Source organism: Chinchilla lanigera, unplaced genomic scaffold (genome assembly GCF_000276665.1).
Source record: "Chinchilla lanigera isolate Chin_1 unplaced genomic scaffold, ChiLan1.0 scaffold00009, whole genome shotgun sequence".
NCBI classification, from domain to species: Eukaryota; Metazoa; Chordata; class Mammalia; order Rodentia; family Chinchillidae; genus Chinchilla; species Chinchilla lanigera.
The window spans coordinates 27,776,606-27,828,724 of record NW_004955410.1 but is presented as its reverse complement, the minus strand read 5'-3'; the positions used below and the strand labels follow the sequence as shown (position 1 = coordinate 27,828,724).

At 41.8% G+C, this 52,119-nt stretch overlaps 2 long non-coding RNA genes across 2 annotated transcripts; both read left to right on the top strand.

The window, feature by feature from the left end:
* Positions 1 to 6,836: 6,836 nt before the first annotated feature.
* On the top strand, positions 6,837 to 15,151 carry LOC106147803. The gene is made up of 3 exons (XR_001232775.1): positions 6,837 to 6,873; positions 8,386 to 8,461; positions 14,757 to 15,151. It is a non-coding gene; the product is annotated as an uncharacterized LOC106147803 (long non-coding RNA).
* Positions 15,152 to 23,657: 8,506 nt separating this feature from the next.
* LOC106147765 lies at positions 23,658 to 42,070 on the top strand. The gene is made up of 3 exons (XR_001232711.1): positions 23,658 to 23,785; positions 24,092 to 24,288; positions 41,922 to 42,070. It is a non-coding gene; the product is annotated as an uncharacterized LOC106147765 (long non-coding RNA).
* The last annotated feature ends 10,049 nt before the right edge of the window (positions 42,071 to 52,119 follow it).

Here is a 52,119-nt window from a genome sequence, read left to right as displayed (position 1 = left end):
CCGCACCCGGGAGCCTCCGGACGCCCCGCGCTTGGCCCGCCGCCTGTGCACCCCGGCCGGAGACGCAGCCCCTGCACGCCGGCCGGGGCTCTCGGGGGTCTTAGGGGACGGGACGATGGCGAAGTGGCGGTGGGGACTTGGGAAGGCACTTTCCAGACCTGTTGCATGGGCGCAACAGCTGTGCGGGCGCGGCGCGTGGGGGAGGGGTTCGGCGGGGTCGCAGGCGCGGGGAGGGGCGGGGAGCCCGGGCCGGTGCTGGGGCTGTGTGCAGGGGGAAGGTTTCTGCGGGTGGGTTCCGCAGAACGCTCTGCTTCTCGGGGCAGGGAGAATCCGGAGGAGTGAGTGGGTAGAGCGGAGGGGACCAGACTGCATAGTTACCCGGGCTGGGCGCGGACTGCGGGGAGACCCGGACCAGAGTGGTGGGAAAGGCGCAGGAAGAGGAGGCCCCGCATCGCCTTGCTTCCCAGCGCTGTCCCGCCTGCAGGGCCTTCCCGGGGCCTGTACTCCCCCCTCCTCCAAAGTCTTCCAGGAATTCGGCCTCGTGTAGTCCCCCTCCTCCAACAACTTTCCAGATGGGAAGGTAAAAAGTTGTCACAAGTTACATGGAGCAAGTTAGCTGTTGCAAAAGTTTAACAGGACTAGGAGGCGGGGGTTCGACTGGGAATGGGTTCTAATGTGGGGGTGGGGAGGGAGGAGGGGAGGGTGTTTGATTCCAGCAGTCCGTTGGCTATGACATTGCCACCAGAATTTGTCATACCAGGCTGTTAGAACACCGTTTCTGTTGGGCATTCGCTCCTGCTGACTGCCGCAGTAACTTTCCATAATTAATGACCCGCTCCATTATCGCTCGCATCCTGAGCTAAATTGCTTGTGACGAGTTTTCTTCTCTTGGCTGGGACCGGGGGGAGCACACCTGCAGGAGGACACTTCTAGAGGAAGAGCCCATTTGGTCTTTTGAGGCAAAGTTCTGAGACACTCCGACTCTGAGTATGATAGAAGTCAGTGCACTACAGAACTTTGTCTCTAGAGGCTGTGGTCACCGCCTCTGCTGCGAGGGCTTCGGATGCTGGGCTGGGGTGGCCCTGTCGCTGCACTATTCTTTTGGGGGCGGGGAAAGTCCAAGAGGGATTCTAGTGTTGCTGCAGCATCTTGACCAACTCGGTGGGTAAGCCACATAAAGGGGAAACAACGACTCCCCCATTTCTTCATTTTACCCTGGAGGACTCGCCACTGCAGAGATTTGGGCGGGGGGGGGTGGTGGATGAGAGGGAGCTTAAGAAAAGAAAAGGTTTGGTTTTAACGTTATTTAAAAAATATTGAAAGGACTGGCTTCACTCATTGAGCAAGGAGAGGCGAGCCACAAGTTTTTTATTTTTTTGTCTTTTTGAGACAGGGTCCCTCTGTGCAGTTCAGGTTGGCCCTGGCTCACTCTGTAGCCCATGCTCGTCTTGAACTCGCAACCATCCGGAGTCCTGGGATTACAGGCGTGCGCCATCACGCCCGGCTAGAGCCACAAGTTTATTAATGGGTGTGTTGGTGTGTAATACATGATAGGAATTTAAACTCTGTACCCTTCCAGAAGGAAATTATTTGTTCCAAAGCCCTGGATAATGCTCCTTTTACTTAAGTGACCGGCGAGATAAATGAAAGCCTGCAAGGATTGAGTTTGGAGATCTACTCTCAATTTTGTTTCTGATTTAGGTTCAGTTCACTTTTGTTTTTAAAAGTAGCTTTTATTAATGTAAAGGCAGTACTTTTTCCAAGATAGCGTTTTGATAGACAAGGGGAGTGGAGGGTACTTATCTTTTTGGGCTGCGAGGTATGTCACATGGAGAAACTGCTCTTCTGGACTCTAATGGAATGTGGGCTGTGGTTGGCGAGTTCCTATCAATAGACTGCTCTGGGCAGTGGACAGTGCCTGGCACCACCTTGTAGTCCGGTTCCATGGATGTTGCCCTCTTTCGGTTTTATGGACTTTTGACTGGAAAGCTGATCAATCCCAGAAGTTACAAAAACTCACGGACAGAGGCATTTATCCAGCATATGTGTGAAGTGTCTGCCGGGCGCCAGGCTTAGGGCACAGCGTGATGAGCAGAAAGGAAATGGTGCCTGTGCTTGTACTGCAGGCGGTGAGTAAGGAAAGGAGCTCCTGGCATAATCTGTGGGATGCTTCAGAAGCCTTTGGGTTGCCTGTTGTGTCTCGGGAAGGCCCGTCATTTAAAAAGAAAAAAAAAAAAAAAAGCCAACATTTTATACATCAGTATGTTCCACCTGGGTTATCATTCATTGAGAGAGGTGACAATGGAGGAAGGATCGGTGGGAGGTATTCAGTTGCATGATGTAAGAGCCTTAGTGGGAGGACTTCCTGCTTGCTTGAGGACTTCCTGCTTACTGGGAGGACTTCCTGTCTTTCACAGGACTGCTGTGGCTTCATTCTCAGGTAATCTGTTTGCTGTCTTTGGTGGTGATTATCCACTCTCCTACCTTTCTATCACTGTTTTGTTTCATTTCTTCAACTGTTTACCCAAAAAGTGGCTGAATTATATTTATGCAGTTAAATAAAGTGATCAAACTTAGGTACTTCTTTTATTCATTTGAGATGTAAGATATACTTATTTGCAAAGAGGATTTCTTTTTTCTCATTTTTGTGTACAAATGTGTCCACAAGATATTCTGAAAAATACTGAACTCCTCACTTAAACCAATTCTGTAAGAGAATACATTTTCCGTGGAGTGGTTGGCTAGGAGAGTGGTCATCCATACAGAGCATTAGGTCAGAATTTCACCTCCAAGGAAGCGTAGTTTGGAGTCTTGATATGATTCTGTCTGGTTTGACTTCATGATTAAATGATTTGCTTAGAAATTTTTTACTTTTCTTTCCTGCCTGTGGCTACAAGTGGGTTAAAGGACTAATCAGACGGGATGGCTGTGGTTTACTCTGTTGCCAAAGATGCCAGGAGTAGGAGCTGGGGAAACCAGCAGTCTGGGAGTGTTTACCAAACTGTCCCATAGACTGTGATCAGTTGGCATCCAGTGCATCGTGACCGCCTGAGTATCAGGTGTAATTCTAGATGCTAAGGATGTAGCTGTGGAAAAATAGCCCCAAATCCCTGCCTTCTTGGAGGTTATCCTTGTGCAAGAGGCAGACAATACAAACTAAGTAGAAGGGTGTTAAGCATGCTAGAAAAGGGAGAACAGGAGTTCAGGGGAGGCTGGGCCGAAGGAGACCATCACTAATGGCCTACTTGGCATGGGCCCGCCCCTCCTGTCTTTACATTCCAGGTGAATGAACTGAATAACAGATGCAACTGAAAAATATGTCGCTAAACATAGGTAGCTTTTTATTTTTAAAGGACATTTTTATTTTCAAATGCAAAAGGTGGGAGATGGGGGAGAGTAGTGCTAGAAGATCTTCCACGAAGAAGCAGGAGCTAGGGAACTATGTCCCCTTTGATGGTTCATCTATATATAATGAGCAGTGGTATCCTCTAGCCTTAAAATTCTAGGATTCTAGGTAACCTTGCATTTCAAAGAAAGTTTACTCAAAAAATTCTCAAATATTCTTTAGATAGCTGGTGGTGGGATAAACAATATATTCCTTGGAATCCCCAGGAGCCACAGGTGTACTTCTGTTAAGTCCAAGTGACGTTCAGGAAGCACTAGTATTTTTTCTAAACTTGTCTCTTGTTATTTGACTTAAAATATTTATGTGAGGAGTACACACAGGGAGCTTGCATGGAGTAATCACCACAGAGACAGGAAACCTTAGAAATAAACCTTAGAAAACTATGCGCAGGAGGAGAAAAAGGATTCATTGCTTACACTGCATAGGTACAGTGTAGGAAATACAAACCCCTGGCAGCCTTTGGTGGAGCCAACTGGAAGATGATGTCTCTTTAGCAAACCCCTGCCAATATTAGAAATGAACCTTATGATTCTGAAATGGGTACTAAGATAGCTAGCTGTGGCTTCACCACAAGAGAAAGGCCCCCAGAAATGATTTCTTGTCTTAGCTATGCCAGTCTCTCTGCCCAGTTAGTAGGAAAAATACAAAAAATAGCTATTGAACAGTGCGTAATTTGTGCCAAGCACTGTTATGAGCATTCACATATGTTAAATCGTTTATTCTAGGAGGTCAATAAATATCATCCTCATCTTACAGATAAAGAAACTAAGGCATAAAACAGTTAAGTAACTTGATCAAAGCACTCAGCTATTGAGTGATGGAAGTAAGATAAAAAGCCAGGTAGTCTGGGTTGGAACCTGTGCTTTTAGCAGATGAGTATACATATCATTTAGGTGTCTAAGTGATTATGGTGTTGTATAAAGCCCAGAAGTGTAGGCTCAAAGTTAAAAGCACTGAGCATATTAGGGCTTAGCTTAGTGTGAATCTTTAGTCTGTCATTAGCATGTGAGGTTAGCTTCTTAGGTGGCTGTAGCACCACTTTTGGAATTATTTTACTATTTTCAGTCTGCTGATCACTTTTGCCACTAAATAATTGAATGCCAAGACAAAGAACAGCGGTTTCTTTGTTGCTATAATATGAGGAAAAACAGAAGTAGAAAATAACTGCATGAATACGTTCATTTAACAACCTTTGAGTTCCTGTATCCAGTGTCAGCCCCTGGATATAAGCCATTTTGGTGTGATACATAAAGATTACTGCTATATCAACCTGGAATATCCAAGAAGGCTTTGAAGAGGAGGTGATAGCTGAGCTGAGTACTGAATGAAATTTAAGAAGTACATGAATAAAGGGAAGGACATTCTAGTTCAAAGGAGTAGCAAGTACAGACTCATTGAAATATGCAACAGTATGATGTATTTAGGAATTAGCAAGTTGTACCTGTGGCAGGCTGAAAGGACATATGTGGGTGAGCAACAGGAAATAGGGATATGGAGATTGGCAGGGATGAACCGTAAGGGCCTTGTATATGTTACATGTAACAACTTGAACTTCATGCTGAAAGTAATGGGAAGCAAAAAAAGATCTTAAGCAGGAATATGGCCTGATCAGCTCTGCTTGTGTAGAAAATGTGTTGACAGCAGAGAGAGGGTAGGTTGTATGAAGGCAGAATTGCCAGTTATGAAGCTGTTGTTAAAGGACAGGAGAGACACTATGAGAGCCAGTAACTGTCTTGGACCATCCCACACCTTGTCGCAGGTCCGCAAATCTTCCTGCTTGCAGTCTTCCTGCTTCCTGTTTGAGGAAGACTTGCTGACCTGGGGCAAGGTGTGGGATCATCCAAGATACCTTGTTCCTGAGGTCCTAATATACATTTGCTGGTAGTACTAACCCAGGGGATAAAATTGGCACTCAACTGCCTTGTGTATAATATTTCCAAATATTAAACTTGCTTAGCTGTAATCCCAAGTTAACTCCAGAAGTATAAAGTTAGAAATACCTTTTTAACCCTTCAACACATATACTGGAAATTTTATTCTCATTAATCAAATCTAACAATCACCCATTGCCAAAATATACTCAAAGTATTCATGGAGGTGGGGAACTGAACAGTGATGGAGACCTGAGACTACAGTGCAGCCCTGAGCAGGACTTAAATTAACCACTTGACTTTCCATGTTTGCTTATGAGTCTGTCCAAGGCCTAGGCCCCTTGTCTGAAGATGGGTGGTGGACTCCCAGTAAGTGAATCTCTGTGAGTCACTAATTCTCCTAAGCCCTGTAATGGCAGATGAAGCCAGAAAGCCTCAAAGGATAAGGCAGGATCATAACCAAGGACACCTGGATCTGATCTCAACTAGATAAAGACTGTAGCCTCAGGCATCTCACTCCTGGGTGGATTAATTTAAGAACAGGGTTTGCTGATAGCAGTATTACCAAGGGTATGGGCAGAGTTGAGATTGATACCGACAAGGAAGAGTGAAGGGCTCTGGCACTGGCTAGAGTGGGAGCTGTTATGCCTAGCCCTCCAGGGGTGAGAGGAGAGACTGGGTCCTGGGAAGCTGAGGCTATAGGAGCCAGTTACTTAACCAGATCTATGCATTTGGGGAGGAATACAGCCACTTCCAACCCACTGCCCTGTGCTGCTCTTCTCTACCTGTCTCCTGCCATTGCTTCCCCTTGACTGAACCCAGCTGGATGCCAGAGGAGCCCAGTGGGTGCAGCCCAGGAAGTCAGCCAAAGGCAGGAGGCGAAGGTGGAGAATGGCTCAGGAGGGTTAGAGAAATGCTAGGGTAGACTTTTTTTTTTTTTTTTGGCATTCCATCACTCCTGCGCATACACAAAAAGGAGAATTGTATGAGAAATCAATTGATTGAAGTATTCCTAAAACTTCATCTTCTAAGTCCTCTGTGTCCATATTTTTCCCACATAGTGTTATCTTGTGTGCCATGAGGCACACCAGTCCAAGTGCAGAGTTTCTTAGCAGATGTTCTGTTACTGTCTCTGCATCCAAGCCACTGATGCACCTACAAAGTTTGATGCACATTGTAAATATATACAACATGAAATTTACCACTTCAACTATCTTTACATGTACATTTCAGTAGCAGTAAGTACAGTTGCATGCTGTGTTGTGTAACCATTACCACCGTCTATCTCCAAGTCCTTTTCATCTTGTACCCCTTCAGCAATAACTCCCCTGACATGCTGGGATTTTCTTGACTTCTCTAGAAGAGACCAACAAAAGATTATCAGACTGATTTTCTGCAAATGTGGAAAATGTCAGTGCCATCATACCACCTGCTGACAGCATTTATAAAACATTATTAGTTGTAAGATGTGTGCTGATTTCAGAGATGTTAAAATGTGAGGAAAATGTGTTGCTTAGAATTGCTGAAATATGAGGATTTTTTTTTTTTTTTTTTTAACAGAGACCTCATGATCAGTGTTCCATGAATGGGTTTCAGGTGAGCTACAACCTTGTGCTTGTCTGTCCTCCAGGTGGCCAGGCACAACCACACACACCTGGAATCTTACACTGAGCATTATTTGCTTTGAGTAGCATTACCCATGCATCCCAATGTACCCTAAAACATTATCATTTTCTATGTGTAATGTGACATGAAAAAGGCTAGGAAGCACATCTCTGGCAGATCTCCATCTTTAGTCTGGCTGGATTTCTGGGCTTATGTTTAAGTCAGTATCATCGGTGTGTATCAGAGGCAGGGGTACTGATGGGGGAGCTGTTCAAATATACCTCACCTAATGAAGCAGTGAACCTGCCATGACATATCCAAGCCCGCAAGACTCCTTCTGCATTATGCTGGAAAGCTAAACAGAAGTGACCTTGAGCTACCCACTACAATAAAAGTCTTCACATCCTCTCTGAGCCAGCAGTTTCTTTTGTACTACTTCGGGCAGTTTTGGTTCTACAGTGATATAAACTCAAGCACAACTGGCTGAATGGAAAAATAACTTACTTTTCAAGAAGCCTAGAGGTAGGGAAACTCCAGGGTTGGTTAATTCAGCAGCTCAGTGGTTCTTTAAGAATTTGAGTTCTTTTTATCTCTCAGCTCTCTGTTATCCTTGGCTTGTTTGCCTCTTTCCCAGCCTGAATTCTTTCAAAGCTGTGTGAATGGTAAAGCAACTCCTAACACGATGCTCTTACAGAATGTCTCTGTGCCCTTTGTTTTTTCAAGACTTCTAGCTTCTTTCTGCTATTTCCCATTAGGTAGACTTGACTTAGATCCCTAAGCATTAACCAATCACTGCCAGTGAGAGCAGGCTCATCTGACTCACCTAGATCAATCTGGATTTAAGTCCCAGTTCTCTGGAGTCAGAGTAGACTCTGAACAAAGTCTATTCTATTAGCAAAGAAGAGATACAGGAATTTTTGGTGGTACACAAGCAAGAGTGTGTGCTGAAGTACTTTTAGGGAACAGTCTTACAAAACTGCAGCTCCACAGTGATTGTGTACTCATTACAGTATTTACAGCCAATAAAGTTAAAATTAATAAGATGTCTATCAATAAAGGGTCAGTAACTGAGAGTACAGCCATACAATGAAATGGGTACTAGCAAAGCATGAGATAGTAATGTGTGCAATTAATATGAAAAGTGAACAAGTTGTAAGATTTCAATAGTTATTGTTGTAGAACAGTGAATGGGGTTTGACTCCATTTTGATCCCTTAAGTACACTCATGTACATATGTATTGAGACATAGAATTTGTGTGATATAACCTAAAAGGGATTAATGTATGGGTGGTGGTGGGGGGAGAGGAACTTTCATTAAAAAGTTTATATGATTTAGTTTGGCTTTTTAGAAATAAAATATTACTCTTGCAATTACAAAAATAAGTTTGCCACATGGGTAGAAATAACAGGGAGATGTTATACTACTAGTAATGTGATAAAAATCTACTTCTACATAACAGCCACATGTCTAAAGAAATTAACGCTATTATTGTTTCTTTTGAGGTCTGTTGCCTACTTTGGGAGTGACTGATCTTTATAGTTCAGCTGGGCTGTCTGAAGGGACAGCAACTAACCACATGTGAGTAGTTTTACATTAATTAAAAATAAAAATTCAGCTCCTCAGTTGCACGAGGCACATTCAAGTGCTCAACAAAGTTGGGGATGGTGGCACATGCCTGTAATCTCAACCATTTGGAAGGCCAAGGTAGGAGGATTGCTTGAGCTCAGGAGTTCCAGGCTAGCGTAGGCCACGTAGATCCATCTTTAAAAGCAAGAAAGTACTTACCACCTCACATGGCTGGTGTCTATCTTGTTGGAGAGCATGGATTATAGAACATTTCCACTCTTGCAGAAAGGCCCACTGGACAGCGCTGTCCCGAGCCTCATGGCTTGTAAGCATAGGCATAGTCTCTTGGTATCCAGGTGGCTTTGGGCAAGATATTTACACTATTTTCTTCTATAGGTTTCTACTCATTAAAACAGGGATAATGATATCACAGAAGTGATGAGCAAATTAAAATTCTTGCAAATGCCTCACACATAATAAATCATAAGCTACCTGGTAAATAAGATACCTGGTATAACTATTAGGCACTATCTAAAGTTTGGATATGGTTTACCTGTCAGAAATTCATGTACTGGAAGCTTGGTCCCCTATGTCATGGTACTGCAAGGCGGTGGAACTTACGAGGTCTGGTCCACTAGAAGAGGATGAGGTGGTGGGGCATTACTCTCATGAATAGATTGACATCTTCCTCTAGAGACTGGGTTGGTTCTTTCAAGACTGGAATAGGTCTCGAGGAATAAGTGTCCACAGAACTGGAAGCCTCCTTCCCTTCCATTTCTCTGCCTTTTTTGTGATGCAGCCCAAGAGCTTCACCAGAAGCTGAGCAGATGCTGGCACCATATTCTTAGACTTTCCCATCTCTAGAACTGTGAGCCAAAATAAACTCATTCGTCACTTAGTGCTGGGTACTTGGCTGTAGCAATAGAAAAGGGGCTAGGACAGGAGCCTTTCACCACTATTGATTTAACATTTACTAAATGTTGGACATTGTCTTTATTCCACCATCTCATGTTTAAGATGAGGAATGACAAGTGAAGCTTCCCCGTCACATGAGAAGTGGCAGGGCAGGAAGTCAGAGCCAGGTCTGGTTCTGAGGCTCATGTCCCTTGTGTTTAATCTGTAAGTGACCTTTGTGTGTGTGTGAGGGGATGAGTAATTAGCCTTCCCTCTGGTGCCCCTGTCTTCTCCCCCTTATCTTCCCTTTCTGACCAAGAGCTGACTGGTTCAAAAGAACCACTATACAGTTTCAGATTTCTGATTCTGATTCTCCTCCGTCTCTCTGTCTCTGTCTCTGTCTCTCTGATGGCAAAAAGACTGGAGATAAGAGGACAAGGAAATTTATTAGCAGCCATGTACCCAATTTTTTGTAGCATATGAATTTTTCCAGTTTCTTCCTGTGGGTTTTCTAAAAGTTGAATAGTCCTTTCAAGGGAAACCACTTGTGACCAAATTTTGGAAGGGGAGGTCTTGGCAGAGGACCAGACAGGAAGAGGTGATTATCTTGAAAAGCTTCTAATCATCCCATGTCTCTGCTTGAAGGTTCAGTCACACAAACCCTGGCTAGGGGTTGGGAAGCCACAGGAGCAGATACTACTGGAAGCATTTCGAGGGTGGCTTGGGAGGAGATGAGGCAGTGGAGTGTTCACTAGCGTACCAGGGAGGGGCTTGGTATTCATCATCACTGCCAGAAATGGCACCTTAATGAGCGCTCCTTTACACCTGTTCCCTGATTCTGCGAACTGTAGGTGAATGTGAGCTGCTGTGGCAGCGAAGAGAAGAAACGTATTTGTGGAGCAGGTCTTGCTTTGTGCTGCATTTCTAAGCTACAGTTCCAGTTGGCTACTGTTTTCCTATGAGTCAACATTTATATTAAAGTTACTGCCGTGAGCTGAAGTGCTATGGAAAACACGCCTTCGGGTTTTTCGGTCTTCTTAAACTATGAGTAAGAGTGTGTGTGTGTGTGTGTGTGTGTGTGTGTGTGTATTAGGAGAAAGACAACTCATGCAAACTTTTGAAAGGCCAATGAGAGCGGGATTTTTAGGATGCTGTGATGTAGCTTGAGGTCAAAGAAAAGGAAGAGGATGGTTTAGCAAGACCAGCTTAGGCTATGAAGGCATCTCATGTGAAAATTATATCAGGATTTGTTTATGTGTACTCTGCAAAAACTGAAAATTGAATTCAGTCTGTCCTCCTAGCTTCCAAGCAGTAGATTTGGAATCGTCTGAGGGATTTCACTATGTAGTAGATTGTCGATATTTAACTTGATAGATAGTATTTGACTAGAAAAACAGGAAGTAGTGGACTTTAATGCTGTTGTGTTATTTCTTCCTCCCCAATCCAAATCATGAGGTTTCCTTTTGTGGCTGAAATAGGGTTTTTAAAAGCATATATCTGAGTACAACACCTAGAACAGTGGCTAGTTTAGCTTCAAGTCCAAAATGCGTGAGTTGCTTAGGTATAATTTGTTGCTATATCGAATACCGAACACTGTGCCAGGCACATCTTGGCCATTCCATAAGTATCTGAATGTATGAATCAGTGGATCCGAATCTCTGTGTGTGTTCTTCTGTGTAATTATCTTGACACTGAGAGTTAATGTAATTTCAATGTATTTTCACTGGTGTTGGCTCCCTTGATGTTTGATGTGAAGTTGGGATAACCACGCCCTTCCACATAGTTGATTTCCAAGTTTTTCTTCTGTGGGATTGAGTTAAAGCATGAATTTTTCTTCCAACATTTCTTTTTAGGTTGATCTTTGTTTGGGAAGCTTCCAGCCTTTAGTGATTACAATCCAAAGAAGCTTTTCTCCTGGCCCTTCCTGGTGCCAACATGCCTTCTCTCCATTAAAACAATAACACTGCGTCTCTGATTAATGAGGTAAAGGCCAAGGTCTTCACACTGGAATATGTCTACCCCACAAGACATACAGAGACTTAAAAAGGGGTACTGGGCATTGAAGCATGCAGTTGTGTATCTTCACAAGTTAACAAGTTCTTAGAACTGACCTGCATTAGAACACTTCAGGCTCTGGGTTGTTTATCTTCTGCTACCTCTCCTGTTTCTGTCTTCCTTCTCCTATGCTACAAAACAAAGGCCTTGCTCTCCTCCATCTCACATTTTACTAAAGTGCGTTGCCGGGGATATAAAAACCTTGGAAATAGATCCAAAGAATAATTTCACTGGACAATACATATTTATTTATTTATTTATTTTTTTTTGGTTTTTCTCCGGTACCAGGAACCGAACTCACGACGTTGCGCTTGCCAGCCAGGCGCTTTTGCCGCTGAGCTAAATCCCCAGCCCCAATACATATTTATTGAATGCCTGCTAACTATATTGCTGTTTACAGCACTGTTTTCAACAGCCAAGAAATAGGAACAACTAAGTGTCCGTTGACTGATGAATGGATAAAGAAAATGTGGTATATACACACAATGGGATTCTATTTAGCCATAAAAAGAGGGAAATCCTGTCATCTGTGATAATGTGGATGGCACTAGAGATAAATATGTTATGTGAAGCAATCTAGACCCATAAAAAGAAGGACCACACAGTGTCACTCATATGGAATCTAAAAAAACATCAATCTCATAGAAGCCAAGATTGGACCAGAGGCTAGGGGAAGAATGGGGAAAAGTTAGTGAGTGGGTGCTAAATTGCAGTTAGATGAAAAACAAGAAGTTCTAGCATGCTGTTGCATAGTGAGTTGCCTGGAGATAATATACTGTGTGTTTCAGAAAGCTAGAAGAAAAAATTTTGATTGTTTTTATTGTAAGGAGATAGATACATTTAAATTGATTTAAGCATTATACAATGCATGCATATATTGAAACATCACATGGTACCCTGTTAATAAGTACAGTTTTTGTCTTTTATGTTTCAATTTAAATTTTTTAAATAAAAAATAACCACTGTTTTGAGTGACCAACATAAAAATATGAGTAAATAGTCTGATTATATTGGATTATCAACTCTAGAGGTGAGAAAGTTTTGCAAACACAGTTACGATAGAGCCACTTTGCAACTGTAATCCTGAAAAGGTGCATACTCAGGCACTAGCATAGAATCTCGTATGAAGGTTGCACCAACACAGCTGAAATTTGGAAGGACCTTATTCTAGGGACAGTCTGCACACCATATACAACCCCTTGAGTTATGGAACACATGACCGCCTTGTTGTAGTTCATGCCTGCCACAAATATTTACTGAGCACCACCTACCCTACTTGTGCCAGGCATTGTACTAAAAGGTGGATAAATCTTAGTAAGCAAAAGGACATGGCCTGAAGTTGGCTAGGTTCAGTGTCAGTCTTCTGGGGAAGGTCAGGTGAGCTTTGCGGGCTGGCAGGGAAGGGGGATAGGTAGCAAAAGCTTCCAGTCATGCTTTTGTACCAGCGCAGAGAAAATTCTCAATGCATACAAACTGCTATTAATTAGTAAAAAGTAATGATGTTGCTGCTTACTACTGTTACCAGTATTAATGCTAACCTTAATTACTGCCATCAGTATCACTAGCTAGGTCATGTGTATCTTAATCAAAGTGACCATTGGAAATAGCACCAATCTGGAAGCTGCCTTTTAACATGCCAAGCACTGTTTTAAGCCCTTGACATGCCATGCCTCATTTGCTCCTCACAATAACCTAGTGTCATCTCTGTTTTACCAAATAGGTAACTGAGACATGGAAAAGTTAAATAACTTTTTCAAGGGCACAAAGCTATGTCCTTTTCAAGGACACACAGGGTTTGACCCCAGGCCATCTGGCTCTATGATGGTGGCTGTATTCCTAATCACAATATGATTAACAAAGAATATTTCGAGCACAGTTTATTTGTATCAGGCTTTATGGAAATGCGCACTCACAAGTATATGGATGTCCTTCTGAACAGTTGTCTCTGGGGCCAGACTTCTGAGCCAGAAGTGCATAGCCCAGTTCACAGTTGAGATTCTGACTCTGATACCAGTTAACTGCTATTCAAGTGGAGAGAGACAGCAAAGGCAGGCATGCTGATGTGCTTCAGGGGATCTGGGCTCAGAGGGCAGCTCCCCTAAGCTCCCTCTCAGTGAAGGATTTGCTTTTCAAAAAAAAATAACTAGTGGTACTTGGTATTGAACTCAGGACCTTTGCACTGAGCTATAAACTCAGCCTTTTTAGTACAGTTTTTTCTTTTGAGATTGAATCTAATAAGTCACTAAGTTTCCTGGGTTGGGCTCAAACTTATAATCTTCCTGCCCCAGCCTACCAGAGTGCTGAGATTGCAGGTATGTGCTTCCGTGCCTGGCTAGGATTTGTTTATCTAGTGAACATTTACCGAAGACCTGTTTCTTGGCTGAATTGTTAGTACTCATTCTCCAAAGAGGAGTAGGATGTGGTGGTTCTTCTGTAGAAACTCAGAACCTGTTATGATAGGTAGGTGTGCAAAAAAAGTCACTGCTCCATAAAGTGGCTATGGATGAGGCTGGGGGTGGGCCCCAAGGAAGCAGTTCCCATCTGGCACCAGGAATAAGGGTCAAGAAATATGTCCCATGGGGGATACCCTAGACATAGATCTTAAACGATTATGAGCCTTGAGATAAAAAGGTCAGAGGGGAACATCAAGATAAAACAACAAGTGCCAATGTGTGGAGTCAGTGAACTCTGTGTTAGAATTGACATCCAGTACAGCTGTTGTAGTAGGGAAGTGTGTGTGCAGGAGCCAGGAGACAAGGTGAGAGAAATAGATAGGAATTACATATCATGGAGGACCTCACAAACCAGTGGGTGCCCCGCAGGGCTCTATATAGGAAGGGACATAGGTGAATATTTTGGACAATGGCTCTTGCTGCAGAGAGGGACATGATCTGGAGTGAGTGTGGGCTGTTGGGTAGAGAAAGGAGCAGATGGAAGAATCCAGTAAGAACCTTCTGTGAAAGTGCTCAGTAGAGACTGAGGTAGTAAAATAAGCCAGCCTTAGTTGTGGCCTAAAAATGGAGAGTAAGAGAAAAAGTGGTTTAGAAAGACTTGGAAATGTTTGGCCAGTTACTTTTGGAGATAATAGCGGTGGCATAAAACAAAATATAAATGGGTAAGTTACAGAAACTTGGAGCAGAATGTGTGAAGTTGTCTCTCTAATCCAGTCCTAAGAACCTTTGGCTTTTAGTTGAGTGGAATAATAACTGTTAAGTTTCAGGTTTCTTTGCATCTAGACATAAGTTCTGGCCAATAAGCTAAAACCATTGTGTCCACATGATAACTCTGGGTACTATCTTTGAAAGACAGCTGACTCTTACTCTTTTATTTTTTGTTCCTTCATCCATCTTGTTGCCAGGAGCATGGTTTCCTCCATCTTCAATCATGAAAACCAAAAGAAGATCTCCAGAAAGCTCACCCTGAGCACCAAGGAGCTGAGGTCCCTGAGGATCTAGTGGAGCCAAGTGCCATATCTGCCCTAGACTGCCTGCTTCCAGACTTTACATGAAAAAGACAGAGGTTTATATTGTTAGGCGATTGTTAATTTGATTTTGAGATGCATGTAGTTGAACTTTAATTAACTGATGACAAACGTATGAGATGGATGCATAATGTGGGGATTTCCCAGTGTTGTCAGGTCAAAGGAATGATTTTGTGGTTATTCATTGAAACATCTTAGACAATAAGGTTTTATTTCCATAACTCCAGTTTCCATTGCTAGCAAATTCTCAGAAAAAAAAAAAAAAAAAAAAAGTCTTCCTGAGAAGCCTCTTGGCCAGATGAGGTGAGGGCTGTGATGAAGTGCATGTTTAGATCTAACCTCTGACTTCCTGTATAGTTGGTGTGTCTATTAACCATGTTTTCTCATGCCTCACTTTTGATACTTTGTCATCTAGGGTCTTGCTGACTCCTAGAGCTAATTCCTAGAGGCAGTAAACAAATCATGCTTGAGTGCATCTTTCATAACCAAACCATTAAAAAAACTGAAAGCTTTCATTCTAAAATGAGGAACAAGACAAGGATGTCCACTGTCACCACTCCTATTCAATATAGTTCTGGAAACATTAGCAAGAGCAATTAGACAAGAGAGAGAAATAAAAGGAATAAGGATAGGAAAGGAAGACGTTAAATTATCATTATTCACAGATGACATGATATTCTACATAGAAGAGCCCAAAAACTCCACCAAAAGACTTGGAGATTTAATAAGTAAACTTAGTAGTGTAGCTGGATACAAAGCCAATGCTGAAAATCAATAACATTCCTGTACACAAACAAAAAATTGAGAGAGAAATTAGGGAAACAGCACCCTTCACAATAACATCCAAAAAAATGAAATACTTAGGAATCAATCTAACAAAGGAAGTAAAAGATCTAGACAGTGAAACTTGCAGTACTCTGAAAAAGGAGAGTGAAGAGGTATCAGAAAATGGAAAAATACCCCTTGCTCATGGATAGGAAGACTCAACATTGTGAAAATGGCTGTACTCCCAAAACTGATACAAATTTAGTGCAGTCCCTATCAAAATACCATTAGATACCTCACAGATCTAGAGAAAACATTCCTAAAATTCATTTGGAAACAGAAGAGACCTAGACTAGCAAAGGCAATCCTGGGCAACAAAGGTAAAGCAGGAGGTATCACAATCCCTGACTTGCAATTATACCACAAAGCTACCTGGATAAAATCAGCATGGTACTGGCAGAAAAAAGGCCTGAGGATCAGTGGAACAGATTAGAAGATGCAGACACAACTACAAACACACTCAGTCACCTTATCTTCAATAAAGGGGCCAAACATGTTCACTGGAAGAAAGATAGACTAATAAATGACTCTGGAAAAACCAGCTTTCCACATGCCAAAGACTAAAACTAAACCTATGTCTATCACCATACACTAACCTACAGTCAAAATGGAACAAGGATCTAAAAATTAAAACAGAAACATTAAATCTACTGGAACACAAAGTAGGTAGAAATCTTGAAGACTAAGGTGTAGGCAGAGAGTTCATGAACAAACCAAACTGCATGGGATGTACTTCAAAGAATCAACAACTGGAATCTCATCCTAGTAGAAAGTTTTTCCACATCAAAAGAAATCACCAACAGAGTGAAAAGACAATGCACAGAGTGGGAAAAAATTTTAGTCAAGTGTACCACAAATAAAGGACTTCTATCTAGAATATATAAAGAATTGAAAAACATCAGCCCTCCCCAATTCAAAGACTCAATCCAAAAATGGGCATCTGAGATGAATACACTGTTCTCAGATGAAGAAATAAAAATGGCAAATAAATATATGAAAAAATGTTCAACATCACTGGTCATTCAAGAAATGAAAATTAAAACAACACTGAGATTCCATCTCATCCAGGAAAGAATATCTATCATCAAGAAATCAACCACTAACAAATGCTGGGGGGTTGTGGGGTAAAAGGAACTTCTCCACTTTTGGTGGAAGTGTAGACCAGTACAACTACTATGGAAATCAGTGTGGACATTCCTCACAAAACTAGGATTAGAGGTTCTATTCCACCTAGCTATTCCCCTTCTGGGTATTTTCCTAGAAGAATTAAAAACATCATACCACAGAGATATATATGCACCCATGTTTATAGCAGTGCAATTTGTTATAGCTAAATCTTGGAAACAACCCAAACGCCCATCAATTAAGGAATGGATAAAGAAGATGTGGTATTTTTATACAATGGAGTATTACTGAGAAGGATAAACTCATGGCTTTTATAGGTAAATGGATACAACTTGAGACCATACTCATAAGTGAAATAAATCGGACTCACATGTGTGAACATCGTATTGTCTCCTTTGTATAATAAACTGAAAGAGTAAATAAGATCCAAAATGTACAATGATATTATGAAATGGGAAGAAACTGCTCAAAAGGAAAGAACAACTGGGATGTGGGAAAGGAGAAAAGGAAGGGAAAAGAAAAAAATATATAGATGTATATACACAAGATAGCTAAGATAATTATACTACTAATTTCTATTCATTAAAAAGAATTGTATGTATATTTGATTAATTTTTCATGTGTATATTTTACAGTCTGAGCAGCTACTTTGAAGATAATAGAGTTTTGAAATTCTGTATCATTGTTTTTATTATTTTTTATCTTTAAAATAAAAAAATAAAATGTCCAATCCAGACCACCTAACCCTAAACACTCCTGAACACTATTCCCCTGTATTAATCACCCTATGGCCCAATACCAGACAGCCAGCGATAGGTCTGTATCCCAGAGTGCACTGGAGTTATTCTAACTTAGTTTGAAAGCTGCTAACCTGATTTGCCCTGGTCTTCTGGAAACCACCATAAAGATTCTTGCTCCTGTCTGCTCTTTACTCCCTCTGCCTCCTGGCCAACCCTGGTACTTCCCATGAGGCTCTGCCTGCCTTCCTATTTCTAGGAGTCTGGAAATGTGTAGACTTCCTCCATTATGACAGTTATTTTCACATGTGTGCTTCTTACCACTCCTGACTGAAAGAAATGCCAGGTACTCTTAAAACAGTGTGTGCCTCCATTTCCCTGACTGGAAGACCAGCACACAGCTCTTCAGCAAAGAATGCTGATGCAGAGTTTTGGAAGAAAGAAGCATGCAAGAGGGAGAGGACCCAATAAAATGATATTCATTCATATTCATGGCATTTGGTTTACCAAAGTGATGATTCAATACTGCTGAGCGCTTGTGTTTTAGATTTGATGAATAATTAGTTTATAATAAGTGAATGCTATTTAATCCTTGGAGTATGTGCATAATCCTTTAGGTGCTTACAGTTTCTTTTCTCTGAATATTCTATTCATGTTTATGTAGCACTTGTAAACTGCATGTGGTACTTTTACACAGGTAAATGATATGCTTAATAAGAAGTAAAATATCTGCACCTAGGAACTTGTAGTTAAGAAACTTTGTTATTTAGAATTAATTTAATACACTAGATGATTATGACTAAGAGTGCTTTTTATTTAAAAGGGGGCAATCTCTTCCTGAGTGCCACAAATGAGCATGTCAAGACCCGCATGAGTCATCCCTACCCACAGCACTGAGCACCTGATCTATTGCCTTCCTTGTAACCAAGCGCTACTGCAGAAGCAATTAAACATTGAGAACAGCAGTGTGTTAGCTAAAGCTGAGGAATCAATTACTCCTTGGTCCTATCAGTCCAAGTATATCTATGATTCAAGCAATCCAGGATAGAAAGTGTCGGTCTTTACACAACAAATAGATTAAGGACAATAATTCACTTGACCATTGCATGCTTTTTAAACGTGAACTAACCCTATATATTGAAACACTATTTTTTAAAAAAACATTCCCTGGGCTGTATAGGCAATTTGTTAGGTGATAGATCTGTGATATAAATACGGTCAGTCAAGGAGGCAGGGCTTACAAATATGAAATGTGGCGGTTTATTTTTTACTTTATTTGTGATTTTGCCTCCTTATTCTCTCAACTTCTAAGTTGAGATAGTCTTTAGAATATATCATGGTGTGGTATGGGGCTTGACTGCAAGATATTAAAAGCTTAATTAAATATATAAAGCTCTAGCATTCCTTAATGCAATGTAAATGCGAACCATTTTTGTAAGGATATAAATGACTCTGCCTTAGATAGAGCAGGAATGCTTTCAGAGTGTATTATGTGCATTGTCTCCTTTGCTGTTCATAACAATCTTCTAAGGTAGGAGGGAAGGCAAGATTTCTTCTCTGTTTTATTGATCAGAGGCCCAAACTACCCAGACCAGAAGCGATGGAGCTGGCCCTGGAATGCAAGTCTTCTTCTTCCAATCCATGACATGCCTTGTGATCCTAGAGTTGGTTTTGGAGGGAACCAGGGTCCCCTGGTTTATTATTTTGACTTCCTAAATTTCATATAATATTCATCATCTTTGCAAAAAGGTAAATCTTCTTTCCTACTTTATCAGTATGTTTTCATCAGCTTGGAAATGAGATTTAGTGATTCCTAGATTTCATTTGTGACTGTGGATTTTGATAGTGGAAAATGTTTACTCTTGAAGCCCTAAGGGAAAGTAGTAGGGGTCCTGTTGCTTTCCTGCCAAATACACCTTATGCACTCTAAATACAAGGAAATATCAAGAGGTACATTTATTTATGTGTGGTGATGCATGTTTGTGGAGCAGGAATTTTTAAACTACTTGGCTAACAATTCAAGCTTTTGGAGAAATTGTATGAATCATGCCCCCTTTAATAGTACATGGCAGATGTTTTAGGAATTGGAAATTAAATGCAACAATTAGCAATTATACTGCAATAAATTATACTTTTAAAAGAAAAAGTTGAGGACAGATATACTGATTATTCAACAAGATAAGACAAGTTTAAGATAGACACTTTGGGAAGGTTAACTATGCCTGGAGTGAGACCACATTCTCTACCAAAAGAAGAATTCTCCCCTTCGGAATGAACAGGCACTAAACCCAAATCAATCTGATTCAAGTGCAGGTACAAGCAATTACCCATGGGTTGCAAGAGCCTTCTGTGGCTTTTTTTTTTTTTTTTAGAATAGAAAGGATCCCCCACTGTTGAATGCTTAATGCTAGAGAGAGTACTATGTCCTACTTGACTGGGTCCACAGGAGACAGATGTTGGTATAATGGTAAACACTTGATTCTTCAAACAAGATGGGAAGCTTTTGACTTCTTTAAATCTATCAGTTTTCAAGAGTAACAATTAAATGCCTTGTGAGACTTTCCTACTGACCAAATTTTGTTAAATTTTATGTATAAAGTATCCCTAAAATTTGTGGCTAAAATAATTTGACCTCTGATTTTGACTTTAAGTAGTCTCAGTTTTTTGAGCAATTTTTTGACTTTTCGACCATATTTATAAATGCAAAGCAAGACAATATAGGTAATATCTATTGTGTAATTAATTAGTATAACATGGCGGCAATGTGACACAGTAGGAAACTAATAGGTGTTCAAAGCTTCACTTTGATTCTTTCCAACCTTGTGGTCTTGGACTGATCACATAGATGTTTATGTCACATATTCCTCTTCCTAAACAGGAATGAAGATACCTGATCTTCTAGGCTGTTGTTGTAAGTAGTATATGCGGCAGTTAATGTATAGTACATTCTGGATTATTGGTGCATGGGCAACACTTACAATGTCAGCTTGCAAATGCAAGAAATCAGCTTCTGCATGAGAAGATTCAACCTTGCAATAAACATGTATTCTACCTTTCTCCAAAAGGGATTTAGCCACAAATCCCTTGGAGTTGAGGCAGGTTTACTTTAAAGGGGTTTATCTCCTGTGCCATCCCGATTGAGAGCTCTACTTCCTGAGAGCTGTGTCGAGAAAACAAGACTGTATACAACCTTATGGGCTGGGAGTGTAATAGTTGATGAGTCATGACTGCTGTGGTTTAGGAGAAGATAACTGTGGCTTGTGAGCAGGTATTTTCCTTGCTTGGCCTAAAAATTCTCATCCCTAGCACCAAAGAGATTTATATCAGCTTCTATTGCTGAATTGTGTGCAAGATGCCCACAGGTAACTTTGTTATTGGAAAGGCAGGTTGCTTCAGTGAGAATAGGGAAGGACAGACAGCTGGAAACCTGTTTTCCTTGGCTACATGCCTTCCCCACTCTATGCTATGCACCCAGTGCTGCAGCCCCACTGAGATGCCTCCAATTTCCTAAAATGGGCCCTGCCCTCTTACAAGTAAAGGTTTTGGCACATAGTCTTCCTACTTCTGAGAATGCCATTTCTCATCTTTTGCGATTTGGCAAATTCTACTCACCCTTCAAGGGCTAGCTCAAGTGTAGATTCTTAACCTAAGGAGCTCTGATAGACTCAACTGGAGAAATTCCTTGTATTCTTGGTGCCTACCTCACAATAGGCCCTTAATAAAATATGTGGATGTACAAAGAGGAAGATATTGATGAGTTGGCACTTACACATTTTCTTGAGAAAATAATTCAGGTTTGAGAGCTATGTTGGTTCCTTCTGGAATTTGTAAGACCATATGTTTAGCTCCTTTCCTCTCCCCCCTCAACCCTGCTTCCTTCTCCCTCTCCTCCCTCCTTCCCTCCTCCTCTTTTTATGTAGTACTGGGGCACTTGTGCATGCCAGGCAAGTGTTCTACCACTTAGCTACATCTCCTGTCCTTCACAAATTAAAAATTTTTTTCACACCAGGTCTAAACTGCCCCCAGGCTGCTCTCAAACTTGTCATCCTGCTGTCTCAGTCTCCTGATGAGCTGAATTACAGGCTCACACCACCACCATGTCTGGCTAGGGTCCTGCATGTTTTAAAGAGGTACAGTACTACCACTGATTAAGTGTTAAATAAAAAAATAAAGTTTTAACATTTGAAATGGACTTTTAAAATTATGATGGTTTAATTTCAAGGGAAGTAAGACCAACAAGGTTTGAATTTTTAAAAATTGTGGTAAACTACAGATAACAAAATCTAGCGTTTTCAGTGTAATTTGGTGGCATTGTGAGCATTCACACTGTTGTAAACCCTCAGCACTGTCCACCTCCAGAACTCTGTTAATCTTGAAGAACTCAAATGCCACTCCCATTAAACAGGAACTCCGGACTGACTCCTCCTTCCAGTCCATAGCATCCTCCATTTTGCTTTGATGAATTTGTCTACTCCTGATACCTCATGTACGTGGGATCACATCATGTTTCTCCTCTTGTGACCGGCTTGTTTCACCTAACATAATGTTGTCAAGATTCACCAGAGTTATAGCAAATCAGAATTTCCTTTCTTTTGAAGACTGAATAATATTTCATCATTTACATGCCATATTTTATACATATGCACTACATTTTGTATATCCATTTATCTCTTGATAGACATAGGATGCTTCTACCCCTTGACTATTTTGAGTAACACTCCTACAAACATGAGTATATACTTATCTCTTCAACATTTGCTTTTAATTCTTTTGAGTATATAGTCAGAAATGGCACTGTAAGTTTATGGTACTTATATTTTTAATTTTTTGAGGAACATCCATAATATTGTCCACTAGTTTTTGCACAATTTTACATTCCCCATAACAGAGAACATGAGTTCTGATTTCTCATACCCTTGTCAACACTTGTTATTGTTATTTTCTGATTTTTTTGGATAGTAGCCATCCTAAATGGCTGTGAGGTAGTATCTAAGAAGAATATAATTCAAACTAACAGGAAGACAGTAGTAACTCTCTAGGAAATAGTTGGCTTTGAGTTTTATTGACTCTAATAATTTGTAACTTGAAGGAGAAGAGTGTTTGGCTCATGTCTACTTGCTTGATGTAGCAAGCAAACCCAACACAACAGGGACTGGAAATAGACTTCTGTGGCTATAATATGGGAGGAAGGGTATGTAGGTTAGCATGTCACCTCATGGTCATAAGATGGCTGCCAGTCACCACAGAGGTGACATAAGTCCTTATTTATATTCTGGATGTGAAGAAGCAGAGGAGGGAAAACAGGAGGACATACATAATTGTTCCCATCCCACTCTAAAACATAGAATTTAAGCTCTACATTACCAATTATGATAACCACTGGTCATATATGGTTACAAGCACTTGAGATATTGCTATTCCAAATATGCTATAAGTGTAAAGAACATAGTAAATTTTTAGTACCTAGTAGGAAAAAAGGACATAAAACATTTTACTAAAATTTTATATTGATTATGTGTTTAAATCACAATAGGTTAGGTATGTCGGGTTGCATACATACAACTTAGGAAATTGATTTCATTTGTTTTTATTTACTTTTAAAATGCAGAAAATTTAAAATTACATACGATGCTTGAATTACATATTTTTATTTGGCAGCAGTGCTAGTCTAACAGGCCTGGCTTTGGGCACAGTTTGCACAGCCGTGTGGAGAAGAGTGCTATGTGCTGTTGGGCTGGGGTCACTTGTCTAGAGGTGAGTGGATGTTGGGGGTCCATTACAACATCCATCACAAAGAGTTAAGCGTGGAGAACTGAATGTCTCCATTCTCACCCAGGACTGGCAGAGATAAAAACTGACATTTTAGTAATGTTAGTCAACCCTGGGATTTGAAAGAATGCAAACTCCCACACCCACTCTTCTTTTCTTTCTTTTGGGCCTATTTCCTAGTCACCATGACCTCTCCTGGTCACGGCATGAGCAAGATAGGGTGAAGATTGATGAATGGGGAGGGTGGGGCGAGGGTAGGCAGTGGAGAGTTAGCTGTACAAATAGCTAAGATTCCATCACAAGTGAAAAGATATATCAGAAATGCTGCGCCCAAACTGCTTTGAATTAAATTTGTTACTTTAGCCCTTCCTATGATAAATCATTCCAGCAGATAATGTTTTTCTGCCTTGCTGTGTTTAGCTGACGTGGAGAAGAGCATAGGAAGACTTGGTAAGTAGAAAGGGGCACTTGGGGGACTCTTTACCTAAGCCTCTGTCCTTGGGTGGAAAGAAGCTGGGAGGGGTAGCATACTACTAATTTCCTCTTCAGTCCCTGAATTGAAATTTCTTACCAGGGTTGCCTTTTTATTCTTTATATTTCTTATGTACTCTCTTGGCCCAATGCACACTACACATTTTTAGTTATCACAATCATTACTACAGAGTTTCCCCAAATGCTCTCTGTCTCCTCTGTATATAAAACCCAGTGTATGGGTTTTCTATATATCATCATGTGGACTCTTCCTATTTCTTTCAGAGTGTCATCCAGACTACCTGCTCCAGAATCACCTGAGAAGCTTGTTTCAAAAGCAGATTTCCTGTGCAAGGGTTCTACATTTCTAACAAGGGCCCTAGTGACTCCTATCCTTGCTAAAGTCCAAGAGATTCACAGTCTCCTGTAGAGAGGGTGGTGCAAGCAGATGTGAAAGAGAGTGTTTTTTGTTGCAGATCATGGTGAGCAGTGAGTTTTGACTGGGGGAAATGCACACCTCTCAATTTCTGCAAGGACAGTAGGGTCAGTATCTGGTACACTGAAGAACGATGATGGTGTCTACCACGTTCTCTTTCTCTCTCAGAATCACAGCAGTGGCTCATGTGCTCCCACAAGGAGATCACACCCTGGAGAAGGCAGGTAGATTTGTGTTTAGCAAATGTGGCACTCTTTGAGGATTTCCAGAAATGACCCTGGAAATGGAAATATGAGTTCCATCAGTGGGGCAGGTGAAACTAACAGGGTTGCTGGGTTCTCAGCATTAATGTTAACCTGAAGTTAAGTTACTATCCTTACAAAAATTTTGCAAAGCTGTGGGAAAACATCCCCCACAATGCTTCTGCCCCAGCACTTATCTACACTTTTGGAGCCACATCTGTCTGGTAGATACGGGTGGAGACATTTTTTTTTCCTAGCTCTGTTTGGATTTTTATGTTTCACTGTAAAATCAGATGCTCATCCTTTCCCCTTTATGGCAGGCCCAGAGCCTCTTCCAGTTGGCACAGTCACTGGAGTTGCCCCAAGTGGGAGTGCCCTAGTCTTTCCTGCCACCCAGGCAGTGCTGGGGATGGAAGTGGGTATCTGAGTCAGCTCCCTGTCCCATAGCCAATGCAGGCATCAACTGTCCATTTCTCTGATGTGGATTTGAAGAATGGAAAATGTGAGAACACATGTTTCTGGGAACCCAGAAGGATTGGGGAGCCATAGGCAACAGTGTAAAATTTACACTATTACCAGAGAACTCAAGATCTGAGTCTGCTCCTAGGGTAGAGTTGGACAATGAAAGAGCAGACTGTTATGGTTTGTATCTGGATGTTCCCCACAAAGCCTCATGCAGTCACAGGGTAGGATTCTAGATTTTCTGATTGATTCATGGTCCAATGTTGGAATTATGGATGTGAGTGCTACACCTGCCCTGGGGTGAATAGTTTGCATACAGTGTAAGAGAGGGAAAGAGGCTGCTTGCTGCTGCTCTCCCCTTTTGCTCTTGTTGCTTTGCTGTTCCATCTCCATGAACTTTTGCCCTCTACCATGTGCCACTCTGCCTTGGAGCCAGCCAAGTATGGACTGAAACCTCCACAAACTGTAAGCTAAGTAAACCTTTCCTTCCTTAATTTTGCATGTCAAGTATTTTGTCTCAACAATGAGAGAAAACTAACCAAGACATAGACTGACAACTTCCTTTCTGTGTGTGGATAGGGAATCTCCACCACAGCAGGATTCAGCTGCCTGGCTCCAGTGCTCCTCCCAGCAATCCCTTTCATTTACACCTTTCAAAAATGATGCATTGCCATGAAAAAGAGCTTCAGACATGTAGAAAGTAGAGGCTTCTGGAAGACCAAGTCCCCAGATGACAGTGTGTATAAACAGAAGATGGGTATAGGGCACAGAGCATCTTGAGTCCTGGAACTCCCAGAACAGGTCTTCCCCAATCAAGAACATCCCTCTACATGGTCACTCTCTGGAGAAGACATATACTTTAGCCTTTGACAACATGAATTGTTAGATATATTCCTGCCTGTCTTTGGATTTTACCAGTAAATAACACTTTTTGTTGTACTAAAATTCAATTGCCATAGAACAGCTCATATCTTCTAGATATAATGGCATGTAATGCTTCTTTCAGGGCATTTAAGGCAGTTTTGGGGTCACCATTATATGTCAGGTGTGTCTAGTGAAAGATACAGAATTTACTCTGCAGCTGAAGTGTCTGAAAGTTATTATTTTTCTTGCAGAGAGTATTCATTTCTTTTTGACATAGTTTGAGGTTATGTACTCTATTTCTATTTGACAAAAGAAAACAATATACAGTAAAATCTGTGACATTAAACTGGGTAAAATCAAATGCACTCATTTTCTTTTAGACAAGGACACCCATTTCAATAACTGAAGGAGTTGAGAATGTTTAACATTTGGAGAACATGCTAAGCTGAATTTAAGTGAAAGATGATCCCCGGTTCTTTCATTCTTGCTTTAAAAATAAACTACATAATTAAATGGCTATAGATACTTTTGTGGGGAGGAAAACAGCAGTCAGATTCTGAAATCATGCCAACAGGGCAGGAGTGTTCCTAACCCTTTGGCAAAATAGAGAATCAATACCAATCAGAAAAAATGCTAACAAAAGGGAAAATCTCATGGGAGCCACAGGCGATAAAAGATTTAAAATGTGAATAAAACATCACAGGTCAGAATTAAAATAGATGACACATTTCTCTGCCAAGGCAAAGCATCCAACCTCCAGCCAGAGGCACAAAAACAAACCTGGCTGCACTGTGGGGCAAAAGAGAGTCCCAGACCATCCAGTTCAGTTCCCCCCTGGAAAGGACTCTCCTGTCCCCTGCAGACACTCACTCCAGGAGCAGCACTTGGATCAGATAGTTCACCTTGCTTGAAAGTAGAAATCTCTAGAAATGTAAATTTTGCCCATGCATAATTTCACAGAGAAGTGTACTATATTTGGAATTTGAGAACAAAGAGATTATACTTGCTTTCAGAAAAGGAATGATGATTATCTGTTGGTTCATTTCATAAATGAATAAGATGTTTGAAACTATAACCTGGAGAAATGAAAAAAGAAAAGACCCATTAGAGACAGACTGAATTTTAACTCAGTGATGGCGGACACCATCCCTAATGGGAGGGTTTTATGCGAGCGGGGGAGAGAAACTCTCAGGGGTTGATAGGAATTCTGGGGGGCCATTAATTCTTGCTGAGAGGTTCTTATCTTGGGGATTTCCATATTCCAAAGCCAAATCCTTATTTAAAAAAGAAAAAAAACTCAGAAAACAATATTTTGGCATCCAGACTTTTATAAAAGAATGCATTTGACAAATATGAATTGATTTATTACTTTTTTCCTGAGAGAACATTGGAGAGTGGATCTATTGATCCTCACCACTTGAAAGAAAGCAGTCAACATCCCATTAGCATATCCACGGTGCTCCCCCCCAACCTGATCTTACTTTCCTTAAAGTCACCGAATCTGGTCTCGGTGAGTCTTTCCACGATACATTAAATATCTATTTTAACAACCAGACTCTGTAAAGTTGCACATAGACCTTTACAACACTTCCCCTTTAGAATTTAGAATTTTTAAAAAATGGTTCATAAAACCCAATTTATGTCCTTGTGTTGACATGAACTAGACTTCGTCACAGGGGCTCAGTGACAGAATCTAGCTCTGATTACCTGGCTTTTCTGGACCTTTTGAAATTCATGAGACTTGGAGAGCTTCGCCAGGGCCACTTGGCTCCACCATCAAGCTCCAGCAAAGGCAGTTTGAGGCCTGCCGGGCTCCAGCAGGCACGCCCTCTTCCCTCTAGCAGATCAGATTCACATGCATCTCACCTTATTACCCAGCTAATATCCCTGCCCTGGGATTGCCGATATTTTTAGTCTGGATGAATTTCATCCAATTTTCTTCCTTTTAGCTTTGCCTCACTTGTTCCCCGTTTCTAGAACTGTTTATCCTCCACAATATGTAGTTATCTGGAAGCGCTTGTTTTCTCAGTGTTAAATGAAACACATATCGCTGTTTGATTTATTGTCCTTTCTGTTCTAGCTTCCCCAGCTTTAGCAATATAGTTTTTACTTCAATTTAGAGGCAACCTGCAGAGGAAATGGCTCAGCATCTGTTATTTACATACTGATGTGTAAGGTCTACCAATGATAATGTTGGTGTCTGACAAGGCTGTATCTGTACTGCAGATACTGTACCTCTTTCCCCATTCGTTTTGAGATGGTTACACAAATCTTAGTCATCTGCCTTGATTTTTCTTGAGCAACGTGATATTTGTAGAAAACTCTAAAATGTAGGGCTTCTTCTTCTTCTATTTTTTTACATTTTATGGCTATGCTTCCTTCAGATGAAGTGTACTGCTGTTTTCCAATTGGGAACCTTCTAATTAAGACACCCCGGAAGATATTAATACAGCAAAGTCGTTTGTGAACAATGAAGTAAAAAATAGTACTTCATGTTTACTATAGCATTATTGTAGTGGCAAAAATGTATTTATTTATTTATTTTTGTCTTTTTAAGACTGGGTTTCGCTATGTAGTTCAGGCTGGCCTTGAACTCATTTTGTGGCCCAGGCTGGTCTTGAACTCACAACAATCCTCCTGCCTCAGCCTCCTGAGTGCTGGGATTACAGGCGTCCGTCACCATGTCTGGCAGTGGCAAAAATTTAAATCTAAATATGCCTAATAAAGGGGCTGGGGATTTAGCTCAATGGCACAGTGCTTGCCTGGCAAGCACAAGGTCATGAGTTCAGTTCCCAGTACCGAAAAAAAAAAAAAACAAAACCCTAATGTGACTAGTTAAATTATATACATTAATATGATAAATATCATGTTATCTTCAAAGTCATACTTTCAAACAATTCTTGACAGAATATGAGAAATATTGATGATACTGTTAATAATCACTTCTCAGCCTTTTAGCTAAGATTAAGTATAGATTATTAAGTAATAAGAATAGGGGGCTGGGGATTTAGCTCAGCGGCAAAGCGCCTACCTGGCAAGCGCAAGGTCGTGAGTTCGGTTCCCGGTACCGGAGAAAAACCAAAAAAAAAAGTAATAAGAATGGATGATTCAGTATAAATTACATGTACACTCACAAATATTTCTATATATGTATGTATATTTGTATATGTAACTCTTTAACATTATCAATAGTGTTATTCATATCATGCAATTCTTTACACAGTTTCTATCTGCTTTGATCTCTCCGTATTTAGCAGAAGTATATGAGGATCTCCTGATACTGCTATAGGTTTATTAACTTCTCCTGGTAACTACCCATTTTCACTTATATATTTCAAGTAGATTTATTAGGTATATAAAACATAATGTTTGGTAGTTTTATTTTGTTTTTATGAGGCTTGGACTTATGGGTGCTCTACCACTCAGCAATACCCCTGGCCCCCCTTTTGTTTTGAGATAGTGTCTCAAGTTTCCAAGACTGGCCTCATACTTGCAGTCTTCCTGCCTCAGCCTTCCAGAGCTGGATTTATAGGTATGCACCACTGTACCCAGCTTAAAGGTATGCTTGCTGATGGGGTGCTCCTTTTAGTAATGTCTTTCTTCATTCTTATTGATTTTAATCTTGAATTATATTTTTAGTAATATTTATGTTGTCACACTATCTTTCTATTGGTTACTATTTGCCTAGACTTTCTTTCTCTATCTCCACAGCCTTTCTGGATCATTTTTTGGGTATTTTATAAATAACACATGGCTGAATTTTTTTTGGTACCAGGAATCAAACTCAGGACCTTGTGCTTGCCAGATAGGTGTTTGTGCCACTGAGCTATATCCCTGTCCCTGAATATTTGTTTTAAATTCAGTCTGAGAATCTTTGTACTTGAATAATTATTAAATAGGGCTACTTAATCTATCCTTCAGGTACTTTACTTTTTATTTTGTATTTTCTTGTTTGCACTCAGTATAATTTTCTCAGGTTTTTTTTTCTCAATTTATTTCTTCAAGGCTATCTATCTAGCCTCCTGTTTAAATCATCCCTTGAATTTCTTATTTTGATGACTATTTTTTAAATAACATCTTTGTTTTTCAGATCTACCTGTTCTGATTTTATAATGTCACATTTTTACATATTTCTTTATCTAATGCTAACATAAGCATTTTAAAGTGTAAAGGATACATCTTTGTGCTAGTTGTAGTATGCAATCTATTATCACATCCTATGGGATTTAACCATCTTCTTTTATGAGTTTGATTTTTTATAACTTAAATATCCATGAACAAAAGATGATCTATTGATTGACCTTGGCTATACATAAATCAGAATTTCTCAACCTTACATCTACTGACAATTTGAGTTGGATAATTTTTTGTTGGGGTGGGGTAGGGGTATTGTCCTGTGCATCATAGAACGGTTAGAAGCATCTTTGATCTCTACTTGTTATATGCCAGTAGAAAACACCCTTTCCCCAATTGTGATAATTAACAATATGTCCAGAGACTGTCAAATGCACTCTCCAAACGAGAAGGCAAAATCACCCCAGTGAAGAATTGTTATTGTAGGGAAAGGGCAAGTTCTCTTCTAAAACTAGTGACTAAGTGTGCATTTCATGGAGTCAATAAACACATTTATTTAATCTTCACTGTATACATGGCATCTTGCCTTTATAGAAGCAGTTTTATTTAGGGATAAAAAAAAGAAAGATTTAGTCCACTGCACTGTCATAAAGCCATCAGTGGTATGTGAAGATATTATAATGGCAGGCTTCAATGTACAATAGAAACCAAGAGCTGTTGGAAGAATGTGTGCAAAAAAGTCAAACTGCTGGTACATAGCTGTCACTCAATAACTTGTAGCTTTTACTATTATTATTCTTATCCAAATTGAGTTTATGCGTATATACCAGGGCCCATCAACCAACTTGACTAGTCAGCCCCTACTACATAGTATATGCCAGTTATGTCTTTCTGAAATGTTTTCATCAGAACAGTCTCAGTGTGTCTGAGCAAGCAAACAAACAAGCTAACACAATAGTTAAAGAAAGTCTTGAGAAGCAAATCTGTGTTCAGCCAATAATTAAAGTTCATGCTCCAATGTGTCTGTGTGTCTGAGCAGCAGTGGCCTCTGCAGGTCTGTGTCACCCACATGTGTTGTTTATATCTGGCGTGTGTGTGAGAGGAGGCACCTAGATTCTGCTGCTAGAGGAATGAGTGACTGTTAGGAGGTTTCTTCAGACTGGTTCATTATCTGGTTTAACTATCAGGGCTCCATCTGAGCTGGCCAACAGGAAGCCTGCTTTTGATTTAACAGTGCTCTGAACGAGCCCCTTCTATGGCTTTTCAAGAATTAATTACAGAGCTTAGTAAAGGCGCCTGCCACAAAGTCCCATGGATGGCTTTATGAGCAATTATAGCAGCCACTCTGATGCCAGAAACAGAAGAATTTCCTTGGAGGCTGCTTAGAAAGACAGGACTAGGACTGACTTGGGGAGGCAGAGGCACGCACACGGCCTTCCCAGCTACACTTGCAAGGAAATTTGAAGTCAGCGAGTAAGAAGAGATTGGTTCACCATCACATAACATCTGTGTGATGGGGCACTCGTACCTGCCTTGTGTGATGACAGAGAGAGAGAGAGAGAGAGAGAGAGAGAGAGAGAGAGAGAGAGAGAGCGAGAGAGCGAGCGCGAGGGACTGATCATTGTGATATACAGCAACTGGAGCCACAGGAAGGATGGAAATAACAGTGTTCATCTGGGAAGGGTGCAAAGCTAATGACCGCAGAGATCTAACTGCACGGCTTGCAATGTGGAATCCCTCAGACTGCGATGCTTCCTACCCTGAAGAGGAAGCAAATACATACCGTGGCTGCCAGCCCACAGCAGGAACTCACGAATTCCCAAAAGCACGTGTTCACTAGAAGGGCTGACTGGATGATGCTGGATTCCTTGCCAACAACTTCCACTTGGTTGTGCTGGCAGAGGGCAGGGGAGAAGGGGTTCTTTAGCTGATCAAGAGTCTTCCTGGAAATAGGCAGCAGCTGCCTGGTCCAGGGCAGGCTCACTTCTTATGTGAACGTGGCCGGAGTTCAAGGGCTTTCCATTCCCAAGGATGCAGGCATGGAAGGCTGGGTGCGCCCTGGTGACCCCACAACCGAAACATGTGCACCATCATGATTAAAATAGTGAGGTGATGATAAGGATAGCAGATCCCCAAAGGGTAGACATTCTAGCATAAGGATCTGCTAGTGCAGTCAAGGTTACAGGGGATTACTTAGGGATCCTTCTCACTCAAGAGTCCTGTGTCTCTTTCCCCTCAGGTCCAGGGCTACTGAACACTGGGCCAGCCTTGTGGACAAAAATCCTAGTCTCCAGAGGCAGTACAGAAGGATGTGTTCTCTGGATTCTGCAGCGCTTTCTTGTTCTGTCTGTGTGCATATGTTCATGCATACAAAAAAAATTCCAACATTGTTATTTGCCCAAATATTTGTGAGCTTTCTGTACTTGTGGCTCCTGGCCACAAGCTTTTACCATAATAGAGAAAAAAAATTGAAAAATGGAACTTGCTTCCCTGATTTAAAAAAAAAAATTCTGGGGCCGTTTAAAAAATAATTATCAAACAATCCTTTTGCTCATAGTCATTTTTTCCCCTTTTCACATTTTTGGGAAAACTAGTTTCTTTGGATGAATGGCTTGTGTCCACCAGCTTTTGCCAGCTAGCAAAGCCCAGGAGTGGTCTCATCCAGTCTCGTGACTTCCAGAGAGGCAGAACTTCCAAGTTCACATCTCTAGCCCAGGCTTTTCTGCAAACCTTTAGGTCTATATCCCCAACTAACTGCTCAGCACTCCACCTGGATGGCTGCCTAGACCTCTCAGATCATACCTAGCCACACCTGAACTCCTGCATTCACACATCACATCAGAGGCACCTGCTTTCTCTCCACCTCAGGAAATGACAACTCCAGGCTTGCAGCTGCTCAGGCTAAAAGCCTTGATGTTGCCCTGGACTTTTCTCTTTTGCTTATTATCCACAACCCTCCATCTAATCTGCCAGGAAAATCTGTATTATCCAGAATCCAATCATTTCTCCTACCTCCTCTGCTGCTACCTGGGTCTGGGATACTTCAATATCTCTTAATTGGTCTCTAGGTCCCTAAAGTATGTTTTCTACACAGTGGCCACTGCAATCCTTTTAAAACCTGAGTCCCATTATGTCCCTCCTCTGCCTACAACTGTCTAGAGGCTTTCCGTTTCACTTAGAGTAAAGCCAGGGTCCATACAGGGGACTAAAGGCTGTACAGGAAAGCCCTATACAAGCATGTACCCCGCCCCACAGCTCCCTCTGACTTCTATTTTCCCTCTTGTTCCCCGTGCTTCATGGACACTGGCCTTCATACTGTTTCTTGCTTAGAGCCTTGAATGGACTGTCTACTTTGCTAGAATATTCTTTGCATAGATATTCCCAAGCAAAATGCCTTACTTGTATGTGCAGATATTCTCAGTGAGGCCTGCTCTACTGTCCTGTGTAAAGACCGTCTGCCCCTCTTCCCGCTGAACTCCAAGTCTCCCTTACCTTTCGCTATTTTGTTTTTCTCTCACCTACCTGATCTTCAAAAATGATGTATAACTTATTTATTACAGTTATTGTTTACTGGCACTTTCTCAATTAGAATGCACTCTCCATGAAGTTAGGTACATTTATCTGCTTTGTTTAGCGGAGCATCCCCTCTGCCCAGAAACTTTCTTATACACAGTTGTCATGCAACAAATATTTGATGTCTGAATAAATGCCTTCCTTCACTATCATTAAGTGTTCCAGGTGTTGTAGAAATGAAAAGCGTTTGAATATTGAAAGGATACTATTAAAAGAATTAATGCTCTGAGTCAATTTCACATTGTTTTTCCTATCCATGGTATGGGATGGAAGAGCCAGGCCCATTCAATTATTAGATCTATTAGTCTTGCTCAGTGTTGGCAGGGACCAGTCAGACCAGCACTGACACACAGCGCTGCACACGACACATGCTCTAATATGTTGGTTGAATATATAGTGGACATGTTTAAGGGTTGGCCTTAACATCCAGTAGACTGCTATTCAAGTTGCTGAAACAGTTTCAATTATTTACATATTTTTACATATTTTTATTATCACCAAGAGGTAAATTGTCTAATGGAAGTGGGTGGTTTTTTTTGCTTGTTGTTTGGGGGTCTTTTTTTTCTGGCAGTACTGGGGATTGACCCAGTACCTTCACACTGAGCTATATCTCCATCCTTTTTTATTTTTTATCTTGAGATGGGGTCTTGCTGAGTCACTAAAGTTGTGGAGCCTGGGGTTGAACTTGGATCCTCTCTGCTTTAGCTCCCCAGAGAGCGGGGATGACAGGTGTGCACCGCTGTATTCAACTGGCGGGTCACTGCTGATAAAGACTGGGGCAGGAGGGTCCACGGCAGAAAGACGAGTTGGGAATTAGAAATCCCAGGGTCCCTACTGTGCTGAACTAGGAGACCTTGCGAAAGCTACTTCCTTTGTTGGAGCAATCTGTTTTCTTTTCTAAAAAGTGTGCAAGTGGCTGGAAACTACAGGGTTATTTGTGGCTCTAAACTTTCTTTCTAGGAAAAAGAAGTGACAGCGACCTTTGTTCCCCTCCTTTCCCATCTTCCCCTCTCCCTTCCCACACCTTGTAAAGAGGCCCATCGTGGGGGGCTCAGCAGCCCAGACCGTGGAGCGGGCAGACCGGGTCTGAACCCAGGAGCTGCTTCTTGCCCGCTGTGGGACTGACCATGAACTAACTCACTGAGCCTCCTTTCCTCCTGTGAAATGGAAATAAATAATTCCAGCTCTACACTACTGTGTGGACGGCATGCGATCATGTTAATCGCATTGTACAGAAAGTGGCAGAAAGTGAGAACTCTGTAGCTGTTATGGAAGATGAGTGCAAGGGAAGAGGCCATGTGTGGCCCTTGAGAATCGGAGTAACTAAGAGGTTGTCCATCTCTGGGAACTGAGTCCAGAGGTTTGCAAACTGACCTGTAGGGTTGAACTTCTCAAATTCATTTATTGTAGGACATGCATAGAAAATAAGAAGAGGATTCCATAACTACCTTTTTGTAAGAGCAAAACCGTTGAAGACCATCATCTCCAAACAATTACTTTGCCTTTTTCCTTCTTTACCCATATTAATTACAGAAGAAAATGGGCCTCTTCACTGTAGATAATTTCACCAAGTGTTCTCTTTCCTGCTGTAAAGAACAAATGCCTACCTCCTAGCCAAGCCTGGTGGTACACATCTGTAGTCCCAGCACCTGGGAGGCTGAGGCAGGAGGATTGCAAGTCTGAGCCTAGCTAGTGACTTAACAAAAACTCATGTCAAAATAAAAAAATAAAAAATGGTTGGGGAATGTAGCTCAGTGCCCCTGGGTTTCATTCTCAATATTACCACCACCACTGCCAAAAAAATTAAAATTAAGGCACAGTGGCTACTCAAGAGACCAAAGCAGGAGGATTGTAAATTCAAGGCCAGCCTGAAAAACTTAGCCAGTTAGTGAGAACCTGTCTCAAAATTTAAAAAATTAAAAAAGGGCTGGGAATGTAACTCACTGTCAAGGTCCTGGATTTAATCCCTGGTACCAAAAAAACAAAAATTAAAACAACCCACCTCCGTTAGAAAATAAATGCCTGTCCCTTGAGACTTTGATCTTGCCTCAGTATAATAGAAAGCTATGATTTTCTAAATTAAAGTAACTTTTGAAAAATTCAATGCTGATGGCCTTATGACTATATATTCATGGTGTCTGACAAAGTCCCCTTTCTTTGTACAAGCCATCATTAACCTCCCCTGTGATATACAAGCCTTACATGTTTTAATTAGATATAATTTTTGGAAATGAAGGAGAAATGATTAAATTGTCTGGGCTCCAGAAAAAACAAAGGAACCTTATTTCAGCCATCCATCGAGACTTGACATCCACAGTATTACATGTTATAACTCAAATGAAAATATTTCACTTAAAAGTACAGAGTCCTTGTCCATGAGATCATTAAAGGAAATCATTAAGCATTTATGCAGCACTTGGTGCCGGAAAAGTGCTTCATGGTTTTTTTTATTGCTCCCCAAAACCCTCTGAGGCAAGTCCTTCCCTACATTTTAAGATCGAAGCAGAGAAAAGAGATTAAAGTACTTAGGTTTTAGAATAAATGGCTGGATCAGAATGAGACCTTTGATGCAAAAGTCCGCTGTTTTATCTACTGAACCATTAGGTTAAAATTTTATTCACTGCACAAAGTGTTATCTGATGTGAGACCGGGTTTTTTTTTCTTTAATACCTAGATCGCTGATGATACAGCCATTGTGCATGAACTCCTGTTGTGGCTTGAATATGGTTTCTTCCCTCGGAAAGGAAACTCGTGCTGAAATTTAATCCCCATTATGAGCTATTAAAAGGTAGAAGCAGGTAGGAGCTTTAAGAGGTGATTAGGGCTCTGTCCTATAAGTAGATTAATCCATTCACATGATTGGTAGATTATCAGGTTATCTTGAGAGAGGGTCAGCTACAAAGGCAGCTTCTGTAGGTCTCCCACACTCTCTGTCACATCTTGGGACTCAGACAGCAAGAAGGTCATCACAAGATGTGACCGCTGGACCTTGAACCACAGCCACGAGCCAAAATAAACCCCTTTTCTTTATAACTTACCCAGTTTGTGGTACTGTGCTACTAGCAACAGATAATGGACTGACAAATATACTATTTACCAAAAAATAAAAAAATAGAAAATCACTGTTTAATCATGAGCAACTCTGAAAAGCATTAAGTTCCTAAAGAAAATGAAGGAAAAAAATCAATGTATGTAATAGGATTGAAAAATATGGTGAATGATTAAATTAAAAATATAATCAAAGACACATTGCCCTCAGAATACTCCCTTGTGTCAAGCGCACTCATCCCACCGTTCTTACCACTTTCTGAAGCAGTTCTGGAAATTCTCTTTCAAGTCTTTAGTTGAGTTGTTGTGGCTGCTTCAATGTCTTCAGCTGATTTAAAACATGTACCTTTCTAGGTCATTTTGACTTTTGGGAAAAGCCAGAAGCTGCATGGTGCCAGATGTGGTGAAGCAGGTAGATGAGAACACATGATAATGTCTTTACTAGGCTGCCTTTCTGTTGAATGGCACTTGCCCATAACATTCACATTTTTTTCGTCAAGCCTCATAAAGACACTCATGAAAGAAGACTTCCAGAAGTGCTTCAGAAAGTGGTCATAGTGACGGGACACATGTGTTCAAAATGAGGAGGAGTATCGTTAGATGGATGAATCACATTGTGTCTTTTAATGTAATAAAATTTTAAAAATTTAAACGGTCACCATATGTTTAGGTCATACCTTATATCTTTTTTTTTTTTTTTTAAAGCAGTTCTGGGAATTGAATCCCCAATGCACTAGGATATATCCCCACACCTTCTTATTTTTTTTGTTATTGTGAGACAAAGTCTCTCTAAGCTGCCCAAACTGTCCTTGAACTTGTGACCCTCTTGCCTGAGCCTCCTGAGTAGCTGGGGTTAGTTACGTATCTTAAATCTGTGTGTTTTAAAAGATGGCTTTTCCTCTGCTATGCTATTAAACAAAGCTGAAACCTATGTGGTTCATCCCTCATACTAAGTCTTGCATCTCCAGTGGAAGGACACATCTCTGTCGGATAACTCAGTCAGGTTACTTCCACCTCAGCGTGATTATAGGATCCCTGGAGCAGGAGGAGAGCAAGTATGAGATCCATCTCTCTTCCTAAGCACTCTGGGCCAAGTGCTACCCAGTACATCAACCCTCCCACTCACAGTCCTGTGGCCAGAGGTGGTCTGCAGCTGCAGACGCAGCCTAACCAGTAGGGGCTGGAGATGGCGGCCGGCACCTGGCTCATTTAGAGAGCACACTTGCCTCTTCCACAGGCTGATTTCAGATTATTTTTGTGGACTTTGAATTTAAGACATTATTGATAGTTTTTATTCACTGTTTGCATGGAGTAGGTGGTATGTTATCCCTTCCAATATTTCTTTTAGGGTCTTGTGTTTTCTTAGCATTTTATTATTTTCAAAGCCCTTTCACATGGTTCGTCTCTTCTAAATCTAATAAAAGAGAATCTCACTGCCAAGTGGACCATCGTCCTTCCTTTTCACCCACTCAGGGTCAACAGTGGAAAGAGGCAAGGTTCACTGCAGAAAGAGGGTCCATCCTGTTAGATCAATCCCTGGACCCGGCCTATTGCAAAGGATTAAAGTTAGGAAGTGGTATTCAGTTCATCAATGGAACTAAATCTTGGTAGACTAGCACCTCATTTTTTGTTTGCTACTAAAAATGTCAGGGGTGGGCTCATCTTCATCTTGTGTCTCTGGAGGCCAGGAGGTTGGGTAGGATGGCGTTGGCATGACTGATTCTGGGAGCCATAAAGCCGCACCAGCCTGCACACTGCAGAAAGCTTGCTGTTGGAAACTGTTTACAGCGTTGCAGCATTTTTGTTTTTCAGTACCCAGGAGATAGCTCTTAAATCAAAAGGAAGTAGAGACGGAAGTGAACTGTGAAATAGCACACAAAGAATGAGTAGCAGAAAGTTCTGGATTATGAACTGATTCCTTCTGATGGAGTTCAATTTTTCCTCCTCATATATGTTCTGAAGAAAATGGTGCCATCGGGGCAGACGAATCCCAAGGAATGGTTTCTGAAGGAGACCCGCAGTGAATTTGCTTTTGAGTTGATTGGTCAGTGGTCTGACTTTAGACTCCAGTCCTCAGCCGCTGCAGACAACTTTGACCTAGTTCTGGAAGGAGAGTCGATTTGGCTGGGTTGCTGAGCTCTTTCTCAGAACCTCTCTCGGACAGTTGCCAAATACTGTTTTTGTAACTGTGTTGTAAAGTCTGAGGAAAGTCATTTTGGGTCGTTGCCCAGGGCCCGATGCCCCAATTGTAGCTTTACATGTTACAATCTTTGTATTCCATTGGAGTTTTGATTAGGCATCACCCACCTTATTCTCCAGCTCTGACAAGTAAATTCTTGACAAGTAAAGAATTGCTCTTATCTTGTCCTGATTCCTTAGTTTTGGAAGGTCTTTCTCAGGGTCTTTAAAACCAGCATACTCTCTCATGAGTCACAAAAGATCTCATGCCTCTCACATTGGAAAGGCTGGGGTAACCTCCTTAATCTCTCTGCTGTCCTTTATCTTGCCTAATGTGTGTAGATTTATGTTTCCTGCAACTACACAAGCCCTTACTAAGCCTCTGGAAATTGGAATGCACCTAGAATTGTCACTAACACCCAATGAAGTTTCACCTTTCCAAAATGTGGATATGACTTGTCCTCATAACTTTAACATTTCTTTGGAAATCATAAAGATTTTACCAAATGCAACTCTTACTTAGTTTTGTTTAAAAAGGAAAGAAAAAAAAGAACAATGACCTCTAATCAGAAAGGAGATATATATTTAGCAAAGAGGGAGGAAGGCAGGGAGTTGGGTGAGAAAAAAAAAGCAGAAAAGAAAAAAATTGTCTACATTAGCTTCTGCCTCTGGCTTGTGAGCTATTCTTAATCCTGACAGCACAATTAATAAGGAAAAAATGGTCCCCAGAAGAAATGTGGCTGGAGGCACTAACCTGCCCTCCATCCCCTCCTGCCAAGAGGGACAAAGTCGAGAGAAAATTTCCCCAGTGAGAGTTACTGGGAAAACAACTCTCTGGCCCTTGGCAAAGTTTTCTTTATCAAACTCAGGGGAAAGTTAGTTTATGGCAAAGAGTATACACACAAACTCCAAGGCAAAGGAAGCGTCTCCTCAAAGAGTTCACAGCGTGGATGGGGAGAATAGGACTACACCCCAGAAACGAAGCAAGGACCTTACAAAGCAATGGGAATTCAGAGCGAGCCTGTGAAAGCCATAGCTAAGAGACCTTTGGAGGTGGAGCTTTCACTCTGGGTAATTGGGGGAGATTTCCGGAGAAAGCAAGTTCTCGGTAAACCTTTGAGGGAATATAGCTACCGATGGAGAGAGGGAGGCAGGAAAGACAATGAAGATCACATGTTGGGGTGGTAGGGAGGGACGGGCCTGACTGGGGGATAGTCTTTGTAGTGAGTTGTGAAAGTCATTGTTTGCAGTTGTATTTTTGAGGTTTTGCTACCCCCATCTAAATGTCAATTACACCAGAATCCACCTTCCGTAAAAGTTGTAATGCTTAGTGTAGTCTATGTAGTCCAAAAAAAATCCAATTCTATTTCACACATGGAAGTCAGGTAGGCTCACCTGCAGAACACCAGAGACTGCATAATTTGTTTGGGGGATCTCAGGGATGTGAGGAAATATGCTGATGGGATAGTAACTCTTCTTAGCTTTAAAAAGAAAACTTCAAATCAATATTTCTGTAAAATTTTATTTTTTGCCTATAATTTATATAGAGTGCTGAGTTCCTAATATTTCTTGCACACGTGTAACAAAAGGCAGGCACCTCTCATTAATAAACTAGACCAATTTTACATTTCCAAAGCTTTTCCACATTCCTTACCCATTTTGGGAAGTCAGTATTGTTCTCTCAATTGTGTTCTTGCTGCTAAGAGTTTTCCACAAAGTCACAGATCTGCATAATAAGAGACAAAATTCAAGACTAGGTCTCCTGACCCCCAGTCTACAGTCCTTCCAAGCTTGAGTCCTGGCACCTGTTTTAGCAGCAGAAGTGTCTACTATGTGGGCCAAAATAAAAGCCAGCAATCCTCCAAGTGGGGGAGAATGCTCCATAAGCCAGCGCCTCTCCCTCACAGTGGTGGGAGCAGAAGTTGATAAGCATTGTTTGGAAAAAGCAATTTGGCAAAATGTACTAAGGACCTTAATACTCGCCCTACACTTTGACCTACTAACTCCACTTCTAGGAATTTATCCTAAGGAATTAATGAGATATGTGGTCAAAGGTTTACACAGAAACATGTTTACGGGAATACTATTTATAATACTGAACTATGGGAGATTAGTTACAAACAATGGTATAATCTTATGATGGGATATTATCGAAGTCATTTTAAAAATCTGTTCCGAGGATTGTTTACTAGTGACAAGTAAGTATTGAAAAAACATTTGTAATACAACATGAAATGAACAAGAGTCTACACCCAGAGAATACAATTAACAAAGAAAAAATATACCCAAGGTTAATAATACTTAACGGTAAATGAGATTACAAACAAATCTTTTAACATTTTTATACCCATTTCCCACATTTCCTATAAAGAGGAAGTGGTAATTTTATAATCAGAATAATATTTTAAATTTTTAAAGTGGTAAAATCAGTCAGTCAGAGGAAACACTAAAAATAAGGGATTTTAAATGGTCCTGTTTACCTAGATGGGCCTATAATCCCTATAATTTATGTTCAGGAAACACTAACAGTGAATAAATACAGTGTGACTTTGTTACATTTCCAAGAGAAAAATCAAGGATTTATGATTCAAAGATGAAAACCACAGTTGCAATAGAGCGTGTGACAAGCGCTTGGAGCGGGACAAGTTTAGCTCTAAAGAGTTGTGTCACTTGAAGACCTAAGCCAGTCTTACTGAATGGCAGGAGCAGGGTGCTAGCTAGTCTCATTGCAAGCAGCTCTTGAAAGTTTCCGATCTCTTGTAGTGGTTTCTTCCTCCTCTGTTTGGGGCCCTTGTTTGTTCTGTGCTACATAGAGGAGTGAATTCATCAGAGAGAGAGCTACACACAGAGCAAGCAAAGCCCAAAGAAATGTTGGAACTTTGTAGATGGAGGAGAAAGACGTGCAGTACTGGTAGGAAAAGCAAGCAGGATGCAGGGTTAACACTTTGCTTTTGGAGGAGACTTCAGTCTTGGGAGGCCTTGCAGTCTGGATTTAGAGAATTCGTCAACAGGAAAACACAAAGCTGGCAGGCTCTGTATTTACTTTGCATTTCTCAAGGTTGCGACATAAATTTCCCAACTTGGAAAGCTTTAAGGTCAGGGAGAGACTTTGGGAGTTTAGCGCCTCCCCTCCAGCCCAGGGAAACATGGCTACCCTCATGCTGGGACAAGGTGGGCTCCAGCCCACAGGGTGCTACAGCCCAAGCCCAAGACAGTGCCGGCTCTGTTTGACTCCCAGGGCAGACTGGAGAAGGATGGCTGGAAAACTTGACTTCTCCTACTAAGAGCTGTGGGGCTGCTTTGGAAAAAATCCACATATGCCAGGGGAGCAGAAGCCTTGAGAAATTCTCACCGGATGACTTTATAGCAGACTTGCCATGACAAATACCCAAGGTATTTCAGAGGTGTCTGGATTGCAATACTTTTCTTTGTTTTTTTTTTTTTTTTTCTGGTACCAAGAATCGAACTCAGGACCTTTCACTTGCCAGGCAGGCGCTGTGCCGCTGAGCTAAATCCCCAGCTCCTGGACTGCCATACTTGATCAATTCGAAAAGCAACTGCTACACCACCACTGGAATATTCATGTCCCCACTCCCAACATTTCCAACGAGCAGAGACGCTGACACGGGAAGCTACCACGCATAATCCAGAACAACTGTCATGCAACATTATAAAAATTGAATATGTGTCAGAAGGAGATTTAGATTCTTCGAGTTAATATTATTTTTGCAATTAGGTAATGAACTGATATTAATTTTCTTGTGCTGTGAGATTAGGTTAATTTACTCCAGAATAATCTTACATTTTAAAAATTAAAAATGGTACCTGTACCTTCTCATTATCAATCAAAGGAGCAGCGCTGTAGAAACATGGCCATTTGGTACACAATTGTGCTCTTATAGGCAGCTGAAGAAGCACTAAAAATGACAAATTATCGTGCTCTGACAAATCTTCATGTCCAAGTACCTACAAATAACTGTATATTTGTGAATGGTTAAACTTAATCAATTATTTTTCCTATAAGCAAGATAACCTCTTTCATAAATAGAAATCTACCAATAATTCTTATAGATGTTTAAATCTTACATATAGTAATGCCACAGGATGTAAAAAAACAAGCTTATGAACATAAAGTGAAACAGTTTACCCTTTTTTTGACCTTCACAAAATATAAGTGCTCTCTCTATGGCTCAATAAATTGTTCGAAACCCTTTAATGATGCAAATTGTGCTGACAGTGTTCCCACACTTGCTAGAACTAGGGTCCTGTTAATATTCTGAAAATTACTTTAATTAACCTTATTTCATCTTGTAGTAGTGGTAGAACACTTTAATATTTTAACTATGCATTAATTTGTTTCATCATTAACCTTGGATTTTACCCTTGAAATTATAGTAATTTATTATGTGAGTTGAACCAGGTGCCAGTATTTTCGAACTATATACATGCTGGGTCCTGTCAATAGCTTTACTGGTTAGGATCCTCTGGACGACGGACGATGGAAATACATCTTAGAGAGCCAGCAGAGTTCAGCAGAAAACTCCAGGGATGTAAAATTTTTGGCCAATGAAGCTGATGAAGGAAGAAGAATTCTGAATGGCCGAGGCTGGGTCAAGGGCTCACCCTACCCACTCCAAATTACCCTCCTAGGACCAGAGGGATCTATTACAAAAGGGAAGGAGGGGAAATAGTGGCCAGCCCCAAAGACTGTCCACATAATAATTAATCAAATTTACTTTAATATCAAGGACACATGCTACATCCCTGTTCTCCCAGCAGCTCTCTTTTTTTTGTTGTTGTTTTTTCTCCGGTACAGGGAACCAAACTCACGACCTTGCGCTTGCTAAGCAGGCGCTTTGCCGCTGAGCTAAATCCCCAGCCCCCCAGCAGCTCTCTTATCTCTCTCTTCTTGGACACATTAAAACTAGATGCTTCCGCCACATGCAACTGAATCTTGGGCTTTATATCTATATGTTCAACTTGCCACAATTCTCAAAAATGCGAGCATCAGCCCTTACTGGTTTTCAGAAACCCTGCAGTATCTAAGTCGCGAATCTGTGTCATGAGCAGTGAGCACCAGAGGCGGAGAGTCGCCGAAGTCCCTGCTTCCAGAAAGTTTAGGCCGCACAAAGCCACGGAGGCTGTGTCAGGAGTCTTTTGTGAGTACTCAGCATTTTCATCCTCTTCTTGGAAGTGCCGACACAGGCCAGAAGAGGGCGCTTTCTGCGCAGTGGACCCGGCTGGAATCGCAAACGCTGCAAAGGGCACACTCATTTCCAGCTTTGTCCAGAAGTCTGTGTCACTAAAATTCTTACTTCTGCTTTTGTTACATTAACATTAGCTTCATTTTGAACACATTCGGTGACAGAAAATGATTTCGTATAACCATAGGAGGTGTATTTAAAATAGCTTAAGTATACTGTTTTCCACATATCAAAGTGGTGTCATTTGAGGAATCAGTTCTTTCCAAGAGCCCAAGCCCTTCTACTTCTGACATCCATCATGTATATTTCCTCGCGGTGGAAGATGTTTATTATAATCCGACACAGACCACTGAGGGCAGGGAAGTCAGGACAAGCCGGCGTAGAGCCCTTAGAAGCCACCCATCCATCCACAGTGTGTACTGACATTGCTGCTGTGGTTGGGAGTGTGTGTCTGCTTACAGCCGCCCAGCAGAACGGAGTAAAGTTGTTATGTGAAAAGGAAAACTCTTGGGTAGGTAAGAATTTGGCGAAGTCCCTTCTGGTTCTGGCAACTTCGCCCCTACGAATAAAGATGGAGGAGGGGTAAGGGTTCAGCGGGTGAGGGCAGCGCCCCCCAGGATTACGCGATTCTCTAGGGTCAGAGAAAGTCCTTAGAGATCCTCAGCTCAAGGATGTTTTTTTTCCTGATGCCCAGGAAGAATGTGACAAGTTCACTGTCACAGAACCAGGCAAGGCCCCACGGCCCCTGGATGGGCCAACAGAAACGCTTATGAAACCTCATTATGTTTCCTTGTGCTTTATTTATTGAAGGCTGTTTAACAGACAATCCCAAGTCACGATGCCTTAACACAGTGGAAGGTGCATCCCGCTCACGGACGCGGAGGTATTTGGTGAGCAATTTTTACGCAGGACTCAGGGACCCAGGCGTCTTTAGTCTTGCTGCTCCGCCGTCCCCAAGGGCCCCAGTTTGCCGCTGGATTTGCACATCCGGCTGAGGCAAGTGAAGAGCGAGTGTGAAGGGTGGTGCAGGGGATGAGCAGGCCCGGAAATGGCAGGCTCGCTGCTGCTCACGTTCCACTGGCCAAGTCTCACTGCAAGTGAGCCTGGGAAACCTGGTCAAGCTGTGGGCACAGGAAATAGAGGGGGCAGGTTTAGACAGGTGCACAGCTGGGTCTGTCATACCTGTCTAAACTGAACTCCGAAGCCAGTCAGTTAACAGCTGTTCATTTCAATCCGGGTTCTTTGTTGGGGAGACTGACATTGACTAGCAGAGGGCATACGGTCTTTGGAGATAGACTTGGGTGTGAATACTATTGTGTGACCTTAGGCAAAGAATTGACCTCTTTGAACCTCAGGGAGGTTTTTTGGATGGGGAGGGAGATTATTTTGTGGAGTCTCTGTGATGGTTAAATGAGATAATGGATATAAAATATTTATGTCACCAAGTACTTGTTTGTATTAACCACTGGGACCAGTGGAGAGCGGTGGGGAGAAGCAGACTTTCTGTGTCCCTTTTGAACAGTCTTGGGTGCTAGTATCGCCCGGGGAACACGCTCTGAGGACACCAAAAGTAGGGCACGTTCCTTGGTCTCTTGCTGAATTTCAAGGTATTCATTCCAATACACAGAGGACTTTGAAAGGAAAGCAAAACAAAGGGAAGACCATGTCTCTAAACCCACAATCATCCGTTTGCTTCGATCAGTGAAATTCTGTCACTATAGCATGCAGTTCCAGCCGGACTTTTACTGTTGCTTGCTCAGTCTGACTGGGTCACATTTGGAAAGCACTGAGTTTACTATTTTCTTTTGAAATCTGTATTCCTTCTGAGAGCAGTGAAAAAAACAAGTGATTTAAAAAGAAGTGTCAGTTTTCACTTGCAGATTCTGGTGCTGCAGGGGGAAAGAGAAATGTTTTCCTCGTGGGTTAAGACCGCGGGCATAATGGGCTTCAATAAATACTTGACGATAGGATTAACAGATAAACACTTTTACACAGGCAGTAACAATGAAAACGATCGTTTTGCTCCCCAACATTAATATTTTGGGGCTAGTGCTAAATTTTAGGATTCCCTGAATGTTTTAATTGCGAATGTTTGCTAACAATAAAGCACGGACACGAGCGCGCGCGCGCGCGCGCACACACACACACACACACACACACACACACTCACACCCATGCCCACATTCTACGGGAAGGTAAACGAAGAAGCTTAATTGTGTCTCTTTGTAGCGCATTGTCCTTTAAAATAACCTTCCATGCCTCACTAGCTAAGCTTAGTGGTGATAAGATATTGGAAGCAATAAATAAAATGACGTCTCGGGCTCAGAATGTTAACAGTTCCCCCATCCCCCAAGAAATTATTGCCCAAAATGGCGCCTAAAATCACAAAACATGGTCCTGCAGTGCCCCCTGGTGCCTCTTCTATGCAACTGTCAAAGACGGTAATTGTGTCCTGCCCTAGTCGGAAGCATAATCTTGAATTATTTATAAACTCGAGATTTAGGGGGCCAGATTGCGCGGAAAAGGAGTAGGCGACCCGGAAACCGAAACTCATTTCTTTCAGGCCTTTTTTTCTAAAGGCTTGCTACCACAACGTCAAAATAATTGATATATTTACCAGTATAAGATTTAGAAACTGAAATCATGTATTATCTTGGAAAGTAGCCTTTCACCTTCAAAAATTATTGGCTTTTAACCTTATTTTGTTTTTAAGAAGACAGATTATTAAGCACCTTCTTGTGCCGACTTAGACATTCTTTGTAAATCAGCTGGATAGAGGGCAGTTTTTAATTTCAGAGATTAATTATCATACGTAATGAGCTATTCTTTATTTTTTCATTAAGCACACTGATTTTAGTAAAAGACATATAGAGCCAGTCTGTGAGATGAGAATGAAGGTTGTTGGTAAAAGTACCGTAGTCCAAAGACTACATTTTCTCCTTTTTAAAAAAAGCATTGATATTAATTCCAGTAAGGATAGTATTCCTATCGCTTGGAAAGGGGAATTGGTTAAATTCAGCACACATTTAGCAAGTGCAACTGGTGAAAGATAATACTTGAGAATTTTAGCGTGCTGGTGTTTATTGATGAAACTGGCTTACATCTAAACGCTACAGCCAAAATCATAAAATGTTATGAAAACGGGAGGGCTTTTCCTTCTTTGATCTGCTTCTCTGATGGCAAAGGTCAGTTTAGCTTAGTTAAAAGTGCCAGGCACGTGCACAACCAGGCACAGGCAGAGCCCTGGATGAGGCGGGAGAGGCTTCCGCGGAGGACGTGAACTTGGGAGGCAGGAGTTAGCTGGGGAAGAGAGGGGCAGGGCACTCGAGGAACAGGGACTCACATAGGCCAGGAGCCTGTGCCGCACCTCCAGCCAGTGTGGAGGGGCAGATTGATCAACCCAGAGACGGTCCCGGTGAGAGGGTCCCCAGCGAGCTGCAGGAAGCCCCGAGGAGCTTCATACCAAGGGCCCCAGGGGTTTCTCGATGGGTTTAGGCAGGAGAAGCTCAGCACCCCAGCAGCCCAAGGGACACTCCAGGAATCCAGCTGAGGGTGACCTCACACTGTCTGTAGAATGAGAATTCTTGCCCTTTGCTTTGGAGACCAGTTGCCGGCGCAGACGGAGCTCCTGGTGTTATGGGGAGTAGGCTCAGGATGAAGAAAAGACAGGCCCGGCAGAGCTTGTCGGGTCTTCATTCAAAGCCCAGCTTGGCCACTGCCAGCCTTGGACAGGTTTCCTGACCTCTCCCAGCCTGTTTTTTCCGCAGACTGGGCATGACCTACTTTGCAGGCCTGGAGAAGGCAGGTTGGATGTGACTGGCAAAGGCGCTAACATGGCAGGTACCCTGCGAGTGGGACTTAGCTGTCATTAAAGTGAAAATGATTCCCATCACAAAAGCTCCAGACCAAACTGGCCCCCTGTAAAGACTGTATATCTTCACAATTAATGCCTGCTCCTTCTTCTAGCCTGGGACCTCCATCATGAACTGGAACCTCCAAAACCATAAGTCAAAATAGACCTTTTCCCTCTATAAGTTAATTAACACAGGTGTTTCATTACAGTGACCAGAAGCTGACTGATGCATGGGGTGTGCCGGTACAGTTTAATTTGCTGTGCAGTGTCTTCCTGTCTTCTGTCCCTTCCTTCTTTCAGTCATCAGCCAGGAGTTGAGGATACACAGGGAAGCTGCTGTCTGAGGGAGCGTGGGTGTTGGGCAGAAATTGTCAGAGGGGCACAGCACCAACTCTACGGCTGTGTTGGAAATCTGGGTGGGTGTTTTGGTGACTGCAGAGCTGGAGTAATCGGTGAACATATTCCCGCTCTGTGGGGCCACACCTGGAGCTGTGGCATTGTGGTGTTCGGGGTAGAGCTGCAGGTACTGGCTGGGCATCCTGCCTTCTGGTGGTCAGGCCAGAACACTTACTTGGTGAAATATATAAATTTAATTTTAAAAATGTATTTTTTATTTTGTTTTCATTGTTTAAATTGTGTCTATGTAGATTAACTCTGAATTTCATTTTGGGGGAGAGGATAGCACTGATGCGTATTTATTGTAAGAAGGGGCTGTAGGATGCGGGATAAAGAGACAGGAAAGAGGCGAGCATCTTGCTGGAGAGCAGGTTAGAGCCAGTCCTGTGGCCCTAGGAGCAGAGACCGTGAATGAAGAAAGGCTGAATGGCTTTCATTGAAAATGCTGCTAATGTACATATTAACCAGAAATAGAAACAGTTATAAATCTTCAAGCCAAGGTGGAAAGAGCTCTGTGTTCTGAGCATGAAACCTCCACTTATTCCTTAACATAGCTTCTGCATTTACAAAATAACAGGGCTGGTGTCTTGGTTACTTTTCTTGGTGCTGAGACAAAATACCCGACACCCACGATTAAAGGAGGAGAGGTTTTTTAGCTCGAAATCTGTGGAGGTTTCAGTCCATAGTTGGCTGGCTCCAAAGCAGGGTGGAATGGAGAGGAGAAACAGTTCACGGCAGGCAGAAGGAGCAGACTGTAAGTGACAAGCCGCGACCCTCTTTCTGTCCGTTATATCTTATCTGGGCTACCTGCTGTTAGGGCTGGTAGCTGTTACATCCAGGGTGGGCACCCTTAATCCTACCCAGGACTGTGCCAAAACAATCAGTGGACTGACTGAGTAATCACACACCCTTGATGCCAGCACCACACACTCCAGATCCAGCCAACTCTGACAAGCCTCACCCACGACTGCCTGAGGCTTTGGGTGGGAGGGACACTGAGATACAAGCCTTAACAGCTGGGTTCTATGACCGCTTGGGACTCTCTTCTGCTAAAGTTCTATGAATCATCTACAGCTGCCAAAGTGCAGTAAATCTGTTTTCCTTAGACCTAGACATAAACTTTATAAAGTGGCATTTTTTTAACATTATTTTCCAGTAAAAAATATTAAGACTCCTTTTAAATGATAAAAATCTGGCAGAAGGTAAAGCAAAACTCCACAACTTCTAGAAATCTAAAATTTTATGGAATTTTTATTTAGCATAAAGCTGCTAAGATGTAGGGGTCTAAAATCTAACTTTACCAATCTTTAGCTATGTGCCCTGTAGCTATGATTATGCTACTTTTTTTTTGGCTTTCAGGTGGGCTGTCATCCTGCCCATTTGTTCATTCCATGGAGAAGGACTCTGAGCAGTGTGTGAAGTGCTGGGAAGGCGGTGGATGTCCAGCAAAGAGCATCAGTGCTGACCTGCAGAGACTAAGGCCCAGAAGGGGAGCCAGAGGAGAATGCAGTGGCCACTGGGGGTGGTTAAGTGCCGTGCAGGACAGGAGCAGAAGGGAAGGGGGAATCTCTATTTGAACACTTGTGCGTTTCTGCAGGGAAAGCCTGGAGTAGTGGAGAGTGCAGATAAAGACGGCGGGGTGGGAGAAGACTTGCTGCAACTTTTGGGGCCTGAGCCAAGGCTTGCAGGACACAGAAGTTGGTGGGGCGGGGATGACACACTCTGGATCCTCTGATTTTGTGACGGGCAGGCAGGTCCTGCATTTGCCACTGAGGTAGCGACAATGAGGGTATTGTGAAAACAGCAATGGTTTTAGTAGGGCAGTGCCAGGAGTGATAAAGTACAACTAAGGAAGAACAACCATGAAATGTGCTGTCATGGAGGGTCAGGGCTCATCAGCAGCAAAGGGTCATCCGGTCACACTCCCCCATGTATGTGACATGTGGTTCAAGGGGTCCCTGTTGCTGGCCCATCCCCATGGTCTGGCTTCCACACTGCTCAGAACCTGTTTGCGATATACCTCTGTCTCCCTGCAGTCCACCTCTCCACCCCAGCCTCCCCAGCTGGAGATGTGATGGGAAGTGATGGCCCTTCTGCCTGCCACACTCGCCAGTGCTTGAGTTAATCTGTATCCGGGCTTCCTGACTCAACAAATTATTCTGTGCATTTGCTTTATTGCAGACTAGTGGTTATAATAAAATTAGTTCTATTCCACGTTACTGGTTCATAATTAGAATTACATGAACAAAGCTGATACAGTCTGGCCATGTCTTCAATGGCTGAGCAATTGAACTGACTGCACAATTTCTTCTTTTTTCCCTCCTGCGGCTTCATTTGCAGGTTACGTTTAAAGTCCTTAAAAGAATAAGACCTGTTTCAACTGGGTTTTTGTGCAGCTCCTAGGTAGGGTGACTATATAATTCAATACCCAAACTAGGACAATTGTGAGTGTGAAAGGAAGGCTATTAATAATTAAGCCAGGACAATAGCAAAAGCTAGCAGGGCCGCAGGCAAACTGCGACAGGTGGTCGTACTATTTTTAGGGGCAAGCTGACCCTGTCTCACTGTCATTGGTTAGTCTTGTTAGGCAATGCTGCTTTTCCTAATTGCTCTTCTAAAAAGTTAATTTGGGCCAATCATCTTTATAAGTTAAAATTTTCCTCTTGTGATACGATTGGCTATTGTGTAACCTCAGAACAAATTCGAGAACTTAACATAATGAGTAACAAAGAGTATATTAACATCCAGACACATGCAATTGCTTGGGACTTCTTTTGATATGAAAATTGCAAACTATAAGAGGAAATCTGGGTTGGCATTGTTTTATGTCAAGCTCATAACCTGGCCCAAATAGAAAAACATACTTATTTTCTCTTAAGGCACAGGAAACTTTGAACAGTGACATTAAAGTCTCACTCCCTTCCACAAAAGTCAGATCTGAGCAAATGAAAAATCTACCCTTTGGCATCAAAATGAAATACACATCAGTAAATTTGTTTTTCTGGGAAGAAACCTCATTTAGAAATATCTGGGTGGCATCTGGAGATCCTGACCTTGACTCTAGGTCGATTCAAGTGAAAATGACTCTTAGGTCCCTGTCTTCAAGACAGCCACCAGCTGTCCATTATCCACTCCTGGCTAGCCAAGCAATGGCTTTCTGTGCTAAAGCATGAGGCTGTCTGCTTTTTGTTTCTCTAGTGATCCTGAAACCCATGAACTTGAGGCAAAATTAGGTAAAGTACCTTCAGTCCTAGAAGCAGCAGATTATGCCCTACTATTGCCCCACTGTGACACCAGTTTGTGTAATTGTGATTATGTACAATGTGATTGTACAATGGTGGACAATTGTGACTATGTACAATGTGGACATAGCACAATTACCATGAGAGTTGTTATTCTCATGTCCGAGTTTGTTGGATGGGGCTGAAATATTTTGGCAGACCCAGAGTGAACTGTAGCATATCTAAATCTGCATATGAGCACTCATGTTGTAACAGGGGTGTCACTCCTGGATGTGGTTTACATTATATCTCTAATGTCAGGAGCAACCCACACTGAGCAGAGGGGGTGGTGGCCTCCAATTAAAATGTATATGGGGCCTTTGTTAGCTTTGAAGAACAGATGATCCCCAAGGAGGGAAAGAAGGCAGCAGGCCTGGTGCAGAGATGTACACTGCCTAGCTATTTAGGAGGCTGAGACAGGAGGGTCACAAATTCAAGTCCAGCCTGGGCAACTTAGTGAGCCCTTGTTTCAAAATAAAAATAAATAAATAAATAAAGGACTGGAGATGTGGCTTAGTTGTAGAGTGCTTTCTTAGCATGGATTCAGTCCCCTGTACCCCACCCCACACACATATGAGAAAAAAGTGGGAAAGAAAAACAGACACAAGGAGGAGAGAGAAGAGAGGAAAAAAGGAATAAGGAGGAAGAGAGAAAGGAAGGAAAGAAGCAAGAAAGGAAGAAAGGAAGGAAGGAAGGAAGAAA